This window comes from Phyllobates terribilis, unplaced genomic scaffold (assembly GCF_046119375.1).
Source record: "Phyllobates terribilis strain yellow unplaced genomic scaffold, ASM4611937v1 Scaffold_13__5_contigs__length_258822181, whole genome shotgun sequence".
Classification (NCBI taxonomy): domain Eukaryota; kingdom Metazoa; phylum Chordata; class Amphibia; order Anura; family Dendrobatidae; genus Phyllobates; species Phyllobates terribilis.
In genome coordinates, this window is record NW_027362773.1 from 62,654,887 (window position 1) to 62,726,975 (window position 72,089).

General features: G+C 45.7%; 1 protein-coding gene across 8 annotated transcripts; it reads left to right on the plus strand.

Moving 5' to 3' along the window:
- Nucleotides 1-23,045: 23,045 nt before the first annotated feature.
- Nucleotides 23,046-46,950, plus strand: RCN1 (reticulocalbin 1). Of its 8 annotated transcripts, none has more exons than XM_073658101.1 (7): nt 23,046-23,184; nt 25,605-25,853; nt 29,859-30,052; nt 32,320-32,498; nt 36,653-36,713; nt 41,861-42,060; nt 46,413-46,950. In XM_073658101.1, exons 2-7 carry the CDS (start codon nt 25,633-25,635, stop codon nt 46,518-46,520), a joined length of 963 nt encoding a protein of 320 aa, XP_073514202.1. In that variant the 5' UTR covers nt 23,046-23,184; nt 25,605-25,632; the 3' UTR covers nt 46,521-46,950. The 8 variants fall into 8 exon arrangements, with proteins under 8 accessions (XP_073514202.1, XP_073514203.1, XP_073514208.1 ...); XM_073658102.1 differs by having other exon boundaries at nt 23,056-23,184; nt 25,577-25,853; XM_073658107.1 differs by having other exon boundaries at nt 23,174-23,211.
- Nucleotides 46,951-72,089: the final 25,139 nt, after the last annotated feature.

Consider the following 72,089-nt stretch of genomic DNA (forward strand, 5'->3'; position numbering starts at 1 on the left):
CCCCACTGTGGGACATGCTTATTTTTTATTTTGATCACTTGTTTCATACACTGCAGTGTGACTCACTGACTGTGCCTGTGAGACCCAGCTTATAACGATGGTTACTAAGGGGGACTTGTGACCCTCTTGTACCAACTTAAATACTGCTGTCGCGATTTAGTTGTATTTAAGGGGTTAATCGGCCCCGATCGGCATCATCCAAAACCGTCCAGGTCCGATCCTGCAGGGTGTCAGCTGTCACCCGCAGGAGTTGCCGCCACTGGGAGGCCCCCCTAAAGACCACCGTTTTAATGTGCATCGGTGGTCGTTAAGGGGTTAAAGCATCAGTTCTCTAGGTACATGTGCACACAATTTTTGAAGGAATTCAGCGGGGAGGTAAACGTCTTGGAGAACTAACCACAGATCTTCTGTGGATGTCACTTTTGCAAAACTTTCTGTCTCTTCATGCAATTCCAGACAAACTGTATTATGTTGAGATCAGGGCTCTGTGAGGCCATATCACCACTTCCAATTCTCCTTGTTCTTCTGTATTCTTAAGATAGTTCTTAATGACATTTGCTGTATGTGTAACATCCCTGGCGGCGTGTTTGCATAGTGCACCACCTCCCACTATGCAAGACCACAATCTTACCTGTCAGTCCAGCCTACAAACCTTGCTCCAGTTCATGCTATGTGCATGTCTCTTGACTGACTGTTTAGGGCGGCGGCTCGGTTACTTCCTGATTCTTATAGCTGCTGTGGGCGCACCCCTAATGCGTCTCCAGCCTATTGCTGTGAGTCACTGGATATTTAAACCCCCTCCACCCAGTAGGATGTGCCTGAGCAACACCTTCACTCAGTTAGTCTTTGCTACTGAATTGCCAGGTCCTGTCTTGTTTCTAGTCTGTCTCCGCCATTCTGGGGGCTGCATACCCAGACCTGTTATCTGTGACTTCTTATCCGTTTCCGCCATCTCTGGGGGCTGCATTCCCAGACCTGTTATCTCTGACTTCTAGTCTGTTCCCGCCACTCTGGGGGCTGTATACCCAGGCTCGTTCTTGTATCTCATTGCAGTAGCAGTTCCTGTCTGAACTGTATCCTAGCCTGTTACCTGTTTGTCTCTATGTCCGTACCTTCCCTTTTCCTGCAATATCTGAACCTGCACCTAGCTCCAACTCGTTATCTCTGTACTTCTGTTTGTGAGTTTTGTGTCCACTCGCTACTTCATGTGAAGTACCTTGCGTGTATCTAGTTCTGCTTGTCCCTTTTCCCTTCTTTCGTATCTTCCTCCAGTGTTCTAGCCATCTTCTTGCATTTTCCTGTCTGCTCCATGTGAACAGAGCCCTGTCCTCTCTGCCTTGTCCACCGCACCTCCGATTTCGCTTTGCTCAGCCTTGTCCACCGCACCTGCGGTTTCGCTCTGCTCAGCCTTGTCCACCGCACCTGCGGTTTCGCTCTGCTCAGCCTTGTCCACCGCACCTGCGGTTTCGCTCTGCTCGGCCTTGTCCACCGCACCAGCGATTTCGCTCTGCTCGGCCTTGTCCACCGCACCTGCGGTTTCGCTCTCCTCAGCCTTGTCCACTGCACCTGCGGTTTCGCTCTGCTCAGCCTTGTCCACCGCACCTGCGGTTTCGCTCTGCTCAGCCTTGTCCACCGCACCTGCGGTTTCACTTTACTCTGCTTGACTACCGCATCTGCGGCTCTGAACCCGTCTCCCAGTCTGTACTGGACCCTATCCAGCCTGCGCTCCAACCTACTAGTACCTCCCTGTCTGCACTCCAGCCGTGCTTGCCAGTGCCCACCTGTCTGCATAACAGCCGTGCTTGCGAGTGCCCACCTGTCTGCATACCAGCCGTGCTTGCCAGTGCCCACCTGTCTGCATACCAGCCGTGCTTGCCAGTGCCCACCTGTCTGCATACCAGCCGTACTTGCCAATACCCACCTGCCTGTATGCCAGTCTAACCTGCCTGTTCCTGCATTCCCCGGTGTGGGTCAACAACTGTGACCGGGGTCTGACCTGGAGTCGCACCTGGTCCCTCTGCTCGGTTCCTCCTTGGTCCACGGAGTCGACTAAGCCGACGTGCGCCCTTGATCGGATCGGGTTGATACTTAGTTACACCCCTCCAGGCACTCCTCGGTTCATGGTACAGTGGGATCACTAAGCACGCATACGCCAGTCAGTCCAGGCGCGAGTGTAACAGTTTGCTCAGGCCATGGTTCCCGTTGAGCCCCACGGCCTTTCGCTCTCAGAGACATTTTGAATCTTAGTCTGGCGAATATGTGCACCAAGAAAAATTTTTTTTCTCAAGCTATGGCCCAGGCGATTTACGCATCAGCCCAAATGGATCTATCAGTACTCGTTCCTGCGGATCCACCACGGTACTATGGGGATCCAAAACGAAGCCGTTCATTTGTGGATCAATGCATGCTGCATTTCAAGTTCTATGCTCACTATTTTCCTACCGATCGGGTTAAAGTGGCAATTATGATGTCCTACCTAGCGGGTGACGCCTTAAAATGGATCACCCCCCCCTATGGGAAGCATGGGATCCTATCGTCTTTGACCTGCAGGCCTTCCTGGTGGCCTTTCTAATGGTCTTCGATGACCCTAATCCTGAAGCCTCTGCTAAAGCTTCCCTTCCCAATATCCCGGAGCAGCCCCGATGGGTAATGTGTGTGGGTAGCCTACTATTCCTCCAGCCCGAAGAGACTGCTGCCCACCCAGAATCCACACAGGATGACTATGCTCCACAGAATACTTCTCTTCCCAACCTCAAGAGGCAGTCCAGACGTGCAAGGCGTAGAGGTAAACCGTCACACCAGGTTCTGTCCTCCCAAAGACCTCCTGTTCCCCAGCCTGTAGAGGCAGCTCTCCGCACAGAATCCATGAAGGATGACTATGTTCGTCAGGCAAAGCAGAAGCCAGAACTCAGTCACAAAATCGGATTGCGGTCCGCTGCGGTGGTTTGGGACCCCCTGACGGTCTTTGTCCAGCGAAGGCTGGAGAATCCCAAGACATTAGGCCTGTAGGAGAGGCTGCCCTTGGCGTTAGTGTTTTCTCTCCACAGATGACCATGACTGTCTCCGTGGAAAGTGAAGGCCTCGGATTAACCAGAAGTTTCGGGCTTAAAGCCTTGAAGAGTCGGTGTCTGATTAAAGTCCGACAACTCCAGAAGCCGGTTTGGGCATTGTCAGCAGAAGGACGAGCCCTACTCAGAAACAGTCAAAATATGTCTGTACAAATTAAGCTCCAGATTGGAGCATTACTCATGAAGAAGTCCACATTCCAGGTGCTGACTGGCTTACCCACAGGTCGTCCAGAGCCGAGAGATCTAGTGCCCGCTCAGGTCTGGAGATCCTGTATGGTGTATCCTGGGGGACTGCTGAAGTACAAGGGGTGTCCAGTCCCCACATCTTCAGGACAGTCAGCAGTTTCTTCTTCTTCACCAGATCTGCTAGTCGCTGACTCGCTGTGCGCTGAAGTCTCCGAAGGAAGAGAAGCAGAGGCTTTGTCCCCACACAGTCTCGATGGTTGTACCAATGATCTGGCTTCAGGTACCGTCCCGCCTTACAGACAAGTCATCTCTGAAACCAGTCTGAAGATGGTCCTAAAGCAAGGACCCTCCGTCTCTAATAAATTTGGTCCTACGTCCATCAAGGCGGTGTTTACCCCCGAGTCTCTGCACCCCTCCTACCAAGCGGAGGACCCCCAGTTGTCTCCTGAATCCTCCGGGGTGCTAACTGATAACAAAGGGAGAGAGACTTTCCTACACCCTGTACCTGGTACTTTGCCGACTTCATCCAGTAAGCTTGGCAAAGTGTATATCGAAGCAGTGATTACCCCCGAGTCTCTGCACCCCTCCAACCAGGTGGAGGACCTCCAGTTGTCTCCTGAATTTCCCGGGGTGCTACCTGATAAACAGAGAGAGACTTTCCTACACCCGATACCTGGTACGCCGCCCACTTCATCCAGTAAGCTTGGCAAAGTGTACGTCAAGGCAGTGGTTAGCCCCCGAGTCTCTGCACCCCTCCAACCAGGCGGAGGACCCCCAGTTGTCTGCTGAATCCACCAGAGTGCTACCTGATAACAAATGGAGAGAGACTTTCCTACACTCGGTACCTGGTACATCGCGCACTTCATCCAGTAAGCTTGGCAAAGTGTACGTCAAGGCAGTGGTTAGCCCCCGAGTCTCTGCACCCCTCCAACCAGGCGGAGGACCTCCAGTTGTCTCCTGAATCCACCAGGGTGCTACTTGATAACAAATGGAGAGAGACTTTCCTGTGTGCTGTTCCTGGTACTTCACCCACTTCATCTGTTGCTGAGGATGGCTTGATAGGAGGAAGCATCCTAGTCACCAAGATGATGAGATCAGTTTTGTTTCCTCTAATGGACAGAAGAGGTAATCCTCTTGAAGAGAAGGATTGGCCTCCAAATTCTCTGCAGAAGACCCTTGCTGGCTTGAAGAAGAGGGGGCGTAAAGGTGGTGGTACTGTAAGATCCCTGGCGGCGTGTTTGCATTGTGCACCACCTCCCACTATGCAAGACCACAATCTTACCTGTCAGTCCAGCCTACAAACCTTGCTCCAGTTCATGCTATGTGCATGTCTCTTGACTGACTGTTTAGGGCGGCGGCCCGGTTACTTCCTGATTCTTATAGCTGCTGTGGGCGCACCCCTAATGCGTCTCCAGCCTATTGCTGTGAGTCACTGGATATTTAAACCCCCTCCACCCAGTAGGAGGTGCCTGAGCATCACCTTGACTCAGTTATTCTTTGCTACTGAATTGCCAGGTCCTGTCTTGTTTCTAGTCTGTCTAAGCCATTCAGGGGGCTGCATATCCAGACCTGTTATCTGTGACTTCTTGTCCGTTTCCGCCATCTCTGGGGGCTGCATTCCCAGACCTGTTATCTCTGACTTCTAGTCTGTTCCCGCCACTCTGGGGGCTGTATACCCATGCTCGTTCTTGTATCTCATTGCAGTAGCAGTTCCTGTCTGAACTGTATCCTAGCCTGTTACCTGTTTGTCTCTATGTCCGTACCTTCCCTTTTCCTGCAATATCTGAACCTGCACCTAACTCCAACTCGTTGTCTCTGTACTTCTGTTTGTGAGTTTTGTGTCCACTCGCTACTTCATGTGAAGTACCTTGTGTGTATCTGGTTTTGCTTGTCCCTTTTCCCTTCTTCCGTATCTCCCTCCTGTGTTCTAGCCATCTTCCTGCATTTTCCTGTCTGTTCCATGTGAACAGAGCCCTGTCCTCTCTGCCTTGTCCACCGCACCTGCGGTTTCGCTCTGCTCTGCCTTGTCCACCGCAACTGCGGTATCGCTCTGCTCAGCCTTGTCCACCACACCTGCGGTTTCGCTTTGCTCAGCCTTGTCCACCGCACCTGCAGTTTCGCTCTGCTCAGCCTTGTCCACAGCACCAGCGGTTTCGCTTTGCTCGGCCCTGTCCACCGCACCTGCGGTTTCGCTCTGCTCGGCCTTGTCCACCGCACCTGCGGTTTCGCTCTGCCCTGCCTTGTCCACCGCACCTGCGGTTTCGCTCTGCTCAGCCTTGTCCACCGCACCTGCGATTTCGCTTTGCTCAGCCTTGTCCACCGCACCTGCGGTTTCGCTCTGCTCAGCCTTGTCCACCGCACCAGCGGTTTCGCTCTGCTCGGCCCTGTCCACCGCACCTGCGGTTTCGCTCTGCTCGGCCTTGTCCACCGCACCTGCGGTTTCGCTCTGCTCAGCCTTGTCCACCGCACCTGCGGTTTCGCTCTGCTCAGCCTTGTCCACCGCACCTGCGGTTTCGCTCTGCTCAGCCTTGTCTACCGCACCTGCGGTTTCGCTTTACTCTGCTTGACTACCGCATCTGCGGCTCTGAACCCATCTCCCAGTCTGTACTGGACCCTATCCAGCCTGCGCTCCAACCTGCTAGTACCTCCCTGTCTGCACTCCAGCCGTGCTTGCCAGTGCCCACCTGTCTGCATACCAGTCGTGCTTGCCAGTGCCCACCTGTCTGCATACCAGCCGTGCTTGCCAGTGCCCACCTGTCTGCATACCAGCCGTACTTGCCAATACCCACCTGCCTGTGTGCCAGTCTAACCTGCCTGTTCCTGCATTCCCCGGTGTGGGTCAACATCTGTGACCGGGGTCTGACCTGGAGTCGCACCTGGTCCCTCTGCTCGGTTCCTCCTTGGTCCACGGAGTCGACTAAGCTGCCGTGCGACCTTGGTCGGATCGGGTTGATACTTAGTTACGCCCCTCCAGGCACTCCTCGGTTCATGGTACAGTGGGATCACTAATCACGCACACGCCAGTCAGTCCAGGCGCGAGCGTAACAGTATGTTTGGGGTTGTTGTTCTGCATTGAGCAGGGGGTTGGACCACATGACCCTGGTCCCTTCCAACTTTACCTTTCTATGTATTTGCCTGAATTTCTCAGTATTGAGGACACCATTAATCCTGACCAAATCCCCAACTCCATTTTGCGCGTCAGGAGCAGTGAGTCCTAAGCTTTTTATCCCACAGGTAACATATTTCCACCAGAATTGGTGACTTGTTTCTATTATACCTTTTCTCTGATTGTTCCTCACCTGGTGTTGGCTCCCACTCCTGAGAAAAAATACTGATCGAATACTGACCAAATACTGATAGTGGGGCCATGGCCTTAGTTTAAAGAGTGCAGAGAGAAGTCACTCCAGTCTGTCATATCCCACTCTAAGCCTTATATAATATGAGACAAGCCTGGGCATTTGGACAAGGCCAGTGATTCATATTGGGGGAAAGATTTCAACATGCCGATTCTTTGTTCTCAAGGAGATAAGCTGCCACCAGGTAAGTGTGGCAGCAGTTTAGTCCCATCCCCACTGAGAATAAGTGTGCGTGAGTATGTAAAGGTCAGGAGGGAAGGCTGGGAACAGCGTCTGGCTGAAAGCTATGTACTGTACTGTGTACGGCCAGTGCTTGAGTTTTGCCATCAGGGCTCCTTTTAGGTTATTTCAAGTACCTACTGAAAATCTGCTGCCTACAGTTCTCAGGTATCCTTGTAGCCCTCTGTTCTACTGGTTCTGGGCTAAAATAGATAAACAATGTTGTAACTCATTGAGCCACAATCAGGCTGCAGAACGCAGGAGGCTTGTCAGCAGCTTCCTCCTCCTGACGTGACTGCGGTGTGGGTCGGAGGACAACGACCAGGATCAATCTTTACCCTGCAAAGTAGGGGATGGCGAGAGGGGACTGAACATCAATAAGTGCGGACACTTGGCATAACCTTACGTGTGCTGCTGCTCATCATTGGGCTCACATAACATATTTGGGAGATATATTTGTTCCACCATAGTTAACTACGGTATAATATGGAATAGGAAACAGTTTTTTAAAAGGAGAAGTTATGTGACGATGACACCACGCTGCATCAGTACAGAGGGGTCACTTCCATAAAAGTCACTGGGGAAATTCATATGTGATATTTTCTAACTATTGTAGTTTGGCTAGGAATGAGACATAAATCTATAAAGAGGGGTGCAAGCTGCATTCTTTTAATACTGAGCTCTACACAGCCATAGAAATAAATGAGGGGAAGCTTTCATCTGATAAAGTTATGACATTTTGCTAGGATTTGCCATTACCATATGATCTGTGGGGCTGTGACCTCTGGGACCTCAACCGATCTTGAGAATGCCGGGGATGCAGCATTGCATTCCCTGCACTGTTTTCCATGATGGTGGTACTATCTAGATGTCTGGGGACAGGGCTATCTGAGAGTGCAGCTGTGCAGGTGTCAGAGTGCTGGTAGGGGTATGTATGGCCCACAAGAAGGCAAAAATGAAAACTCTGAAATTAGTGTAACTACCAGAAATCACACTTTCACTTGAACAGTCTCTCAATTTTTACAGCACTCTCCACAGGAGTGAATACAGCTTGGGGAAGACACTCCACAGTCACTGGTGGGTAGTGGCAAGATGGACTCCTCTTTCGGTTTTAAGTGTGGCAATGGCCTCCTGCCTCAGGGCTGAATTGACCTGGTACAATGTTTGCTGCTCGTCATAACTGGATGGTGGATGACCCCACAGGGTTAGAATTGGGCTGGACTTAGGCACTACATTAACCCTTTTTACTTCTAGAAGCTGCTTCACATCAGGTGACTACTACTGAGACTGCATGACAGTTTTTCGATCTCACACTGGTACAGCATAATTAACTCAATAGGGACTCCCACAGGATCACAGAGGCCCCTAAGATCCCGCTAATCAAATAGTGATGACAATACGTCATCACTTTATGAGATTAAAATAAAAACCCTGCAATCATCGCTATGGGAAACACACTGTGTACAACGCTAGGTTGCTTCTAGGCTGCCCTCCTATTGTAATATGGTTTGGGCAGTAGCTGTGGGCAAGGAACTCATCTCTTATGTCCCGACACGTTAAATCAAAGTGGCGGTCCTGGCTGGGTGTGTGGACTTGTGCTGTGAGGGCGCTACGCCCGTGCAAGACGTATGTAACCGATGTTGCTGGTTTGCCAAGACCAGATGTTTCACAATTCTATGAGGGAGATCAACATGCAAAAGTAAACTTTTCACTGAACAGGAACTTGGTAGGGAATATATAAAAGAGATAGTGTGTACACCAGTCTTATGAACGTTTCATTTGCAACTCAAAACATTTTTCACACAGTTTCCTCATTCGTTTCTCTATTGGTCTCTATGTCCACTGTTTCTCACTACTTCACCACAATCCAGCTTGCCACTATAGTCCTGCTTAGCAAGAGTCGTTTACTTGTCCTGTGGTTCCACGTCCTCTTTTCCCTTTAGGATGCCAGCCCGGGACACTTTACTCGTTTCATGTACTCAGTCCTGTTTAGGCTTGTTATCTACAAGAGTTATAAACTTGGGGCCTTGTGTTATAGGGTCCTCTCCCAGGACCCGTCTCGGGAAGGTCATTCTGTCTCTTAATCCCTTCTGCTCTGGATCTCACTATCCCTTTTCTTTGGTCTCCTCTCACTTTGGGTCACCCCAGAATGTGGCACTGCTCACCTTGGACCTTTAGGTCCACTTGCTATATACTTCAGACCCTATCTGACTCTTTTACAGGAAATTGTCACTTTCCCTGCAACTCTTCCACTTCCACTCTGAGCTAGTCCCAAACATTAACTCTAGCTGTCCCTACGGTCAAACTACACACATTATCAATATCACCAAAAACTTTAACACACATCACAGTTCACCAATGCATCTCATAACATTTTAGAACAATAAACTTGTTTCTTCAAGAGGGAAACATGGGCAGCATGTCCATCTCCTTACACTATAACACCACAACTGCCTTTGTATGTAATGGGAGGGATTCAGGTAATAGGTAAACGTAATGGGAATTGTGGGTTGTGTATTCAGTTGATTAAAAAAATATCACAAAATATACCTGGAATAAAAAAGTAAATACGGCAATACTTCAATTCCAATAATACATTAAGCTCCATACCCGCCACCATTCTTCAGGCAGGTGCTTTGGATTTAGGACTATGATGTGTCATTTAGGCATGGGCACTAGTCCGACATAGGTCACACACCCAAAGATTGTTATGTGCCACTGTTACATCTCTGCACTATGCAGGTGAATGGGGTCAAATTTGACTCTCAAGGTGCTGCAACCACTATAGGCAAGTTGAAAAACATCCAACTGGTTTTGACTTTTTTTAACTGGTTTTGACTTGCTTGTCACGGCACCTTACAAGTTGCAATGTAATGTGACCCCCTTAGCATGCATTATTCTGCAATGTCCCTCCGACAGAGTGATCTTTGGCCATGCAACTCATGTCAAGGCTAAAGTAGCCATGTAGCCCCAACTGTAGAGTAATATCATGCATGTGCTTATGTTTACATTTCAATGGATGACACTTCATAGAGCTTGCTGTAAAATCCTATGTCAGTCTATTCTTACCATAGGTCAGCACTACCTGTGGGGGCCCAACTCCCAGCACGCCACCAATCAGCCCAATAATGGACAGAGATATTCCAGCATTTTTAAAATGCAGTGTGACAGCCGTACTATTACAACATAGTAATGGCAGTAGCTGAGCATGCACCAACAGCTGCCAGCAGTATTATACAGCTGACACCCTGCTAAATAGCCAGGTGCTAACACTGATCCTGGCGCTTAAAGAGATCCCGTCAAGTACCCTCATGCTTTTAAACTGCCCCTTCACCTTTTTAGACCTTTTTCATGTATTCCAGTAATATCTTTATTGTTTTACAGGAACTGTCGATATTGGAACAAAACAGGAGCATACCATACATAGCAGCAGCCCACGGGGGCGCTATGGGACCTGTGAGTTGCAGAGGGCCTGGCGCCACACAGCAAAGGGCCCCCTCCCTCCTCCTGTCATCACAATTTCAGTGATATCTGCATCCTCAGGACGCGGACACCGCTGAATAGAATGGTGAATCAGAGAGTCGAAGGTTCTGTCATCCACTATTCAGCCTGCACTGTTGGGTCTGAGACTTCATACGCTGCACGTGTAATGATGTCACTACATCCCTCCTGTAATGGCGTCTCATTACTCCCACTACACGGACTGGAGCTGCACGCCGGGGAAAAGGGACGAGGTGATTAGTGCTTTTTTTAACGTCAGTAATTTTGGGGTGGCCATCATACTAATTGGGGGACTAGTGGGGCCATGATATTAATTGATGGGCTAGTGAGGCAATGAAATTGATTGGGGTGCAATGATACTGAGTGGTGGGTCTAGTGGGGGCCATAATACTGAGTGGGAGGGCTGGTGGGGACCATAATACTGAGTGGTGGGACTGGTGGGGGGCATAATACTGAATGGGAGGGCTGGTGGGGGCCATAATACTGAATAGGATGCTGGGAGGGCCATAATTATGTGTGAGGGGCTGTGGGAGACTGTGAATGATCCCATATTGAGTCAGTGACTGTAAATGCTTTAAACTGAGTGGGGGCTCTCATTCTGTGTAGCTGTCCTCATTCTGTGTGGGAGGCCGTTGTGGCTCCAATACTGTGTGATGGGCTGTGGGATCCATTATACTGAGTGTGGGAGGGCTGTGGGGGCCAACATTCTGAGTATAGGGTTGTGGGGGCTCCCATACTGAGTGGTTGGCTATGTGGGGTCCCATACTTATTGGGGAACTGTGTAGCCCTCATTTTGTATGTGTGGCTATAGGGGCCCTTACTCTGTATGGATGGCACTCAAACTGAGTTGGGGGCTGTGGAGGCCCTCATACTGAGTCGTGAGTTGAAAGGGCCCTCATACTGACAAGTGCTACACTGTATGTGTGGGGTGAAACTGTGGAGGGATGATTCACTGTGGGAATACCATACGTAGGCCACGGCCCCACTATCACTATTTGGTCAGTATTCGGTCAGTATTTTTTCTCAGGAGTGGGAGACAAAACGAGGAGTGGGTGATAAATGCAGAATTGATGACGTGTTTCCATTATACCTTTTCTCTGATTGTTCCTCATCTGGTTTTGGCTCCCACTCCTGGGAAAAAAAATTCTGACCGAATACTGACCAAATACTCATAGTGGGACCAAGGAAAAAGATAAGGAAACCTGCACTCACCGTTTCATAAAATCTGTACTCCTTTATTTCATCATGCAGGTGAAGGAAGGACGACAGTTGTTTCAGGCTTAACCTAGCGCTTCTGCGGGTCCACTCATAGTGAGGTCATGGTCTACGTGTGTGTATGGAGGGGTGGGCATTTTTGGAAGCATCATACTCTAAATGGCCATAAAAAGGGTATTGCTGGTAAGAACATGAAGGGGCTTCAATGGGGATATATAATTTTTTTATGAGGGGGGGGGACCCAATTTGAACTTTTGTTATGGCACCCTGCGATCACTGTTTGCCACTGGAACTAAATCAACTTACCTCCAGCACCATATGCTTTAGAAAATCCACTGTAGAGCAGAGCTGTGACAGCAGAAGAGAGATGCCTGGAGGAGCGCAAGCTGTGAGACCCCAGAGGAGGGAATGTGCCCAACTGTGGCCACAGTCAAGATGAATGGCGAGCCGTCTGCATATTGTAAGGACCCCTTGTAATGAAACGTATGCTGCATGGTCTACAATTCTTTGCAGTAGCCCTCTGCATAGGAGCAGTAAAACAAAAGGTATGAACACAAGCCAGCCGGAGGCTGAAAGAGCACACATATGGCCTCCGTCTGGTGACTGGTGTGACATGCAGGAGTAGTGCTGTTGCAGAGTGTGACATGCAGAAGTAGTGCTGTTGCTTTAAAAGCATTCAGCAACTATTAGTAGTAACACAAGCACATGAGACAGGAAGTGTTGTGCTCCAGAAGCATCCAGCAACTAGAGAGGTTAACACAGTCGCAATAGAAGGGGAGTGTTTTAGCAGAGCCCCAGTGGGATTGTGGGAAAGTTGTTTACTGTCTGGCTGGAGCCAAAGAGCAAAGTGGTGTGTGTGTTCTGCATCTGACAGAAGCCTCCCTGCAAGTGGAAAGGATTCAAGTCAGGAGTGAAGCAAAGCACAGGTCAGGTAGAGTTCCTGAACTAGCAGTGCACAGTATTGTCAAGCAGAAAGATAAGGACTGTAATAAATGGTGTCACGGGGATCATCTACCTCAGCAAACCCTCTCCCCTCCTCCATCTCTCTGTGCTGTAAAGAATACTGTGTTCATTAATGTGCCTTTGCGTTAGAACTGTGCTGTCCTGTACTGCTGGAAAGACTGTGAACTGCTGTGCTGCTAAGGAAACTGTACTGTTTGTCACTGGAGCCTGTTGCTCATAAGACTTAACTTGCACTGGCTGTGTGGCTTGTTATTAAATGCTACTGTCCTACCATTTATGAGGACTCTTGTCAAGTGTGTCTGGTCAGCAAGTGAAACAACCTACGTGTCTGTGCCTGAGGCTCAATACCGCTGTGTGCCTGAGAGAAGCTGCAGCACATGGTCTATGGTCGCCCTGAGTAACGGTTCCCCCAGGATTCCAAAGAATTCATGTAACCTGTCTCGCCCGTATCTGAACCTAGCGGCGTGCATGTAACACTGGTCATCTACGGGTATCTTATGGTATACGTTGGGAAAGGCTGCTCATGTACAATGTACTGCAGGCCGGGTGCACAGACGCAGTGCACATCCAGCCTCATTAACACACAAAGTGCACATGCAGATTTGAAAGATTGATCGGTGTCCTGATGTGCAAAATAGGCTGCATCATTAAAGGGGATATTTGGGACTTTGTATAAAAAAAAAAAAAAAAAAAGAGTGCCTAAACACGAAGATGCAGGTAGCTTCCACCTGCCAGCTTGTTGTGTCTGGCGCCTTTCTTCGCTGGCACATTCCACTCCTGCCAATGATTCAGCTGCCTCTGCTGGCGTCATGACAGCGCAGCGGCTTCTTTTCCACCATTCTCTGTCGACGGAGCGAGACTGCTGACGTGATGCTGATTGACAGCCAGCTCCCCCATTAGGTAGCAGAGATCCGGCTGTCAATCAGAATTATGTCGGCAGTCACACTCCATCGACAGAGAAGAGTGAAAAAGAAGCCGCTGCTCTGTCGACATGACACCAACAGAGACAGCTGAATCGCCGGAAGGAGCGGACTGCAGCAACTACCTGCCTCTTAGTGTTTAGGCACGTTTTTCTTAGAAAGTCCCCTTTAAGGGGTCGATGGGTTATTCTCAAGTTGTGTCTTGAGCAGCACACAGCTCTCCGCCCCGTCTCTGCCTTGTTATTGGTGGGGGCGGCACTCCTTCCTGAGTGACAGTCTTGGTGCAGTATCTTCTGCTGCTGTGTCACATTAGCGGTCTGTCAGCGGCTTGTCCTGATGTCTACACTATTATCACGATTCTTCCATACAGAGATGTGGCACCCCAGGGGTCTGGTTTTCCACAGTAATGTAATGTTATGTCTGAGAGCAGGTGGGAGGTCCTTTGGTCAGGGATCCTGTGCATGCCACACCTCCTGCCCAGTCTTGGGAGGGGAAGAACTTCCCCTGTATAAACCCGGGGCTGAGGCAGGGTGAGTCAGACAAGGAGAGTGGAGACAAGAAGCAGCATAGGAAACAGCAGAGTTACAAGGAGTCAGGGGCTGGCAGCTGCAGAGCTCGCCCTGACTAAGAAGATTCTTTACCGGACCCGGAGTCCGAGGCTGTGGGGACTAACTCCTACCCAGCAGCAGAATCCGTCAGGCAGGGGATTTCAGGTCCTCTGGCCCAGAAGCCCGAAGGCACGGTCACACGCGTGGGACCAGCACCGCCATCGTGGAGCGGAAGCCATTAGAAGGCCCCGAGTCACCGGCCATACGGGTGAGCACCACACGGTACACTCAGGGACGTGGGCTACTTACATCAGCTTCTAGCAAGGTAGCCAGAAGAGTACAGTCAGTTTGGGAGGCCTACAACTACGCCTGGCCAGGGGAGATCCCATCTGCTCAAAGACTGACCAGGCCCCGTTTGCTAGCAAGTACTCCGGGAGGGTCTGTCGTTGTTACCAGTAAAGACCCTGAACTACACTGTACCGTCTCTGAGTGGTTCCTGCTACCCCCATCATCCACGTCGGCTGCCCTGAGGCCATACCCCTCCCGTTGGGGGTTATACTATCACGCTGCACAATCCTACCACCGGCCTCAGCGGTCTGCCCTGCAGCAGCAGCTTCCTGGCTGCACTCAACGGGTGGCGTAGTCATCAACTATTTACTACTAATAGACTGCCGTCTAGTTTGACTCCCTGGGCACGGACCGGGTCACCGCCACGAGACTACAACCCTCCACTGATCCGGCTCCGGGTAGGCTCCCGCGTGCGCAACGCAGCGCGACACAGGCCCAGGGGCGCGTCAACTTTGGCGTAGTCGGCAGGATTTCGTGCCCGCAACCACCGGGTACTGCGTGCCTGAAAAGCAAAGACTGTTCAAACTTACCAGTGGTGAAGGTTTCCCGCCATCCGGCGCCATCTTCTACCTTCTTCCCGCCATCCGCGAAGTTTTCCCGCCATCCGGCGCCATCTTCGACCTTCTTCCCGCCATCCGTGGAGTTTTCCCGCCATTGGACGCCATCTTGAGGACGCCGCGCGGGAAGAAGAGGGGCGTGGACTCCGAAAGCGCGCGAGAACTGAAGCCCCGCCTCACGTCCGGACGTTGCGTAAGGTCCTGGAAGGAGCCCAGCAGACGCCGACGTCACAGGAGCGCGACGGAAGGTCCTCAACCCTGACGATCCACTGCGGAGCCGCGGCCTACGGAAGAGGATCATCGCAAGGTAGGCCACGGTCCACTAGGGGGGAGGAAGATGTCGGATACGGAGGAGAGCTTCACTGCCTCAACCCCCGCCAGCGCTACCGCTGCTGCAGTTATGCCCTTCACCATGCCCTATATCCCGGGAGCAGCTTGGCTACCCCAGTACTCAGGGGAGTCACATACCCTGCATGACTTTAGAGAAAAGCTGGATAGCCTCTTCCAGGTGTACCCCCTCACAGAAGAGCAAAAAGTGAGCATCCTGGTGGCCCAACTAACCGGGGCAGCCAAAAGGGAAGTAAAATCCTGGCCACCTGGGAGGAAGACTGTCGCAGGGATACTAACCCGGCTGAAGGACACCTTTGATACCCGCACCTCAGCCGAGATTAAGCTTAGATTCTACGGGTGCAAGCAGCGAGCGCATGAGAGTATAAGGGACTATGCACTAAACCTACAAGAGGCCCTGAGGGCCATAAAGCAGACCGACCCTGATGGGGTGGGAAACGAGGACAGGCTATTGACTGAACAATTTATAGAGGGTTTATATTGCAATGCCCACCGAACCCAGTTGCGGGCAATGGCCTTACAGGATCCCCATCTGGACTTTGCACAGTTCAAGGATAGAGCTATCCGGGTGCTCCGAGAACCAGCACCGGGTGGCGTTGTTACCCACAGGCGCCCAGCTATCACTTACCACCAGGAGGCGGCGCCCTTGTCGGCAGGGCCTGTGGGAGCTGATGCGCAGGCTTTGGACAATGACCCGGCTCCAGACCTACACCATCAGGTCCAAGAGCTAGCTAAGAGCGTTGCTGCGCTAACCCGAACTGTGCAGTCTTTACAGGTTTCCACCCCAGGGAAGATCCAGCTGGCATCCGGACCGGAGGACATCCCGTGGCGTCGACCAAGGAGGACCCCACCGGCCAGAGGAAGACCCAGTGACCGATACAGCGAGGACGGACGACCCATCTGCCACCGCTGCAATCAACCCGGACATATGGAAAGGTACTGTTCTTTAAACGGGCACAACCTGGGGTAGAGGGCCAACCCCCAGGAAAAAGATCACCAGGCCCATCGAACTGGCGCGACAGATATGTGGGAGGACGTCCAGTCTTGCCTGTGGTACTGGATGGCATTCCCATGAGTGCCCTACTGGATACCGGGTCACAGGTCACCACCATCCCGTACGTGCTCTTCAAGCAGTACTGGAATGACTCGGATATTACCCGCTACCCTGACGACGACTTGAGTATCATCGCCAGCAATGGCCAGCCCGTGCCACAGATCGGATTTAAAGAGGTGACCCTCAAAATCGGTAGAGTCGAACTGGCCGCACAGGGACTGATCATTGTAGATATTGATAAACATGAGAGTCACCCAAAAATAACTCTAGGAACTAACGTAATTGAAAATTGTCTTGCAGAGGTGATTTTCCTTTTACAGCAGGTTGCCAAGAACGCCAGCTCCGGCGAGCAGCGGGTGCTCCAGAAAGAGATCCGGGCACTGATGCAACGGCAACAAGTGGAACTCTCCGGCGGTGAGATTGGTAGCGTAAGAATGTGTGACCCTTTTCCTATTGCCATGCCCCCAAAAAGTGAAATGATGATTTGGTGCCGGGCAGCTATTGGTCTGAGAGGTAGAGATTACCAGGCAATGGTAGAACCAGTTTACTCAGACAGTAGGCCCACCATTTTGACAGCACGGGGGGTGGTCAATGTACGCCATGGGAGGGTGCCCATTCGAATAATAAATATCGGGGAGAGGGAAGTGTACCTGCCCCGGTATGCCACGCTAGCCAAATTATATACCACTAATCAAAATTCTATACAATCTGTGGAACCCTTGCCTCCATCTCACCCGGAGGAAGGTAACGGCTCTAAGAAAGACATGGAGGACTGGTGTCAGCAACTACATTTGGGTACTGATTCCACTCCCTCACATCAGAAACAAGGAGTCTATCGGGTGGTTCAAGAGTATGAGAGAGTGTTTAGTAAACACCCGTTAGACTTCGGGCGAGTCAAGGGGGTAGAACACCGCATCCCCACGGGAGATCATCCTCCCATAAAAGAGAGGTATCGACCCGTACCCCCTGCACATTACCAACACGCCAAGGGGATGCTTAGAGACATGAAGGAGGCTGGGGTAATCCGGGATAGCTGTAGCCCCTGGGCAGCCCCACTAGTTTTAGTCAAAAAGAAAGACAACACCATGAGGATGTGTGTAGATTACCGGAAAATCAACCGTATCACACACAAGGATGCGTACCCCTTACCAAGGATAGAGGAGTCATTGGCTGCTTTAAGATCTGCTAACTTCTTCTCTACCTTGGATCTCACTAGCGGGTACTGGCAGGTTCCTGTAGCAGAGGCGGACCGGGAGAAGACCGCATTCACCACCCCGATGGGACTTAGCGAGTTCACCTGCATGCCGTTCGGACTCTGCAACGCCCCAGGAACCTTCCAACGATTAATGGAGTGCTGTCTGGGCCACAGAAACTTCGAGACGGTCCTGTTGTACCTGGACGATGTCATCGTATACTCCAAAACTTATGAGGACCACCTGAAACACCTGGCGGAGGTGTTCGAAGCTCTGGCGAGTTACGGCCTAAAGGTGAAACCCTCCAAGTGTCACCTCCTGAAACCAAAGGTGCAATACCTGGGACACGTGGTGAGCGCTGACGGAGTGGCTCCCGACCCCGATAAGATCACCGCAATTAAGGGATGGCCAAGCCCCTCCAGCGTAAAAGAAGTGCGGCAGTTCCTAGGGTTGGTAGGCTACTACCGAAGGTTTATTCCCGGTTTCACCAAAAAGGCAGCGCCTATGCAGGACCTCCTGATAGGCCAGTCCCGAAAGGCCAAGAACCAGAAGCCGCCCTTCAAATGGGAAGAGCTAGAAGAAGAGTCCTTCCGCCAGCTGAAGATGGCCCTCACGGGGGATGAAATCTTGGCGTACCCGGACTATAGCCAGCCCTTCATCCTCTACACCGACGCCAGTAACATCGGGCTAGGAGCCGTACTGTCCCAGATTCAGCAGGGGAGAGAACGAGTAATCTCCTATGCCAGCCGAAAACTGCGACCCACCGAAAGGAACCCCGAGAATTACAGCTCATTTAAGCTAGAGTTCCTGGCCGTGGTATGGGCAGTCACCGAGCGCTTTAGGCATTACCTCGCTTCTTCCCGGTTCACCGTATACACGGATAACAACCCGTTGACACACCTGGACACGGCAAGACTCGGTGCCCTGGAGCAGAGGTGGATGGCCCGTCTGTCCAACTACGAGTTCACAATCAAATACCGGGCAGGACGCTCCAATACTAACGCGGATGCCCTGTCCAGGATGCCCAACCTGCCGGACGAAGGAGAAGATCCGGAGGGACTGGAAGAAGTTGAACTCCCTGCGTTCCACCGTCATGGGACTATCCAGTATTCCCACCGGGTAAGGGGTAAGCAGGCTGCTACGTTGAACCCCTTACCCCACTACAACTGGGCGGAAACGCAAGACAGCGACCCTGCCGTCCGACTGGTGAAGGAGATGCTGACTCGGCCGGAGGCTCGCCTTGAACCAGACGCTCCGGAGGAAGCCAAACAACTATGGGCGGAGAAGAGTCGACTATTCCTTTACAAGGGGAAGTTGTGCCGCAGAATGGTCAACTCCCGGACGCATGAACTACTTTGGCAAGTAGTGGTGCCACGAAGAGACGCAGCCATGGTGATGGAGGCATACCACGACGGAGCTGGACACTTCGGGTGGAAAAAGCTGGAGTTCCTGCTGCGCGAGCGGTTCCACTGGGTAGGCATGAGGGGAACCATCGAGAAGTGGTGCAGAGACTGTGGCCCGTGCAATCTGAGAAGGAAGGACCGGGCCAGCCAGAAGACTCCCCTGCAGTCCATCGTCACCCGGCAACCGTTGGAACTGGTAGCCTTGGATCATGTAAAACTGACCCCAAGCAGAAGTGGCTACGTCTACGCGTTAACCATCGTGGATCATTACTCCCGGTTCTTGGTTGTCGTCCCCGTCAAGGACTTAACGGCTCAAACAGCAGCTAGAGCCTTCCAGCAGCACTTCTGCCGTCCACACGGGTACCCGGACCAAGTGCTGACGGACCAGGGACCTGCCTTTGAAGCGGAGGTCTTCCAGGAATTCTGCAATCTGTATGGCTGCCGGAAGATAAGGACGACACCCTACCATCCGCAAACTAATGGACTTTGTGAAAAAATGAACCAGGTGGTAATGGATCTTCTAAAAACATTGCCCCTGGAAGAACGCAGTCTGTGGCCTGAGAAGTTGCCCGATCTGGTGGACCTATACAACCACATCCCGGTAGGTTCCACCAACTGTACCCCGGCTTACCTAATGAGGGCGAGACCTGGTAAGTTACCTGTTGACCTGGAAATGGGAGTCCTGACACCTGAGGACACTTCACCAGAAACAGACTGGGACACAGAGAGGCAGCAGCAGTACCGGAGAGTACAAGAGAGCGTGGAGCGAAGTCTCTGTCAGGCTAGGGAAAGACAAGAGAAGACTTACAACCAGTATGCTCCCGCTGTTCCCCTGGTACCCGGAGAGCAGGTCTTGAAGAGGAAAAGACGGCTCCACAAGTTGGATGACCAGTGGGAGAAGGACCCGTACACCGTACTGCCCTCAAGCCACGAGAACCCGAAGGTCTGTACCATCAGTAAAGACGGAGGGGAAACCACAGCCATTGTATCCCGGGACCACCTGAAGAAGTGTCCCGAACAACTGAGGAACCCTGAAGAGGAACAAGAAGACCATCGACCCGTGGGAGAAAGGGAAGATATGGTTAGTACCGTGCTCGGGGACTTCCCTCGGTCTTGGACTCAAGTCAATGGTGCAGTTGTGGTACCCGTACTCACCTTCCTCCAACCATCATCCCAAGAACCTACGGAGCAACGGGTAGAGCTGGAAGAACAGCCGGTCCAGGAGGCAGAAGACTCCACACGAGTAGAACAGGAGAATCAACCCTCTGCTTATAGTGAGCCTGCCGTACCCCTAGTGAGACAAAGAGCCGGTAGACAGCTGCCCAGTTTACCCTTGACAGCTCCTACACCCTGTAGTTCAGGGCCAGACAGTCAGCTCCGTAGGTCCACTAGGGCCACTAGAGGCCAGTTACCCGCACGCTGGAGAATTTGAAGTGTAAAAATAGTTTTATTTATGTTTATCTGTGTATTGTTGCTTGTGTATAATTTTGTGTTTCCAGTTGTTTTTAGGAAACCTTGGTGGATTTACCGGGAATCCTTGTATATAGTTGGAGCGTAACCCAGGATGGACTAGAGACTGTTAAGGACTCGGGGTAGGACAGACCCCTACCTGGTTACGTCTCCCTGTGTTGGTGAAATGGACACCTTTGCTTTTCTTCAAAGACTGCATCCGGTTGCGGACACGCCGTAACCATCTTATGTGTTTTTCTTATAGTATTGTTATTGTTATACTTTGTTATGTTTTTCTAAATGTGTTTAGTCCCGGAGTACTAAATTTCACTAGGGGGGAATGTGGCACCCCAGGGGTCTGGTTTTCCACAGTAATGTAATGTTATGTCTGAGAGCAGGTGGGAGGTCCTTTGGTCAGGGATCCTGTGCATGCCACACCTCCTGCCCAGTCTTGGGAGGGGAAGAACTTCCCCTGTATAAACCCGGGGCTGAGGCAGGGTGAGTCAGACAAGGAGAGTGGAGACAAGAAGCAGCATAGGAAACAGCAGAGTTACAAGGAGTCAGGGGCTGGCAGCTGCAGAGCTCGCCCTGACTAAGAAGATTCTTTACCGGACCCGGAGTCCGAGGCTGTGGGGACTAACTCCTACCCAGCAGCAGAATCCGTCAGGCAGGGGATTTCAGGTCCTCTGGCCCAGAAGCCCGAAGGCACGGTCACACGCGTGGGACCAGCACCGCCATCGTGGAGCGGAAGCCATTAGAAGGCCCCGAGTCACCGGCCATACGGGTGAGCACCACACGGTACACTCAGGGACGTGGGCTACTTACATCAGCTTCTAGCAAGGTAGCCAGAAGAGTACAGTCAGTTTGGGAGGCCTACAACTACGCCTGGCCAGGGGAGATCCCATCTGCTCAAAGACTGACCAGGCCCCGTTTGCTAGCAAGTACTCCGGGAGGGTCTGTCGTTGTTACCAGTAAAGACCCTGAACTACACTGTACCGTCTCTGAGTGGTTCCTGCTACCCCCATCATCCACGTCGGCTGCCCTGAGGCCATACCCCTCCCGTTGGGGGTTATACTATCACGCTGCACAATCCTACCACCGGCCTCAGCGGTCTGCCCTGCAGCAGCAGCTTCCTGGCTGCACTCAACGGGTGGCGTAGTCATCAACTATTTACTACTAATAGACTGCCGTCTAGTTTGACTCCCTGGGCACGGACCGGGTCACCGCCACGAGACTACAACCCTCCACTGATCCGGCTCCGGGTAGGCTCCTGCGTGCGCAACGCAGCGCGACACAGGCCCAGGGGCGCGTCAGAGACACGGCCTCTAAACAAGCGGCAGAGCTCACTGAGTAGTGATTAGGAGAACTGCTCTGGAATCTGCCAGGGAAATGGCCGAGCTTGTGGTTTTATAGTTGTGATAAGAGGTCAGGAGGAATCTGTCAGCAGGGTTTCATCCCTCAAACTATTTCTAGACATTTACAACTCTTTCAAAGACAAATCCTGCCAAGCCTTTACATGTTCCTCCATTACTGAGAAATCAACGCTTGAATTGATATGCAAATGAGACTAAAGTGCTTTCCACCCATGGGCGGGGAATAGAGCTGGAGAGGGGAGAGGTTTGGGAAGTAATACATTAAAGTCAATGGGTGCTAGAAATAAATTGGATCCCATACGGAACATCAGAGAGGCCTCTGATCTGATACAACCGAGGAAAGTGATAATGTATATGGTTAATAATGGATCACACATGGAGGTGATGTATGGACAGACTGATGGATGGCACATTACAGGGGTTCTGCTCTACCAGGACAGCCCCTTCTCAATATGAATGTTTGCTCCGTTAGAATAAAACCACTTACTCCCCTCCTGTGTCGGGGCAGTTCCAGCGGTGTTGACACTTGCGTTCTTGGGGCTCTCATGAGGTTGTGCCCCCAATTACGGCTGGTGTCACTGGCCCTGCCTTCAGACGTATCGTCTGACGTCCTCTTGATGTTCCATTTGTCTGAAGGTGGAGCCAGTGACGCTGGCGGTGATTGGACGCCAGGCTCACGTGTTTTAACATCCGCACGAGAGTGCCGGCATCGCTGGAAGAACACCCGAGGGGTTTCGATTTTAATGGGGGCAAACATGAGAAGGGGACGTCCTAGTAGTAGACAACGCCTTTAATGAAAATCTGATTAAAATTAGAAAAAAAAAATCATCCAAATTTTCTGGCTGAAACTTAGACGATTTTTCATACACCTGTCTGCAAGCGCCTAAGGCCACAGCCCACTATCAGTATTTGATCAGTATTTTTTCTCAGGAGTGGGAGCCAAAACCAGGTGAGGAACAATCAGAAAAAAGGTATAATAGAAACAAGTCACCAATTCTGCATTTATCACCCGCTCCTGGTTTTGTCTCCCATTCCTGAGAAAAAATACTGACGGAATACTGAGCAAATACTGATAGTGGGGCCATGGCCTTATGCAGCGATCCGTCAGTGCAGGAGCCACAGCACTGGCCGGTCCGCCGTCTGGGGATGCGGGTGACAGGAGAGCGGTACCGGCAGCTCCAGTGCAGGAGGACGTGCAGCAGGCATTCAGCAGCACAGATAACCGGCCGTGCTGGCAGTGACACGTGTAATCAGTGGCGGAGCTCAGTCCGGTACTTGCCGGCAGCCCTCCAGCACCAGTAACCCGTGAGCTGCCGGCACGTACACTGCCGTTATCTCCAGGGTCCATTGCAACGTGGCGCGCTGGCCCCGCCTAGTCATTGAGACACAATTGACCAATCAGAAGCTTTGTAACAATGGCGGCGGCAGTATTGTTCTAGCACGCTATTGGCTGAGAGCAGGTTCCCATATCTGCCCGGATCAAGTAAGTGCAAATCTTTAAATGCTCAGTGTAGGTGTCAGCCCGGTCGGGTGAGCGGGGACCGGGGGTGTGTGAGAGCAGCGACCTGCACTGGGGCTGGGTGGGCCCTGGCGTATACAGGGGGGTTGCTAGCTGTCCTCTAGTGCTAACTGATGGGCTGCTGGGCATCTCCATGTACTCCAACATGGGGCTGTGCTGAGAGCTTACTGAATGGGTTCATGAACATGCCTGGTGGGCTGCACCAAGAGGTGTCTGGTGGTCTGCACCTGAGCGTGCCCAGGGTGGTCTGCACCAAGAGGTGTCTGGTGGTCTGCACCTGAGCGTGCCCAGGGTGGTCTGCACCTGAGCGTGCCCGGGGTGGTCTGCACCTGAGCGTGCCCGGGGTGGTCTGCACCTGAGCGTGCCCGGGGTGGTCTGCACCTGAGCGTGCCCGGGGTGGTCTGCACCAAGATATATCTGGTGGTCTGCACGTGAGCATGCCCGGGGTGGCTTGCACCAAAAGGTGTCGGGTGGTCTGTGCCAAGAGGAGTCTGGTGGTCTGCACCAAGATGCATCTGGTGGTCTGTAACGAAGCATGTCCGGAGTGGTCTGTGCCAAGATGCATCTAGTGGTTTGCACATAAGCGTGCCTGAGGTTGTCTGCACCTGAGCGTGCCCAGGGTGGTGTACCCCAAGATGTGAATGGGATGGCCTGTGTCATGATGTTTGGTGGTCTGCACCATGTTGTGTGGTAAGCCCTCAATGTTCCCATGGTGGTCTGCACCATGTTGTGTATGGTGGTAAGCCCTCAATGTTCCCATGATGGTCTGCACCTTGTTGTGTCTGGTGATAAGCCGTCAACGTTCCCATGGTGGTCTGCACCTTGTGTCTGGTAGTAAGCCCTCAATGTTCCCATGGTGGTCTGCACCATGTTGTGTATGGTGGTAAGCCCTCAATGTTCCCATGATGGTCTGCACCTTGTTGTGTCTGGTGGTAAGCCGTCAACGTTCCCATGGTGGTCTGCACCTTGTGTCTGGTAGTAGGCCCTCAATGTTCCCATGGTGGTCTGCACCTTGTGTCTGGTAGTAAGCCCTCAATGTTCCCATGGTGGTCTGCACCTTGTTGTGTCTGGTGGTAAGCCCTCAATGTTCCCATGGTGGTCTGCACTTGAATGTGCTTACATGTCTGCAAATAGTTAGCATTTCTGTCAGGTGGTCTGTGCCTTTTTTTTGTATTCTGGCATGGTTGGTCTGCTTTTTTTTTTTTTTTACATTGATTGCACTTGGTGGCCTGGACCTGACTGTCCTGTAGGGGTGCTGTCTCCTGTTAGTTGATCAGGTAGTGTCGGGGTGGCATCTCAGCCTAATTTAAGGGTTGTACAGAGTGAGAATGTCATGAGTAAAGAGAGTGTAGGAGATTGTGTGAGACAATACAGTAAGCGTCCAGGATTATATGGAGAGTGCAGACAGTGCAAGAGAATGAAGGAAACGATCCATCAAGGTCATAGGCATGTCTAGGATGTTATCTAACGGTGCTTTATACGTATAAAAGCTGAAGACACATGAAGTGGTTGTGCAGGAATACTGTATGGCTTTGAGGCATGGAGAAGCGATGCATTTTGAGTGGTACTTGTTGGGTCAACAGTTTGATGCCCAGCCAATCCTTCTTAGAATAGGAACTGTGCATGATTCTCACTGAACATTGTTATAATATTCATATATTGCGCCATCATGTTCCACAGCACCTTACAGATATCATCACTGTCCCCATAGGGGATTGATATTGTGAGCACCTATCAGTATGTCTTTGGTGTGTGAGAGGAAACTGAAGAACCCAGAAACCCACACAAACACGGGGAGAACATACAACCTCCAAGTAAAGAGAGAAAGTACCCCTCATCGTTCTTGTACGCAGAACTGCCATCTTGCTCACTCGTCCTGCTTACTCACACATCCCGCTAGCTCCATAGCTGCATATTTTTATCTGATATTTAATAAGTGATGTGTTACAGATGGCGAGTGCCATTTTATCTCCTTACTTGGACTTATTGCATTTACATTCAGCACCACGAGATCCATTTCAGCTATAATGTGTTTCCTATTTAACATTATGCTCCCGGTATTTTGATTGTACCAAGTCATATTTTTTGTTTTTCATAGAACTTGTATGGAAAAGGTCACTTAGCACAATCAAAACTCCTTGCACATGTTGTCCTTGGGGGATATTTGAACCCGGAGCCCTAGTGCTACCCCAGTTGCATCAGCATCTCTATCACCCAACTTGCCGGCCATGTTCAAGGCCAAATCAGACCATCAAAGTCTCTTGCTTTCATGTAGAACCACTAGGGTTAACCAGGATCCTGTCTCTTTTGTCCTCTCCAGTTTACCCCAATCTTTTAATTCTCCTTTTTTCCGTAGTATATAACATTGACCTGTGCTCTTCCAGTTCCAGCACTGCTGTGAGGCGGAGGGAGATGCAGCCGGAAAGTCTTTTTTACCTCTTACTACTATGTGCTGGAGAGATCCTCGCCAAACCCATGTTTCGCAAGGAGAGGATCCGCCTGGACCCTGAACTCAATGCACAGATCCATGAAGAGAACCAGAGCTTCCAAATGGATCACGAGGCTTTTCTAGGGAAAGATGACGCCAAGACCTTCGACCAACTCACATCAGAAGAAAGCAAAGACAAACTGGGGTGAGACTTACAATCCTGATTATAGTGGGGGCTTGAAAATCTGGGTGATTGCCACTACAGTTGCCAGAGGGGCGGTCATCTTGGCTACTCCATATTTAAAGGGAGTCTGTCAGCCCCAAAATGGTAACTAAACTGCCTAAACATTTATTTAAGGGTCCTAGCCCCTACTTAGATCATACTAGGCATGTATCATTTTACTTAATCTTTTATTAAAAATTCAACTTTTATTTGATATGCAAATGAGTTCGTTTCAGTGCACCCTCAGCGTGGCTTACACCTCTTATATGCATAATAAAGCCTATGATTGACCAAACGCAGTGTCGTATTATTTCATGTTTAGGCGCAGTGTCAGTGCAGGTACGGACACTCTGGCTGCGCTGTGACGGTTGACTGTAGCGAACAGCTGTCATATGTCAGATTGCCTGCCAGAAGCCGCTCGCTCTCTACACTACTGGGTCCAGCGACCGCAGACAGGCAGGAGCCGGGGATCAGAGCCATGTTCACTCTGCTTCAGAGAGATTTTTAATAAAATATTAAGTGGAACTATACTTGCCCAGTAAGACTAAATGGGGGGGCCTGCATAAATGTTTAGGCAGTTTAATTTTGGGAATGACAGACTCCCTTAAAGTCTTTATCTCTTTACTTTTAGCGCATGTTCACATGAAGTTTTTTTTTTTCACATAGATTTCAGGAAATAACACAAATCTATGTAAAAATAGGCCACAAAGTGCCATCCTTTATTTTGAATGGGAATTCTGTGTTGCTGTTTACACGGCTGCAGATTTTTATGACACTGTGTCGAAAACTGCTTCATTGCTGCACATATCACTTATTGCTGCAGTTTCTGACCCGGAAACACTCTCCAATGTCTATGAATACAAAAACATACTGGCGCTTCACATAGAAAAAATAACAGAGCTGCTGGTAGTGAACAGGTCCTGTGTGTATGTGCCTGCAGAGAGTAATATCAAAAATCAACAACTAAAACTACCGCTCTATACAGAGACAAAGTTTTTTTATAGCTTAAACTAGATACAGTAAATACAAATGGTCCAGAAAGAAGTGGAGCTAAACAGATGAGTGTCAGACCTCCTGCCTGCATATCAAGTGTAATAGTTTGCTAATGTTCAGAGTTGGAATCCAATAGGTGTAAAAGAGCAAAGAAAAAGTACTTACTATGAAAGGGCTGAGTAGCTCCCATAGAACAATGGGTCAGATCCGTAGGCTTTTCAGCGTAGCATTGGATAGCTGCTGGATACGCCGTTTAAGTCCTGGGCCAGCTGAAGAGAAGTCCAGCAATGGTAAGCGCTATATAAAGTCCGTCCGTGCTGGATCTGTGCTACACTGAAGTGATCCGGCAGGATGAAGCGGGAGCGTCCTCCCATGTAATGGTCTCCTGGCAGCTCTGGAGAGATGTTTCAAATGCGGCGCACTCAGGCCGGAAGCGAAGCCACGTGATCGCAAAGCTGGTGGGGGTGTGTCACTGTGACGTCACAGTCAGAGGTACGGGATCTGGAAGGGGCCACAAATGACCGACACGTTTCAAAGGACACAGTCCTTCTTCCTCAGGAAGGACTGTGTCCTTTGAAGTGCGTCGGTCGTTCAGCACTAAATAGTCTAAGTTTGTGAAGTGAGAAAAATATAGGCATAAAGTAATTTTTTTGGATCAAATAAAAAAAAAAAAAAAAAAAATGTGCATATGTATTCATATACCTAAAAATGTCTGGTTCAACCGATTACCTTCATAAGTCACATGCTTAGTGAAAGGAAGTCCACTTGTGTGCAATCTAAGTGTTAAATGGTCTGTCAGTATATACACTTTACCTTTTCTGAAAGGCCACAGAGGCTGCAACACTATTAAGCAAGAGGCACCACTAACTAAACACCATGAAGACCAAGGAGATCTCCAAACAAGTCAGGGACAAAGCTGTTGAGAAGTACAAGTCAGGGTTGGGTTATTAAAAAAAATAATAATAATAATAATTCTCAATCCCTGTTGATTCCCTGGAGCACCATCAAATCCATTATCAAATGGAGAGAACATGGTACCACAACAAACCTGCCAAGAGAGGGTCGCCAACCAAATCTCTCAGCCTGGGCAAGGAGGGCATTAATCAGAGAGGAAGCACAGAGACCAAAGGTAACCATGATGGAGCTGCAGAGTTCCCAAGCAATGATGGAGTATCTGTCCATATGACTACAATATGCCGTACACTCCATAGAGGTGGCCTTTATAGAAGAGTGGGCAGAAAAAAGCCTGACACACAAAAATAGTAAGGCTCGTTTTGAGTTTGCCAAAAGATGTGTGAGACTCTCCAAATGTATGGAGGAAGGTGCGATGGTCAGGTGAGACCAAAATGTAACTTTTTGGCCACCAAGGTAAACACTGTCTGGGCCCAAACCAGCACAGCTGATCACCCCAAGAACACCATCAGTGAAACGTGGTGGCGGCAGCATCATGCTCTGGGGATGTTTTTCGGCAGCAGGGATAGAGAAAATGGTCCAAGTCGAGGGGAAGATGGTTGGTACGAAATACAGGAATATTCTTGACCAAACCTGTTTGTCAGTTATTTGAGGCTGGGACGGAGGTTCTCCTTCTAACTAAGACATTGACCAAAACATACTGCTAAAGCAACACTCGAGTGGTTTGAATCTGTGGTCAAAGTTTAAGATTGCTGTTCACCAGAGGAAACCAGCTAACATGAAGGAGCTGGAGCAGTTTTGCCTTGAGGAATAGGCAAAAATCCCAGCGGCAAGATGTGGAAAGCTCATAGAGACTTATCTAAAGTGACTTGCTGCTGTAATTGCTGCAAAAGGAGGCTTTACAAAGTACTGACTTTAGGGGGGTGAATAGTTTTGCACACTGAAGTTTTCAGTTATTTTGTCCTATGTGTTGTTTGCTCACAATAAAAAGAAAACCAATGTTCACAGTTGTGGGCGCCTTCTTTACATGAACTGATGCAAACCCTCAAAAAAGCAAAAAAAAAACAGTTGTGTATAGTGGCTTGTAAAAGCAAACAGCAATTCTGGAATATTGTATTTGTCTCTTTCAAACACTGTTCAGTTTAATGGACATGGTGATATTATTGTACAGTTCATTGTGATATCCTTTTTATGTTTTTTTTACACAAATAAAAATGGATGTGGGGGGCGGTTGCCATATTGCAAGACCCAATAGCCTTTTTTTATTTTGCCATGGACTGTGTCGTAAGAGGGATTATTTTTTCAGGATAGACCGTACTTTTCAGTGGTGTCATTTTGGGTGCATGCAACCTTTTTATCATATTTATTTTGTGATGCTGGATGAGCAAAACCAGTCATAATTAATTTTTTTCCCCTTACAATGTTCAGTGTGGGATAAATAATGGTATAGTTTTATAGTACGGGTCCATACAATTAGTGCGATGCTCAATATTCTTTTACATTATGCACAACAACATTCATGAGGTATTGTGCTCATGATAAAGTATGTACATCAAATAGCGTCAAGGTTTAAAGAGATGGGGGGCGGGGGGGGGGTTCATACATTTTTAGCTTAAAATGTACTGAAAATATTGCATGTTTTGCCTTTTATAGCTTCTGTGTTGCATTGTTTATTGCTAGGTGCAGAAGTTTTTCCTTCCAAGCTGATTTAAGACCAAATGAAAGTTGAGCTGAACCTTGTTGACATAAAACAGCTGAGGGGAGCTCAGAAGGAACAAAGATAATGGTTATAAACTCTCCTGTCAAAAGGAGCTCTCTGATGGATTCTCAGTTTGCTCATTCTGTACACAGCAATAGACAGTATAACATAAAGGCTCTAGACTGCAAATGGTGCAATATTTTTAATGCAACCCAATTTTTTAAAAATGATTTTTGGCAAAAAACATGTATTTAATAAATTGAAAAAAAAGGCCCTGAAAGTGTCCATACCCTTTAATGCTTTGGGCCCATGGGGACTTTGAAGTGGAAACATTTATAGAAACAAAATATTTTCATATTCCTAAATTGTGTTTTTGTTCCTAGCAAAATAGTTGACAGGATTGACAGCGACAGTAATGGGCTAATTAGCACTGAGGAGCTGACGGCCTGGATTAAGCGGGTCCAGAAAAGATACGTCTATGAAAATGTGGCTCGAGTTTGGAAGGACTATGATGTCAATAATGATAACCACATATCCTGGGAAGAGTACAAGCAAGCCACATATGGGTATTACCTGGGTAAGTTGCTTCTTGTATTTATTCTGCTGCTGATTCTCTACTGTATCAGGATGGTTTTAAACAAGCCGTCTGGTTTTCTTTAAAAAATATAATAATTTTTAAATATTTTTGGCACTTAATTCATTTTTTTATGATTATTTTTTTTTCTTTTATCACAACATTTCAAAGTTCATACACTTTTTTTTTTTAAATCCATAATATTTATATTTTTCCATTGCTGGAGTTGTGTGATGGATTTTTCTTTGCTGAATGACCTGTAGTTCTTTGGTGCAATTTTTGGGATTTATTATAAGATTTTTATCACATTTTTTTTTTTAAGACCTAATGAGCAAACAAAATTAAATTTTGGCATTGGATTGAAGTTTTAAAGGAACTTTAACATGTGATCCCGATTACTCAAATGAAACGCTGAGATGCCTCAGTAATATATTGTACCATTGCTACCAGTGATATGCCATGCCTTGTCACATCTTTTGCTTTGGCAGGCATGGGGGTCATTGTTGGGCCCCTGGCTGCTATGGCATCTGATCTGCTCCACCTGATCGCATTATGCTGGATAGGGTGACTGGAGGGATTCTGTTCCCTCGGTAAAACCACTTGTATGATGCAGTTAGCATTAACAGTGGCATGCTATCCTGGCCATTAGAGCAGGATATCTGCAGTATGTACAGCTGACACCTGCAGGGTATTCTATATTGATACAACACATATCTTTAACCTTCTCACTATGATGTGATATTAAAAGGACCTTTCACCAAATTTTTCATGTTGAACTGGCACACAACATAATGGTGGCTTGAGACGAACAAAACGTTTTTTTTTTATTATTATTTAATTTTGCCTCTCCATGGTGGAGATATTAGCAGTCAAAGTATTTGCTAGCTAATGAGTTAATACCCACTTGGACTTTTAAAAGGTATCAGATAGTTTTCTCTGGGGGCGTGTCCTACTTCTCCCTCATTGCTACCAATCACAGGCAGGCACCAACACTTAAAGAAAAAAACGTGCCACCACAATAGTTTAGGGCAGATTTTTTAGTAGTTGTATGAGATGTAAGAATACAGCTCTAACTTCCTGGTCCAACCTCCTGCATGATTAGAAAGTACAGATCACTAACATCTTTCAAAGAAGTTCCCGTGGGGGGAGAGCCAGCACAATTAAGTTTAACTGTGTCGCGTTACAAACCTTTCTATCAGCTCTCCTCATCCCAGTGCTGTCACCTCTGCTATACTGCACCTCTCCCACACTGCCTGTCCAGAGATGTATCAGTAATCACACTTCAGTCTGTTGTGCTCATATTGTAATCCATCTGCAGTGACATGAGAGCAGGCTGGCATTATACCACACTGAGGAGTATTCCAGGCAAGTGACTCCTGTGTGAGATGTAATGACAGCCCTGATCCTGCTGCGGAGTTATTACAAGTTTCTCAGCACAGCAGCCATAAGTGTGATACTGACATTCAAAAATCAGGAGATAGCAGAAGGGTTTGTAATATGACACTGCTAAACTCAGCTGCTGCAGGAGGTTAGACAAGGAGATCAGAACTGTATCCTTACATCTAACTCTAAGAAATGTGCTTTTAGCTATGGTGAGGGTGTGTTCTTCTTTTCTTTTGAATGTTACTGTCTGCTTATGATTGGTCAGCATCGTACAGGGAGAAGTACACTCCTCCAGTGAAAACTGCCTATTAGCTTCCTCTTACACTTTAATTTTTTATTAAAACTTATTAGGTGCCAAATACTTTGCTAATATCTCCACAACAGAGAAACTAAAAAAAAAAAAAAAAAAATTCTTCTGTTGTGCCCAGTTCAACATGCAACAATTGTTGAAAGGTCCTCTTTAACTTTCAAGGAAGGAATTGGCTGAAGAGTTGTACAGATGTACAAGAACATGGCTGATTTCTTCCAAAACTGTGCCATCACGGTTTGCAACACTTGTTTCAATTGAGCTGAGCTGAAATACCAGATACCACCATTGGACAGGTGTGGGGCCGTTACAGGGAGAAAACGGTCATGTTTTGTAATCCTGGTTATCCCTCCCACTCCAATGAACCTTTGCAGGATGTTTTCACTGACCAAGCAACGCTCTTGAATGTTTCAAAGGGTTGACAGAGGAATCTTTTTGCATTACGAGAGATGAATCTTTTAGCATAACTTCTCACCCTGCAGTCTTTAAATAAGACTAGACACCCCCATTTTAAATAATGGTTCTTGTCAGTGAACATTTCTGATAATCGCATTAATTTTGTGTCCCTATATCTGTGCAGCAAACCCTGAAGAGTTCCAGGACGCAGCCGAGCAGTTTAGCTTCAAGAAAATGCTTCCTCGGGATGAAAGGAGGTTTAAACAAGCTGACCTCAATGGAGATCTTGAGGCAAATCGGGAAGAGTTCACTGCTTTTCTTCACCCAGAAGAATTTGAGCACATGAAGGACATTGTTATATTGGTATGTGCACGTTCCTGGCTTATACAGTTTTAGGCATTGACCCTTTGTCTTTATTTTTAGATCAGTGTTTCCACATCTGAACAAACTTAAAATAGTTGTTTGCGTTTATATCTGCATGAGCAGGTATAAAAGCGAACAACTTCAGTGGAGTAATAGACATTATGTTAAAGGGGTTCTCCGGGACTATATCACTGAATACCTGTCCTTAGAATAGACTGTCTGAATGTGACCAGTGGGTTGGACCTGCCTCTGAGGTAAGGCTGGTCAAAGGTTAGTTGTGTAGTCATTATGGAGAGCTCCTGAAGGACATTTTGATGACCATTTCTGTGATTGGCATATTGGAGAAAAAAAAACAAGAGGCAGTGACAACAGGTGCGGGCGAGTTGTAGGGTTGGTCACTCACCTGATCAGGTTGCGTGGCACAACTATGTGAAGAGTGATGTATAATCCAATCGTGGCTACTGCTCCGGCCGCTGTACGGTTGTACACCAAATGGAGAGAGGATATAACAAGTAAATGAGAAAGGAGAGTGGTGGATCCCACCGATCAAGGTTATTCCAGGTGGCAAGTATGCAAAAAAAACCTTCCAATTTATTGCAACGCGTTTTAGAGTAGAACCTATTCCTTCCTCAGGCACCTGATGATCATGAGATGCCCTGGGAACGAGTAGGTTCTACTCTGAAACAAGTTGCAATAATTTGATCATTTTTTTTTTTATACTTGCCGCCTGCAATAACCTTTGTCAGCTGCAGCACCTGTGATCCCCCCAACTCCTCTCTCCTTTACATGATTGGGATGTTGAGACTCCACACCGGCTGCCCAAAATAACGTTGTCTAAATTGTGCAAGTTCATTACTTGGGGCCTTTTGTTTTGCCTAAAACTTTAGAGTGCCAGGTCATTGAGAATACTTTGGTCACTTCTTGTATGGCGGTGATGAGCATCTTTCTGCTCTCCTTACAGGTATGTTTTAGTACAGTCATGGCCAAAAGTGTTGGCACCCTTGAAATTGTTCCAGAAAATGAAGTATTTCTCCCAGAAAATTATTGCAGTTATTATTGCATATTTTGTTATGCACATGTTTATTTCCCTTGTGTGTGTATTGGAACAACGCAAAAAAACTGAGAAAATAAAGCAAATTGAACATTATTTCACACAAAACCCCAAAAGTGGCCGGACAAAATTGTTGGCACCTTTTCCTAAATTGTGGGTAAACAAGTTTGTTTCAAGCACGTGATGCTCGTTCAAACTCACCTGTGGCAAGTAACACGTGTGAGCAATATGAAAATCACACCTGAAACCGGATAAAAAGGGGAGAAGTTGACTCGCTCTTTGCATTGTGTGTCTGTGTGTGCCAGAATAAGCATGGAGAACAGAGAGAAGAGAACTGTCTGAGGACTTGAGAACCAAAACTGGTGAAAAATATCAACAATCTCAAGGTTACAAGTCCATCTCCAGATTCTTGATGTTCCTTGCTCCACGGTGCACAACATAGTAAAGAAATTTACAACCCATGGCACTGTAGCTAATTTCCCTGGACGTGGACAGCAGAGAAAAATTGATTAAAGGTTGCAACACAGGATAGTCCGGATGCGTATAAGCAGCCTCAATCAAGTTTCAAAGAAATTCAAGTTGTCATGCGCAAGGCTGTGGGCTCCGACTCCAACTCCATTTTGGTGGAGTCGGTATAATATGGGCCAACTCCAACTCCTAAAATATATAATACATTGGGTACAGCAGTTCAATGCAGTTTGTGGGGAATATTTTTTCATAAGAATTTGGGAAAGTTATGAAATGTCATATTCCCGATCTAAGGGTCTAGACTTTTAGCTGAGATGAATCTGTGCTACAGTAAACTTATCACTTTAAACATGAGCCATGTGTGAGGGAGTCGGAGGTTTGGCTTACCGACTCCACAGCCCTGGTCATGCAGGCTCAGGTGCATCAGTGTCAGCATGAACTATTCGTCGACCTTTGAATGAAATGAAACGTTATCGCAGGAGACCCAGGATTAAACTACAATACTTCTGGGAAAGGGTCTTGTTGACAGATGAGACCACGGTAGAGCTATTTGGTAAACCACATCATTCCTCTGTTTACCGAAAATGGAATGAGGCCTACAAAGATAAGAACACAGTACCTACTGTCAAATATGGTGAAGGTTCAAAGATGTTTTGGGGTTGTCTTGCTGCCTCTGGCACTAGGTGCCTTTACTGTGTGCCAAGGCATCATGAAATCTGAAGATTACCAAAGGATTTGTGGTCACAATGTTGTGCCCAGTGTCAGAAAACTGGGTTTGCATCCTAGGTCATGGGTCTTCCAGCAGGACAATGACTCCAAACATTTCTTCAAGAAGCCCCCAGAAATGGATGAAAACAAAGCACAGGAGAGTTATGAAATGGCCAGCAATGAGTCTGTATCTAAATCCCATTAAATACCTGGGGATGAGATCTTAAAATTGCTGTTGAGAGAAGGCGCCCTTCAACTATGAGAGATCTGGAGCAGTTTGCTAAAGAAGAGTGTTCCAAAATTCCAGTTGACAGGTGTAAGAAGCTTGTGGATGGTTATAGGAAGCGATTGACTGCAGTTATTTATTCCAAAGGGTGTGCAACCAAATATTAAGTTGAGGATGCCAACAATTTTGTTCACCCCTTTTTTGTGGTTTTGTGTGAAATTATGTCCAATGTGCCTTTTTTGTTGTTGTTTTTTTGTTCCAATACACACAAAGCAAAACCTGTTTAAGGCTATGTGCCCACGATGCAGAAATGCTCAGCGATTTTAGCATCACTTGGAAAGTGCTTGACAACTAGGTCACACTATATAAATCCATGCAAACAGCATGGATTTATATAGTGTGACCCGAGAGAATGGTTAAAAATAAAAAAATAAACCTATACTTACCTTCTGATGGCCCCCGCAGTCTTGCTTCGCTCCTGTGCTGGCTGCCAGCAGATCGCGGTCCTATGTACTGCAAGACCTGCCGTCACATGACTGTGACGTCACCGCAGGTCCTTCAGTCCTGCGCGATCTGTCGGCAAGCACAGAGAAGGAGTCCGGGGGCCATCAGAAGGTGAATATAATCTTTTATTTTTTATTTTATTCTTGTTTTTACAGCTTTTTTAATGGTACCTGGGTGTGGATGAGACTCTCCTCTTCTCTACACCCAGGTACCATCCGCACATTAGAACGCGCCAATTATGCAAGTACAGATGCAGTCTTGCGGAATTGGCGCTTTCTAATGCAAGTCAATGGCGGCGAAAACGCAGCACTTCCGCAAAATTAATGGACATGCTGCGGATTTTTGAGCGCAGCATAAACGCTGCGGAAAAATCCGCAGCATGGGCATTGAAAGTGCGGAATTGCATTGGAGACCATGGGGTAAAGTTTACCAAGCGTTTCCGCTGTGGAAATTCAGCAGCGTAAACGCTTGAAAAACGCATCGTGGGCACACAGCCTAATTGCAATAATTTTCTGTGAGAAATACTTAATTCTTTGGAACAATTTCAAGGGTGCCGACACTTTCGGCCATGACTGTAATGCAATTTGGTCTGAGTATGGACTTTATTGCGCAGACTGGCCACAAGTTGCCCGAACGAGACAGCTTCATATGTCTATTAGGCTGTGACTCTCTGGTAGGGACCGCGATAGCCTGTCCTTGCTTGGACTGATTTGCACAAACGTCTAAAGCGGTTCTTACACTGTCAGGACTGGTTGGATTATATCAGACTGTGCAGGGACAGGCCTCCAAGTGGTAACACCCTGTTGTTAATTTAGTGATACATTTCTAATAGTAATAGTAGAGGAAAGAGACAACACAAAGGTGTAGGAAAAGTTTCTCTGCAATTCTATTATGGGGAATGGTGTCAGGAGAGGAGACTGGTCCTTTTTATTTCCTAGACCCCTTCTGATTTAATATTCTGATACAAGTTGAGATGTCAGTCTAGGAATTTGCAGAAGGAACATCATTGTACGGGGTCATCTAGCATATTTTGTCTTTCCACTAGGTAGTTAATAAATATTAGATCAGAACAACTGGGAATTAACGTTTTTTTATATCTGTGGCATAGACTTTGTATAAAAACCGTGAACTGATTAAGTTCCTGAATCGTTTTTGGCAGCAAGAATTGTATGACCGATCTACATTGTGCTTTTGTAGGAAACCCTAGAAGACATTGACAAGAATGGAGACGGGTTTGTGGATGAAGATGAATATATTGGTAAGTTTTCCTGATCTATGTACAGTGTTGATAAGAAAGTGCTTTTATTACACTTTGTGTGTCAGACCTGTTAAAATTACTTGGGCCAAGACTCGCTGGAAACGTTTTGGCATTTAAAAATGTAACTTTGCAGGTTTTCTACCCCGATATTGAATACTGGCTCACAGACATACTAAGCTTGCCATCAGACATGCAGGAGAGCAGCACTCAATTGAGCCCTTCTGCTCCGCCATTCAGCAGCTGGTGGGATCTCATCAATGACTGCATATGGACGGCATATTGGTGTGGTCTCAACACCTGACGGCGTATCGACAAATGGACTACAAACTGGAAGTTGTAAAGGACATCAAGCTACTTAGATCAATGAGAAGTCAAGATGCAGCAACGACACTGGAAGTCAATAGGAGAATAGCTATGGGCAAATCAACTATCAAGTCACTGGACAAGGTTTACAAATTGAGGAACATTTCACTGGTGACTAAGACACGGCTCGTACATAGTCTGGTCTTTTCTGTAGTAACATATGGATGAGAAACCTGTACGATAAAGAAACCAGACAGAAGAAGAATTGACATTGCTAGCAATATCATGGATGGCAAGAAGGACAAACAAATCAATTTTGGAACAAATCAAACCAGACCTGTCATTGAAGCAAGGATCACCAAGCTACGAATTGCCTACTTTGGACACGTCATACAAAGAGGGCAATCATTGGGGAAGGACATCATGGTTGGAAGAATAGAAGGAACAACTCGAAGAGGATGACCAGCAATCCGATGGCTTGATACAATCAATATAACTGCGGAGAAGACCCCGGTGACCTATCTTGGCTTGCACAACATCGATCTTTCTACAGAGCGTTCATCTATCAAGTTGCCATGGCTTGTGCCTGAGCCGAAGGCCGTTAAATAATAAATAACACCTGAACGTCGGTCACATCTTTTTCACATGTTCACTGTTCTCTGAAAGTGCAGTCAAACTTTAAGAATTTGTCCCATTTATTTAAAAACCATGGCTGCTTTTGCTTTAACATAACAAAATCCGGTAGCGCTTATCTACGGAAGCCCCTACTATCCCTGTGCTGCCTCTCCGTTGATCCCCTCTTGTGTTTCTTGACATGGCTGTGTGATGTCTCATCTTCAACATGTCTAGTCTACCTGAGTATGTCTCACAGATGTGTGAAATTAGTGGTTGTTTTTGTTTTTCTCATTCATAAAAAGTGTTGGTTTTTTTTTCGTTTGGTGTGTGTGTGTGGGGTTTTTTTGTTTTGTTTTGTTTTTTTGTTTAAAGGACCCATTTTTTGTTTCAAAAAAAAAAAAAAAAATTTTGTTGCATCCTTTTTTTGGTATGCAGAAGTACAAAACCTTTTTTTAGTTTCTACCACCCACTAGAAGTAAAATACGGATAGCACACGGATGACGTTGTGTTATCCTCCGTTTCTTTTTTACAGGGCCATTGACTTGTATTGACAAGTTTGATCTACAACACCGATTAAAGTAGGACATGTCGTCTGTGTTTTGTTTTTGGTTTTTTTTTGTTGTTTTTTTGCCAACCGATTGTTGTGAATCGGAAGCAACCCCAAGTACAGAACACAGACAAAAGGGGCACTATTCCCGGAAAAAGATCTGGTCGTTTGGGGATATTCATGGTTGTTATCTTTGTAGATGTGCCAAGCAACACTTCATTACAAAGCTGTAAAAAAAAATATTAAAAAAATGACACCAGTACGGAAAGTTTGGAACTACTCACCAGATTTGACTGCTCACACTGAGAAGTCAAACCTGGCTTTTCTCATATATATTTAAATCTATATACATCTGATTTGAAATAATGCAGGTGTGCTTAAATTAGACCTATAATTGTGTCCCTTTTGTATATGATGAAATGAAGCAGAAATCCATCTGACTATAAGAGCAGACAAACGGTCTCCCAAGATGTTTAATGGGCTTTTGGCAATTAAAATGTTTCTTTGGTCAAAGTTCTCTCTCGGCTGGTGCTTACCTACTGCCCTGCTGTTATCCCAGCGAGCGTAAAGTAGTCCAAATTGTGTATATTGTTTTGTGTACAATGTCACAGTGCTGTAGAAGTCAGCACCCCACTTGGTAATGACAGGATGTGTTCCCAGAGTAGTTTCAGTAATGGAGAGAGGTAAAGTAATTTAATTTAGGTGTTGATCAAGAATGTTGTTTTCGCAGCGGTAGAGAGACAAAAAAATGACATTCTGTTATTTCAGGTTTACACATTTTTTTTCTGCGGCCAAATCAAAATTGACATAATGAGACCTTTGCTTCCTGTGTGATTTTCATTTCCAGCCTCACATTCTTACAACACCACTGAAGCCGATTTAATATTGCATTTTTGTTTGTATTTTATTCCATTTTTCCTGGGTTTTTATTTTTTGTGCAAAGTCTACTAATTGTTATCATGAATGGAAATATTGGCATCATGTTTTTGTGTGCGTTTTTTTATGTTTAGACACTGCTTATCAGTAATTATACAGCATGGGAGTCTGTAGTCATAGATTCTCTAAGTGTGTGTTCACATGCTGCAGAATTGCTGTGGATGTTCTTTATGGATTCTGCACAGAAGATCGGCAGCAGTTTCCAATCTAATAAGTATTGATGGGGTTTTAAAAACATAATGGCAGAAAAGATCGGAGTGGGATTGAGGGCATAGTGCAGATTTTCTAATGTGCAGCATATAAACTCTGCTACAGATTTTTAGAGTTGACTTCACCTTTTGTAATGTATAGTTAAAGCGGTGGTCTCCAGGATTGGTTGTAACTTGCTGATCTGTGAGTGTCCCATCACTGGGACCGCCTGATACAAAGCACAGACGTGTTCGAGCAGATAAAGGCTTAATGAGGAAGGTTTCTGCCAGACAGATTCATTGGATTAAGAGAACAGCTGCTAAATTGCCATTACAAAGCAGCAAACGGGTATTGGAAGCTAAATGTAAAAAACTGCAGTAGCGCTGCTGCTATAGTAAGATCAGATGGGCAAAGAGCCGCAATCTCAAAGCACTGTATGCCCTGGTGCAAATAATAATGAAAAGATAAAAAGAAAAGAGATGCATTGCAAACTACTCATAAAATACCAAGAGAGTGATTCCTACCTGTCTTAGAGAAAATGGTAGTCCAAATGAAGATATACGCATACAGCTTCCAAGGGTCCTTTGAAGAAGTCACAACTGCAACTAGAGGTGATGGACAAGTGCTGATAAGTTCAAACAGGTGCCAGTACTACAGGTAATGAGTGGAGGACAGAGGAGCCTATTAAAGAAGTTACAGGTCTGTGAGAGCCAGAAATCTTGCTTGTTTGTAATTGACCAAATACTTATTTTCCACCAAAGTTTGAAAAAAATGTCTTTCCAAATCAGACAATGTGATTTTCAGGATTTGTTTTCTCATTTTGTCTCTCATAGTTGAGGTCTACCTATGATGTCAATTACAGGCCCCTCTCATCTTTATAAGTGGGAGAACTTGCTCAATTTGGTGGCTGACTAAATATCTTTTTTCTCCACTGTACATTAGATCGCTCAAAAAACTTCTATTGAAGTGCACAGTTCTTCAGGCAGAAGCACTCAGCTTGAACGTGTACAGAGTTGTGTACAGACGCACTTTCAGTTGAAAGAGTTGTCCAATGTATTTTTATGATGAAAAGAAGCTTCTTTCTAATTACCTCCTAGTGCTGTTTCTGGCTCACACGCAGCACGTCAAGTGAGGCGTGACTCAGCGCTGGGGTCCCCGCGGTGGCTGCTGGGTTGTGGGTGGGGTTACCTCGCGCGTCACACCCAGCTTCCACCGCGCGCTTTCCCAATGAATGAGGAGAGGGTGAGCGTGCGGTGGATGCTGGGTGTGACGCCCACAACCCAGCAGCCACCATGGAACACAGAATAGGGACCCCCAGGGGTCACGTGATGCCTGCGAGCGGCCAGTGATAGAGCCCCTCACAGGCAGAAACAGCAGAGGGAGGTAATTAGAAAGAAGCTTCTATTCAGCATAAAAACACATTGGGCTATTTTGAATAGTAGTGGACAACCCCTTTAAGTCCTGTTAAGTGCATGCACTCTTGCAAGAGCGCGTCTGCTTGATGAGCTTTGCAGTCATAATAGCTGTTGAAGTGATCGGTGGAGGTCTCGGGACACAGAGCCCACTGATCGGGAGTACTTTTCAAAAGGGGTAAAATAATAATAAAAAGGGATGAACTAAGATATGTGCGCACACAACTCCTATTTACACATGTGCGAACATTGCAAGCTTTATTTATGTATATAATGTGGACCTGTCACCCTCTCAAAAGTGGCCAGTTTTTTTTTTTTTTTTTTTTTTTATTCCTGCTGCTCCTATAAGTATTGTTGTTTGTTTTTTTATTTTCTTTTTAAATCCGCCATCTGCCCCAAGAGATAGATGAATATCCATTTTTTTTATTTAGTGCTAACTTTTATGCTTTTAAAACGGGGGTGTGGCTCAGTGTATTAATACAGAGCAACCTAAAGACACAACCCCCAGAGAATCCTGTGAGCTACCAAATACCAATAAATGAAGTAAAAAGAACCATATTTCTGGAACTGATGGATTTAGAAAAAAAAATGAAAACGAGAACTGAATACTCTGAATCAGTGACGTCCCTTGCGGTGGCGGCGCTGGTATCTGGTGTCTGCATGAAGAGTATTCTGACAATGTGCTTTGGTGCCGGTTCATTACTGCTGATCTGAGCCGACGAGAGAGCGCGCTGTCATTGTGCACATCACACAGTGACTAGCCCAACCCCTGAAACAAGCGTCACTGACACTTTGTATCAGGGAGGGGGCAGAGGCTGCGGAAGTGACCACAGCCTCTTCCCCCTGATGACTCTTTGAGTATCCCAGCATGCACTGGAGTTCTCAAATGAAGTCCTCAAAAAGGAAGTAGGAAAATAAAGCAGATAGTGTAGTTAGGGAAGGATAATAAGTTTATAATTCAAGTATATTAGAAAATAGTTAAGATTATGGCATTAAATAGATGGGGATTTAGGATGAAAATGAATTTAGATTTCGGACCCCCTGTAATGTTTTAATCTTGTACCTGCTTATGCTGCATTACATTTTACTAGTTTTCTTTTGATCTGTGTGTTTAAGGTAGTAATTGACTGCCTTTTTATCTGCAGAGGATATGTTCTCACATGAAGAAGGAACCCCAGAGCCTGACTGGGTGGCCACCGAACGGGAGCAGTTTTCCGATTTCCGTGATCTTAACAAGGATGGAAAAATGGACAAAGATGAAATCCGACACTGGATTCTTCCTCAAGATTATGACCATGCACAGGCTGAAGCCAGGCATCTAATATACGAGTCTGATGTGAACAAGGTATGCCACTTCCAAAAAGAAAGGGATAGGTTTGTGTTAACCCCTTCATGATCGTTTTTTTTTTTTTTTCTTCTTCAGTTTTTGTGCTTTCATTTTTTTTATTTTCTATTTTCTTTTACCAATACATAAGTTGAAAAAAGACCATAAATAGGTCCATCAAGTTCAACCTTCCTCCACCAATTATACATTTTGTCACTAATTTAACTATAACCCACAATGTTATGTGTATCGAGGAAATCATCCAGCCCTTTTTTTGAAAGCTGTTGCAGTGTCAGCCATCACTACCTCCTGTGGTCGGCATTCCATAGTCTGACTGCTCTGACTGTAAAGAATCCTTTCCTGTTTAGGTGCCGGAGTCGCGTTTCTTCCATCCGTAGTTAGTGCCCCCTGGTCCTTAGTATGGTCTTTGGAAGGAATAAGTCATGTGCTAGTCCTTTGTACTGACCACACATATATTTATATATATTAATGAGATCTTCTCTGAGACGTCTTTATTCCAAGCTAAACAAGCCCAACTTTTCCAACCTCTCATCATATGGTAGGTCTTCCATCCCTTTATAATAATCTAGATGCTGCCTTTGAACTGGCTCTAACTTCTGAATATCCTTTTTAAAATGAGGAGCCCAAAACTGGATCCCATATTCCAGATGTGGCCTCACCAGTGATTTATGAAAGGGCAACAACACGTTGGTATCACAAGATTTAATTTATCTTTTTATATATCCTAAAATGTTGTTAGCTTTTGCGGCTGCTGCTTGACATGGGTATTCTGGTTACAAGTAAGCTGAGCATCCGTACTCCAAGTCCTTCTCCTGTTCTGTAGTCCCGAGTACACTCCCATTTAATGTTTATGTAGCAATAGGATTACTCCGTCCTAGGTGCATTACTCTACATTTATCTACATTAAACCTCACCTGCCAAGTGTTTGCCCATTCAATCATCCTATCCAGATCGTTTTGCAATATCGTAATATCAAGATCAGACTTTAATATCCTACAAAGTTTGGTGTCGTCAGCAAAGACAGACACTTTACTCTCAATCCCATACCCAAGGTCATTAACAAAGAGGTTAAAAAGAATCGGTCCTAGCACAGATCCCTATGGCACCCCACTGCTGACTATATCCTATTTAGAGAACGTAACATTTATGATGACTTTGTTTCCGGTCATTTAGCCAATTCCTTACCCATCTCCATATAGTTCCCCCAAGTCTTTGCTTCTGTAGCTTCAGTATAAGGCTGTTATGTGGTACAGTATCAAATGCCTTTGCAAAGTCCAGATAAATCACATCAGCCGCATTACCAACATCCAGATTTGCACTTACCTCCTCATAGAACCCCAACATGTTGGTTAGACACGACCGATTTTTTTCATGAATCTGTGCTAATTATCATTTATTATATTATTCTCTGCAATATATCAATGCAGGTCATCTCTTATAATGCCCATGATTCATAACTTTTATTTTTCCTTTCAACATAGTTGCATGACGGCTTGCTCATTTGCAGGACAACTTGTAGTTTTGAATGATACGATTCATTTTACTATATAATGTACTGAAAAACGGGAAAAATATTCCAAATGGGCTAAAATGGTGAAAAGAAAAGTGCATCTCCGCAATTGTTTTTTGAGTCTTGTTTTTATGGTATTCATTTGATGTAAAAATGAGTTGGCAATATAATTTTTCAGGTGTGAGACCTGTAAGGCTGCGTGCCCACTATGTGTTTTTTAAGCGTTTCCGTAGCGTAATTTCTGCCGCGGAAATGCTTAAACGCTTGGTAACTGGTCTGCAATGGTCCCCAATGATAATCCGCATGTGCTGTGCACATCCTGTGGAAATTTCTGCTGCAGATTATCATTGCGGAAAAATCCACAGCACGTCCATTAATTTTGCGGAATCGCAGCGTTTTTGCCGCCATTGACTTGCATTGGACCCCATAACATCCGCATGACTACACGTACACATGGAGATATTATGCGATTCAATGCGTGGATGGTACCCGGGTCTGGAGAAGAGGAGACTCTCTCCTCCGGACCTGGGTACCATAGTACCTGTAGTTAAAAAAAATAATTAAAATAACAAACCTATACTTACCTTCTGATGGCCCCCTGTCTGCTCCCGGCGGCGCTGCTGGGTCTTTGGCTGCTTGCGGTGGTAAAAGGACCTTCCATGACGTCATTTAGTCATGTGATGGGTCAAGCGACCACTGACGTCGGCGTTTGCGTGACCTGTCACATGGCTAAATGACGTCATGGAAGGTCCTTTTACACCACCACGAACCGCCGAAGACACCGGACGCACCAGAGAAGGAGACCGGGGGCCATCGGAAGGTGAGTATAATGTGTGTTTTTTTTTTTTTTTGTTTTTTTTTGTTTTTTTTTTTCCACCAGTTTTATTCTTTTTTTTTTTTCTTCTTTTTTTTTTTACTATTGATGCTGCATTTACAGCATCGTAACTTGGTCACACTATGTAAATCCATCGCGGTTGCATGGATTTATATAGTGTGACAACGTTGTCAAGCACTTTCCAAGTGATGCTTGGAAAAGCGCTTGACAACCCGCATGTGAAATGGCATGTAATATCCGCATGCGTTTTTTTTTGCCAGGGAGATGCAGAAACGCTCAGGAAAAATCCGCAGCATCTCTGCATCGTGGGCACATAGCCTAACTGTTTTCCTTGTCCATAAGTGGACCTTTTTATGAGCGCTTTGAGCTGATGATTTTATCGATACCATTTCAGGGACATGCAGTGTTTTTCATCTGCTTGGTATGGTGCAGGCTCCGTTCCCTGCCTGCAGATGATATAGATTCATGTTATATGGTCAAAGAGGAGTTAACCCGACACTGTTCAAAACTGTCACTATGAAATTGTAGACCCCATAAAGCTTACAAATTACAGCTGTTTTGGTGCTAGAAAAGATAAAGGGGTTTTATCACCACAGCAGCCCACTTTTTTATTTTTGTGAAGGACGCTAACCTGGCATCAAGCCAACGCGGGTCCATGATATTTATATGAAAAGGCATCATGTAAGTAGTGTTCTGTAAAACCTAGCCAGACTTGAAACTTTTTCCTTTGTTTTTTTTTTTTTTTCTTTGCACCTCTCTGCCCTAGAAACTATGCTCTATGTACAAGGATTATCATCTTGAACCAACCCCTTTTACTAATCTGTATTGATTAGATGCTTAGAGCTGTGTTTTAATGAAGTAACATCCGACTAGCCTTTACCGAACTCTCAAATCTAACCCCATGTAATGATGTTAGGACTCCATCAGACTGTTTTCTATAGCGCCTGACCTCTAGTGTGTGACATCAACACATGAAAACTAAATTCTGTAAATGTATACTTTACAATACAGTGTGAGCTTTAAGCCTCCGATACAAATCAGACTAATGTCGGGCGGACTCGCCAATAATGGCGGGTTTGTCCGACAGTCTAATGGCCGAACTATCATTTTGGCCGAACCAACAGTTGGCTAACAGCTACCTAATGTGTATGGGGAGCCTTAAACTATACAGACCTAAAAAATGTCTATGCTAATGATTTTTTATAACGTTGGTGCTTTTTTAGATTGTGAAGGCTTAATATTACACCACCTATTGGTTGGTTTACTTTGTGCCAGAAATTCGCCAAAATGTTCATATAATAGGCCACACCTCATTTTTCTGCAAAACTCTTTTGCTGAACAAGACCTAAAATGTGTCTAAAACATATAATGACATGTAGGAAAGCCTGTAACGTCCTTCCGGGAAGCCAGTACACAGAGACTGGCAGGGAGCCAGAAGATTGGGAAGATGGAAGCCAGTACACGTAACCGGCAGGGGGTCAGAAGATTGGGAAGATGGAAGCCAGTACACGTAGACTGGCCGGGAGCCTGAAGATTGGGAAGATTAGTATACTGTTTCTCTATTTCAAATGATTATCTGCACCTGCAGATTTTGCTGCAGATCTACATCTAATCCACAGCAATATCTTCAACTCTAGTATCTGATTGTGGGTTTTTACGTTCTCTTTAAAATCTATAGGGAAAATCTGCAACAAATCCTTGCTTTTTCAGCCACAAACATTCACGTACTTCAGCTTCAAAATGGTCAATTTTTGTGCAGAAAATCTCATCTGCATGTTAAAAATCTCATTCGCTTGCTAATGTAGGATACTGTGCAAACCTACATGGAAAATCCATGATGCTTTTACAGGTGTGGAGGGGCCTAGTGAACCAGACAGACATTCTCCTAGAGGTCACTAAAGCGAAGGTTCCAGGGTAAAGTTAGGACTAAGGCTGGGGTTTGCCTTTAGTTGTTACTTCAATCATTTGTAAATCCTTTATATTAATTTCTTGTTTTTGTTATTGCAGGATAAAATGTTGACCAAAGATGAGATCATACAAAATTGGAATATGTTTGTGGGTAGCCAGGCCACCAACTATGGAGAAGACCTCACCAGAAATCACGATGAGTTGTGATGAGCAGAAAAGAACTGATTTAGATATTTTTATGTCCTAGTATTTGCACCATCACAAACTATATTCATTACCTCAGAATGGGTAGCATTACCCAACATTTTAGTATTTGAAAAAGATCTATGAATAGATTTTTAATGTGATTACAAAAAAAGCTGTAGTGTTTTTATACTTTTTCTCCACCCGGAATAATGTAGTAAAGCAATAGTGCCAGTAAATTGCTTAAACTTATGTGAATATTGGGGTTCTTTTTCATTTTTAAATGCTTTCAGCCATGTACAGAAGTCTCTTTATAAAGGTATTGTCAGTCGGATTTAATTACCTAGGATATTAGTTTTTGTTCTGTTACTAATTATTGCAGCTGAAGATTTATATGTAACAATAACACATTAACACCAGTATTTTTTATTAAAGATTTTGTTATTAAAAAAAATGGTTCTTTCACAAAGTCATGTAAAGAAATCCGTGTAATTGGATGAAAAAAAAATTAAATGGTCACTGTCAGTGAGGTGTCAGGTTACCCTCTTCCTATTATTCTCTATAAAGAGGGGAAGGTGCATGAGGAATACTCAGCACAGTAAGTAACAGGCAATTCTAGCTGCAGCTTCAAGCATCTGTGCCTTCCTCCAGTGTTGGATTCGCAGCCACACAGCATAGTCTGCACTTTACCAGCTCACAGAACTGAAAATGAGAAAGAAGGTGCTCGAGTCAGAAATCATGGGAAAAAAAACAAGATAGAAGTAAAAATGGCTAGAAATTGTGTTATTCCTCATGTGCCTACACACACACACCGGATTATTCTGAAGTGTTACCTGAAACAATAGGTAAGTTTTAAATCAGAGTAAAAAATGTCCAATTTTTCATTGTAGTTACTGAAATACTAATATGTATCCAACCATATTCACCCTACATCACAGTACCTCTTAGTACCTTACATCTAATTCAATTAAATATTGTTCATAGTTTTTGCCAGAAATTTGGCACAAAATAAAGTAAACTGCAACGGTTGGCTTGATTTTTTATTTATTTTTTTTAAATAATACAACCCCTGGCAAAAATTATGGAATCACCGGGCTCAGAGGATGTTCATTCAGTTGTTTTAATGTAGTTGAAAAAAAGCAGATCACAGACATGGCACAAAACTAAAGTAATTTCAAATGGCAACTTTAGGGCTTTAAGAAACACTAAAAGAAATCAAGATAAAAAATGTGGTACTCAGTAAGGGTAATTTTTTTCAGACCAAGCAGAGGGAAAAAACTATGGAATCGCTCAATTCTGAGGAAAAAAATTATGGAATCATGAAAAGCAAACACACAAAAGAACACTCCAATACATCACTAGTATTTTGTTGCACCACCTCTGGCTTTAACAACAGCTTGCAGTCTCTGAGGCATGGACTTGAAGAGTACTGCTTGTTACTCATTATCAATCTGGCTCCAACTTTCTCTTATTGCTGTTGCCAGATCAGCTTTGCAGGTTGGAGCCTTGTCATGGACCATTTTCTTCAACTTCCACCAAAGATTTTCAATTGGATTGAGATCCGGACTATTTGCCGGCCATGACATTGACCTTATGTGTCTTCTTTCAAGGAATGTTTTCACAGTTTTTGCTCTATGGCAGGATGCATTATCATCTTGAAAAATGATGTCATCATCCCCAAACATCCTTTCAATTGATGGGATAAGAAAACTGTCCAAAATATCAATGTAAACTTGGGCATTTATTGAAGATGTAATGACAGCCATCTCACCAGTGCCTTTACCTGACATGCAGCCCCATATCATCAATGACTGTGGAAATTTGCATGTTCTCTTCATTCAGTCATCTTTATAAATCTCATTGGAACGGCACCAAACAAAAGTTCCAGCATCATCACCTTGCCCAATGCAGATTCGCGATTCATCACTGAATATGACTTTCATCCACAGTCCACGATTGCTTTTCCGTAGCCCATTGTAACCTTGTTTTTTTCTGTTTAGGTGTTAATGATGGCTTATGTTTAGCTTTTCTGTATGTAAATCCCATTTCCTTTAGGTGGTTTCTTACAGTTCGGTCACAGGCATTGACTCCAGTTTCCTCCCATTCGTTCCTCATTTGTTTTGTTGTGCATTTCCTGTTTTGGAGACATATTGCTTTAAGTTTCCGGTCTTGATGCTTTGATGTCTTCCTTGGTCTACCAGTATGTTGCCTTTAACAATCTTCCCATGTTGTTTGTATTTCGTCCAGATTTTAGACACAGCTGACTGTGAACAACCAACATCTTTTGCAACATTGCGTGATGATTTACCTTCTTTTTAAGAGTTTGATAATCCTCTGCTTTGTTTCAATTGACATGTCTCGTGTTGGAGCCATGATTCATGGCAGTCCACTTGGTGCAACAGCTCTCCAAGGTGTGATCACTCCTCTTTAGATGCAGACTAACGAGCAGATCTAATTTGATGCAGGTGTTAGTTTTGGAAATGAAAATTTACAGGGTGATTCCATAATTTTTTTCCTCAGAATTGAGTGATTCCATAATTTTTTCCCTCTGCTTGGTCTGAAAAAAATTACCCTCACTGAGTACCACATTTTTAATCTTGATTTCTTTTAGTCTTTCTTAAAGCCCTAAAGTTGCCATTTGAAATGACTTTAGTTTTGAGCCATTTCTGTGATCTGCTTTTTTTCAACAACATTAAACAACTGAATGAACATCCTCCGAGCCTGGTGATTCCATAATTTTTGCCAGAGGTTGTATATAAAACTTACATTTTAACAGAACTTGAAGCAGATCTGTTACCAGATTTCACAATACAAACTCCTACATAACTAAATCGATCTTAGACCTGGTTGAGCTGGTGTACCTACTTTGAAAACCCATGGCAGAATGTTAAAAGGGATTAGTCAGCTAAATTATAATTCTGCTTTGCCCACCTGGCCTGATTTGAAAACTCCTCCGCCTGCTGCTGCTGAGATCCTTGTCAGTACAAGCTGCTGCTGTCGGAACCTGAATACTCTCTCTATATTTTTGTATTTTCGGTGGCACCTTTTTGGGCTATATACAAAATAATACCCAACTTTCATTAACATTTTCTGGGAAGAAATGCAAAAAAAACCCACTGGTTTTGCCATTTTTAAATTTCACGCTTTTCATTTGCTGCACAGATATAGTGTTGTCTTTATTCTATGTGTCAGAAAGATTGTGGCGACATTCATTTATATAGTTTTGTTTTATCACTTTTGTCCAATAAATATACTGAATATTATTCACTTGTTTTTCTGTCACCACTTTTTGAGAGTCAGAAGATTAAACCTTTTTCCATCAACTGAGCAATATTGTGGCTTATTTTTTGTTACAAGATGTAGTTCTCATCGTTCCATCTGGTACATGTGACTATCACTGGGAGGGGGAATGAACAGATGAGAACAAAGTAATTGAGATTTTCTTTTTAATTATTAAACTCCGCTTATTATAGTTCACCAATACAGTCAACATGCTTAACTGTTATGGGTTGATAAAATGACAATACCAGATTTTTTTTTTTTTTTTATGTTTTACTACCTGATTAAATAAACCTAATGTTTGTATTTTGTTTTGGGTTGTATTTTTTTTTCTCTTTTGGCTTTTTAGCAATATATTTTCTTGAGAACCATAGCTTTTTTTTTTTTTTTCTCCACAGATTTCACACATTTTGTGTGCAGGGTAAGCTGTGTTTTTTATCTATTTTTTAAGGGTTACGTACTAGAGCGGAGCGAGTTGATTTTAATGTGAATCCAATTTGTGTCGAATATTTGAGAATTTGCTGTACCTGGTGAATTTAAACCATTTATACGAAATGTATGTCATAGGTCGTCAAAGTTACTGTCACCAAATCTGAGAGCAGCACGATGTAGAGACTGAGACCCTGATTCCAACATTATGTCCCTTACTGGGCTGCTTGCTATAGTTTTAATAAAATCAGTGTCTTATCACCAGGAGATTATCAGTAGTGGACAACTAAACCTGCTGCCATGTAGTCCTCCATATTCATCAGCTCTGTATAACCCTGCCCCCATCACTGATTTATGGTTTTCTGCCTATGCACAGTGTACACAGAAAGCGGCCAATCACTGTTGTGTTTGGGGTTATACAGAGATTGCATTAAAAAAATGTTTTCTTTCACATTTAATAGGATTTTAATTTTTTAACACGTATAAACCTCTTTTTATGATATTTCTTAGTCCCCCCAAGGGGACTTGAACATACGATTCTTTGTGTTTTGCATTATTCACCCTGTCAGCGTTGCACTCACATTCAGTCTAATAGATCATGCTTCTGGCAGGACCTACTAGTCTGATTTGTGACAGAAATGGAAGCCATTATTAGGTCTCTGGTTGCCATTACAACAATCATGACCCTCGATCATATTGTAGGGAGCCAATGGAGTGACTAAGAGAACTCTGTCCAACTCCTTACATGGTGAATATAAGGCCTCATTCACACGTCCGTGTTTAAACATGTACGTGAAAAGAGTGGTACCGGTGGCATCAGTGTGTCATTCGTGTGTCCGTTTTTACCATCCATGTGTTATCAGTGATTTACACTGATGGAAAAATTATTAAGCTTCTCCTATTCTTTGCAATGTTAAATGCAATCTGTCAGCAGGTGTTTGTTACCTCATCTGAGAGCAGCCTGATGTTGGTAAAGAGAAGCTGAATCCAACACTCAGATTACTGGGTGCAGCCGTTTTGACACAGAGTTTTTAGCTTTAGCATGAAGCAGAGCTGAGAAAGCTAACCCCGCCCCCACCAGGCTCTGCATGTACCGTGTCTATAGATAGCTGCTTATCACAGGAAGGGGCGTTGCCGGACTAGTCCAATAATGATCTCTTAGTGATAAATCCTTCACAGTAAACAATAATACTTTTTCACAAGTGACACATCCCTGAATTCTGTGTTTCAGCCTCCATCTCCTGCTGTCTTCTGATTACATAGCAAAAAGCTGCTGACAGATTCCCTTTAATCACGGGCAGCCCACGGACTGTACACTGATGCCATCTGTGTGCTGTATGGGTTTTTCACGCACCCATAGACCTGTATTAGCCATTGTCTAGAAAAAAGCCATTGTCTAGCCATTGTGTTAGAAAAAACACAACATTTGCACAGCAGCATAGGATACAATGGGTACGTGGTGTTGTAGCTGTGGAAAAAAAATGGATACAACATGTACGTGCAACACAGACATATGAATGAGGCCTAAAAGGGTTAATTGAAGCTTACACCCTCAGCTGCTGTGTCTGTGATAGTGGTGGGGAGGGAGTACTGCTAATTAGGGTTAGCGGGTTTTCTGGTTTCCTCCCACACTCCAAAGACATACTAATAGGGAATCTAGATTGTGAGCCCCAATGGGGACAGTGATGATAATGAATGCAAAGCACTATATAAGCAATGCAGAATAACTAGAGGGAGCTTTGGCATCATGACTGCCTTTGTGTGTCCTTATGGAAACAGGCTGGTTCTGTTAGAACGTGAAGAGGCAGAGAAGTGATAATGGGTAATAATGTACACAGCCTATAGTATGAGATCCAGTGACAGTTGCATTTTAAAATTTACCTTTTTTTGTCCTTCCACAACTAAACTGAAGTTGTTCGTTCCCCAAGCCACCTAAACCGCCACCATGTATTTATTGCCACCATGTATCCTCCTAATCATGTTATCACGTCCCTGTCAGTGTGAGAGACATGAATTGCAAGATCAGCATCACTGGTGGCTCTCTACAGATCTTTGCGTCCCTGAGAGTGCCCAGTAGCCAGGTGTACGCACCCCAACTCCATCAGCGTATGGTTCATACCCAGGGAGGCAGTGGTGACGTAGGACGCAGCCAGCCATGAGATTTCCAGTGCCGGGGGTAACTGCTGACTGTGACCGGCATCGTCATTGCATCCTTAGATATGTGCAGTGCACCAATGAAGCTCTGGTACGTACAGTTGGCTTGCTGCGCATTGTCAGGTAGACAGAGATTTGCAAAATCCTGGTGGGTACACTGTTACTAATGCTATTACTCATGATTAGTGGATGATTAGTCCAGGGAAAGAAACGCACCTTCAACTAGTCACACTAATTGCGATGAAATTTATACAATTGTTTTTTGGCATATGCAGAAATCTTTCCCGGCATGACAGCAGATTTGATCAACTCGGCGCGCAAAAAATAATCCAGCCTCCGATCCCGAAAAATAGAGATGCTACGGGTCTTGGAAAATGGCACCATTTTTTTTTTTTTTGTTACAAACATTGGATTTTTTTTTACCACTTAGATAAAAAAAGAACCTACACATGTTTGGTATCTGTGAACTCGTACTGAGCTGTGGAATTGCACTTTTTTTTTCAATTTCACAGCACTTGGAATTTTCTTCCATTTACTAGTACAGTCATGGCCAAAAGTTTTGAGAATGACACCAAAATTATATTTTCACATGATCTGCTGGCCTCTGGTTTTTATTAGTGTTTGTCTGATGTTTATATCACATACAGAAATATAATTGCAATCATATTATGAGTACCAATAGGTTATATTGACAGTTAGAATGAGTTAATGCAGCAAGTCAATATTTGCAGTGTTGCCCCTTCTTCTTCAAGACCTCTGTAATTCTCCCTGGCATGCTCTCAATCAACTTTTGGACCAAATCCTGACTGATAGCAGTCCATTCTTGCATAATCAATGCTTGCATTTTGCCAGAATTTGTTGCTTTTTGTTTGTCCACCCGTCTCTTGATGATTGACCACAAGTTCTCAATGAGATTAAGATCTGGGGAGTTTCCAGGCCATGGACCCAAAATCTCTATGTTTTGTTCCATGAGCCGTTTAGTTATCACCTTTGCTTTATGGCAAGGTGCTCCATCATGCTGGAAAAGGCATTGTTGGGCGCCAAACTGCTCTTGGACGGTTGGGAGAAGTTGCTCTTGGAGGACATTCTGGTACCATTCTTTATTCATGGCTGTGTTTTTAGGCAAGACTGTGAGTGAGCCGATTCCCTTGGCTGAGAAGCAACCCCACACATGAATGGTTTCAGGATGCTTTACAGTTGGCATGAGACAAGACTGGTGGTAGCGCTCACCTCTTCTCCGAATAAGCGGTTTTCCAGATGTCCCAAACAATCGAAAAGGGGATTCATCAGAGAAAATGACTTTGCCCCAGTCCTCAGCAGTCCACTCCCTGTACCTTTTGCAGAATATCAGTCGGTCCCTGATGTTTTTTCTGGAGAGAAGTGGCTTCTTTGCTGCCCTCCTTGAAACCAGCCCTTGCTCAAAGAGTCTCCGCCTCACAGTGCGTGCTGAAGCACTCACACCAGCCTGCTGCCATTCCTGAGCAAGCTCGGCACTGCTGGTAGTCCGATCCCGCAGCTGAAACAGTTTTAAGATACGGTCCTGGCGCTTGCTGGTCTTTCTTGGGCGCCCTGGAGCCTTTTTGACAACAATGGAAGCTCTCTCCTTGAAGTTCTTGATGATGTGAAAGATTGTTGACTGAGGTGCAATCTTTGTAGCTGCGATACTCTTCCCTGTTAGGCCATTTTTGTGCAGTGCAATGATGGCTGCACGTGTTTCTTTAGAGATAACCATGGTTAACTGAAGAGAAACAATGATACCAAGAACCAGCCTCCTTTTAAAGTGTCCAGTGATGTCATTCTTACTTAATCATGACTGATCGCCAGCCCTGTCCTCATCAACACCCACACCTGTGTTAATGGATCAATCACTAAAACGATGTTAGCTGCTCCTTTTAAGGCAGGACTGCAATGATGTTGAAATGTGTTTTGGGGGTTAAAGTTCATTTTCTGGGCAAATATTGACTTTACAATTACAGTAATTGCTGTTAAGCTGATCACTCTTTGACATTCAGGAGTATATGCAAATTGCCATTGCAAAAAAATGAAGCAGTAAACTTTGGAAAAATTACTATTTGTCTCATTCTCAATACTTTTGGCCATGACTGTACACTGTATGGTAAAATCAATGGTGCCATTCAAAAGTACAACTCTTCCCACAAAAAACAAGCCCTCACACACTCATAGTGACAGAAAAATAATGTTATGGCTCTGGGAAGAAGGGGAGCAAAAACCGAAAACCCAAAAATTGCAAGGTCGTGAAGGGGCTAAATGGGTACAAGACAGTAATTTTATCTTTTATTCCATGTAAAAAAAAAGAGATTGTGTCTGTAAAAGCATTTGTTCCTCTATTTCTGGTGTATGCCATGAATAACTGATTGGTGGGGCCTAACTGTTAATTCTAATTATTGATGGGAATCACAGAATCAAATGCTTTTAAAAAGTACCAAGGCCCTATTACAGTAAATTTCACATCACAGTGTTCATTTAAAGTCCACTGGCTGAAGGAAGAAAATAAGCTTTTAGTTAATACTGATGCACTGCTGTGCAGAAACATTTTTAACTTCTTCAAAGTATCTATAGAATTTTTACTTTTTCTCACAATTAGTGCGGTTTATAGTTTTTATCCCACATTACAAAAGGGCTTTTCCTGGCGATATAACTCCTTTAACCCATTTACTATCTTGGGTTTTTGTTTTTTGCTCCCCTCCTTCCCAGAGCCATAACAACTTTTTTTTATTCTATGGCCGTGTGAGGGCTTATTTTTTGCAGGACAAGTTGTACTTTTGAACACCCATTTGGTTTTACCATATCATGTACTGGAAAACAGGAAAAAATTCAAAGTGCGGTGAATTTGCAAAAAAGTACAATTTCACAATAGTTGTTTTGAGTTTTTTTTTTACCATGTTCACTAAATGCTAAAACTGACCTGCCATTATGATTCTCCAGGTCATTATGCGTTTGTAGATACCAAACATGTATAGGTTCTTTTTTATTTAAGTGGTGAAAAAAAAAATGCCATTTTCCGAGAGGGTCTCCATTTTGTCAGGATCTGGGACTAGGTGAGGGGTTGTTTTTATATATTTTAAAATCTTTTATTTTTTTACTTTTCAGTTACTTTAATAGTCTTCATGGGAGACTAGAAGTTGCGATCATCCATGCTTCAGCCCTCCTCTGTTTAGCAAAAATGCTCACTTGGTATGAGCGCCGACCGCTGGGCGGAGCTCATAGCATTCCGGCAATGACAATCGCAAGGGTCTCCTGCAGACCACGGGTTATCATGCCAGCCCATTGGCGACCCGCGGTCATGTAATTTCGTCATGTACGGGCTCCTATAGGCGGGATTAGTGAATCGCTTCCAGTAAGTGAGAGTTTAATGCTGCCATCAGAGATTGAACTAGGTAACAGCCGCGGGTGGATCGTGATTCCACCTGTGGTTAGGGGCACGTGTCAGCTGTACAAATCAGCTGTCATGTGGCCGAAAACATGTGGGCTCAGCGCCAGAGCCCGCATGGAGTGCAGGGATACGACCTGGAATGTACTCCTATATGTCCAGGGGCATAAAGGGGTTAAGAAGCACTCACATGAAAATTTTTATCCTAATAATATATTGCAGTCATCATATTATACAGCACTGTGTACTTACAATTGCTCATTTTTCCTTTCTATCCAGCGAATTCTCCTCTTTTCCATTAGGTCTATGACATCACGTGATTAAAAACTGACTAGCTGAATCCTTCTAAGCTCTATGACTCATGCAGGGAAAATTGACCTCTTGTTTCTACATTCTCCTCCTCTACTCCTGACCCAGCTGCTCTGCTCCTCCCTGCTGCAAGAGACTTTACAGTGATATAGAATTGTAGTTGTAATGATGACTCCGGCAGAGAAAAGAAACTTCCTGATTCCACATGGAGCTTAGAAGGATTGATCTAGTCTGCTTTTAATCACGTGATGTCCTAAACCTCATGAAGAAGAGAATAATTAGCTGGGTAGAAGGGCGAAATTACCAATTGTAAGTACATAACGCTATATGACATGATTCCAAAATGTCAAGAGGAAAACAACTTTATGATGAGTGCTTCTTTAAATGATAAGTTCGGCTTCTGCCCTTTATTAGTACAGAGCAGAGAACTAGTTTGCTAAATGAGATTCCTCTAACACAGTTTTGAAGTGAAGGAGACACTAGTTCTCTTCAATGAGAAAACAAAAAATAAACGGCTGTCTACAGAAGCTTGGCTGGTTTGCTTATATTAAATAGTATTCTTCCTTCTGGAAGAGGGGTAATTTGCATACCGCCTCCTTGCTGCATTTCCAATACCCATGTCTTCATGCACCATCTGGATTTTTCAGTGAGAACAGGTCTTCCCCGACCACTTACCTTCAATGGAACTATCTCATCCAGCCAGTACCCTGCTCTCTACTGACTAGAGGCAAACCCCCCCCCCCCCCATCGTCTTATAACATCATTTCTGGTTAAGGCCTTTAATATTTTTATTCCTTCCAAATGATTGTTGAGGATGCTTCGTGCACGCTATAGGATTGCACCGTGAACTGCAGACAGGATGGAGCCGTCTATAGCGATGAAGATATTCAATGTCCTTTTCAAAATAGTTATTATTTTTACCAAAGCATATTTTTCTCATAATATATTGCATCTGTTGCTTGCAGGTAAATATCGGGTCACCCAGCCAGAGTCAATTTAATTATGCTGTAGTTGTCGCACAATTTATGTCCCTCTATATCATTTGTAAATTGCATACATAAAAATTTAGTCAGTCTGAGAAGCAAGATAAAGTAAGAATAATTGTAGGAAGCATTAATGTTCTGATAAATGGGCTAATTTTAATTAACTACATGGAGGGAACGACTGCTTTTAGCCGCGGAGCAGATGTGCTACCAGTGCCTGATTTGTGATGGATAGAACTGGGCATTGTTCTAGGCCTGTAAACAATGCTGGAAATCTAAGCTCCAATAGCACTGACTTACAGGGAACCTGCCACTAGATTCATTGCGGAAGCATGGATCAGACACTGGCCGCGTGATTGCAGCTAGGTATGTTGACAAAAGTGAAAATATGGGCAGCATACCTTTTAGTGTAAAATTAATGTACAAGTACACAAATACACCAGTATACAAACATACACATACATGATGCATCAGCACACTGCTGTTAATGTAGACATGAACTCTGCTATTTGTATACACGTAAAAAATGGCAATTTGTTGATCAAAAAATATTAACTACAGTAGTGTTCAAAATAATAGCAGTCCAAAATGACTAACCCGATTAATCACTGTTTTTGGTATAAATTATATTACCACATGTCAAACAATTTACCAGTTGGTGGAGTAGATTCTAAGAAAGCCAAAAGACTCAGTATTCATGATCTGCATGTTTTTGAGTCTCTGTATTTGAATAATTAATTGAAAGGGGATGTGATCAAAATAATAGCAGTGTGGAGTTCAAATAGTGAGGTCAATTAAGGGTGAAGTCAGCACATGTTGTACATGCATTTCTCCTTGAAAGCTTGAGAAATATGGGTCGTTCTAGATATTGTTCAGAAGAATAGCATACTTTGATTAAAAAGTTGACTGGAGAGGGTAAAACTTATAAACTTTGATTATTTTTTAGGTCATTATTATTTATGTTCACCTCTGACCTGATCTACATGTGAGTCCTCTGGATGTTCTGAAATTTGGAACTGATTTGATGACTTATACCATCTGTAAATTATAATATGTACAGTGCCTACAAGTAGTATTCAACCCCCTGCAGATTTAGCTGGTTTGATAAGATGCAAATAAGTTAGAGCCTTCAAACTGCAAACGAGAGTAGGTTTTATGAACAGAAGCATAAATCTTACAAACCAAAAAGTTATGTTGCTCAGTTGAATTTTATTAATTTTTAAACATAAAAGTGTGGGTCAATTATTATTCAACCCCTATGTTTAATATTTTGTGGAATAACCCTTGTTTGCAATTACAGCTAATAATCGTCTTTTATAAGACCTGATCAGGCCGGCACAGGTATGTGGAGTTATCTTGGCCCACTCCTCCATGCAGAGCTTCTCCATGTTATCTAGGTTCTTTGGGTGTCTCATGTGGACTTTATTCTTGAGCTCCTTCCACAAGTTTTCAATTGGGTTAAGGTCAGGAGACTGACTAGGCCACTCCAACACCTTGACTTTTTCCCTCTTGAACCAGGCCTTGGTTTTCTTGGCTGTGTGCTTTGGGTCGTTGTCTTGTTGGAAGATGAAATTACGACCTATCTTAAGATCCTTGATGGAGGAGCGGAGGTTCTTGGCCAAAATCTCCAGGTAGGCCGTGCTATCCATCTTCCCATGGATGCGGACCAGATGGCCAGGCCCCTTGGCAGAGAAACAGCCCTACAGCATGATGCTGCCACCACCATGCTTGTCTGTAGGGATGGTATTCTTGGGGTCGTATGCAGTGCCATCCAGTCTCCAAACGTCACGTGTGTGGTTGGCACCAAAGATCTCGATCTTGGTCTCATCAGACCATAGAACCTTGAACCAGTCTGTCTCAGAGTCCTCCAAGTGATCATGAGCAAACTGTAGACGAGCCTTGACATGACGCTTTGAAAGTAAAGGTACCTTACGGACTCGTCTGGAACGGAGACCATTGCGGTGGAGTACGTTACTTATGGTATTGACTGAAACCAATGTCCCCACTGCCATGAGATCTTCCCGGAGATCCTTCCTTGTTGTCCTTGGGTTAGCCTTGACTCTTCGGACAAGCCTGGCCTCGGCACGGGAGGACACTTTCAAAGGCTGTCCAGGCCGTGGAAGGCTAACAGTAGTTCCATAAGCCTTCCACTTACGGATGATGCTCCCAACAGTGGAGACAGGTAGGCCCAACTCCTTGGAAAGGGTTTTGTACCCCTTGCCAGCCTTGTGACCCTCCAGGATCTTGTCTCTGATGGCCTTGGAATGCTCCTTTGTCTTTCCCATGTTGACCATGTCTGAGTGCTGTTCACAAGTTTGGGGAGGGTCTTAAATAGTCAGAAAAGGCTGGCAAAAGATATCTTTAATCCACACATGTGAAGCTCATTATTCTTGGTGCCTGAACTACTTCTTAATACTTTAGGGGGACCAAACAGAATTCTTGTGGTTTGATGGGTTGAATAATAAATGACACTCTGAATTAACTTTTAACGTTTAAAAAAACAAAACAAAACAAAAACAAAATTTGCTGCAGTGCATTTCCCACTTCCAGGCTGATCTACAGTACAAATGTCACAATGCCAAGTTAATTCCGCATGTGTCAACCAGCTAAATCTGCAGGGGGTTGAATACTACTTGTAGGCACTGTATATTATAATATTTTGGCTGTGGAATTTCTTGCATTACTATTCTTACACTTGTTCTCCTTCCAGTTATATATCCAGTGTTCACCGTTGGCGCTGCAGTGCAGGCTACACTGCTGGGCTCCAACCGGGGGGAGCGACCGATGGGAGGCGCATGCGCTGTGGGTGGCATCGCCATTGGTTGAACACCGCTCACTTGGGTTCCCCATGTGACCGGTTGTTAGGGATAGAAAAAGGTCCTTTTGGACTTTTTACCTTACCTTCCCTTGAGAAAGCAAGGAACTATCCACTCGATACACGCATCAGGAAGCACCCACTATCTTTTTTCCTAGCGGCCCTCCAGTTACATTGGGATAAGCAGTGTCCATTATATTACTAATTTATGGATGCCATCTGTGTACTATTATTATATGGGAGTCTGGCGTGTGACTATCTGAAATAGCAATTCAAATGGAACAAAAGGAATCCTCCAGCGAAGAAAAATGTATAAAAAATCCAATCTTTAGTAATCCATCATAGAAAGATAAAAAGACATGCAGACACCTCTATGACATCCAGGGAACACAGACCGACGCATTTCGGCAGAACGCCTTAATCATGGTAAGTGTATTAAGGACTGCCAAGCTTACTTATAGACATACAGATGAATAAGAAAGAGGTAAGGCGCCAAGCAGAAATCACATGCTTCTGGTTCTACTACACCAAGCTCCATTTCCATGGGCAACTTCCCGGGTCTTGCTCGCATGAGATATGCTGGAGTACAATTGGTGGAACTCACAGGTATGTAGTTGTACAGATCTACCAGGTCAGGTAGTAGGTCTGGCCACTGATTTCTCTCCTCTAGTGGTAAGGTCTTCAGCAGGTCGATGACGATGCTATTCATCTTTTCACAGAGACCATTGGTTTGGGGGTTGTACGGTATAGTCCGGATCTTTTTTTACACCCGTACAGATGGCAGAACTCCTTGAACAATTCGGCTTCAAAGGCTGAGCCTTGATCTGTCAGCACCTGCTCCGGGTATCCATGGGGCCTGCAGAAGTACGCCTGAAACGTCTTTGCCGCTGTTTCTGCCGTCAGATCCTTGACGGGGGCGACCACCAGGAACCGGGAGTAGTGATCCACCATGGTCATGGCATAGGAATATCCTGACCTGCCGGGTGACAGCATGACATGATCCAGGGCCACGATCTCCAAGGGTCGAGTTGTCTTGATAGGTTGAAGGGGTGCCTTCTGGCTGCTGTAGTCCCTTCTTCTGAGGCTACAGGATCCACAATCCCGCCACCATCTCTCTATGGAACTGCGCATTCCAACCCAATAAAACCGACCTTTCAGCAGGGTTTCTAGCTTCTTCCAGCCAAAGTGCCCTGCTTGATCGTGGTAGGCCTCCAACACCATCTGGATGTCCGTCCTGGGCACTACGATCTGCCATACCATCTCATGGGTCCTCGGGTTGACGTACCTTCGGCACAGCCTCTCTCTATAGATGAACAGCCGGCTTCTCTCATTCCACAGTTGCTTGGCTTGTGGAGACGCGTCCTTCTCCAGGGAGGAACCTTCCTGGGTTATCAGTTCTTTGATACGGCTGACAACCGGGTCGCTGTCCTGGGTCTCCTTCCAGCTGTGGTGAGGCAAAGGGTTTAACGTTTTACCGCGATGCCTCCTGGAGGCTCGTTGCTCGTGGACCACTCCATTACGGTGGAAGGCAGGTAGCTCAATCTCCTCCAAGTCATCCACTTCTTCTTCAGTGTCCGACTGGTGAGGCATCCTGGACAGGGCATCGGCGTTGGCATGCTTGCGGCCTGCCTGGTACTTAATGGTGAACTGGTAGTTTGACAGCTGAGCCATCCATCGTTGTTCCATGGCTCCTAACTTGGCTTTTTCCAGATGAGTCAAGGGGTTATTATCAGTGAAGGCAGTGAACTTACTGGAGGCTAGGTAGTGCTTAAACCACTCGGTGATGGCCCAGACCAGGGCCAGGAACTCCAACTTGAAGCTGCTATAGTTCTCTGGGTTCCTCTCGGTCGGGCGGAGCTTCCTGCTTGCATAGGCTATCACCTTCTCTCAGCCATTCTGCTTCTGACTTAACACAGCTCCTAATCCCTCGTTGCTGGCATCAGTGTACAGCAGGAACGGTTTGCTGTAGTCAGGGTAGGCTAGGATCTCTTCGCCGGTCAGGATCTCCTTCATCACCTCAAAGGATTCAGCTTGCTCCTTACCCCTCTGGAATGGGGGGGTTTCTGCCTCTCCCGGACTGTCCTACCAGGTGATCTTGCAAAGGCGCCGCTTTCTTGGTATAGTCCTTCACAAACCTCCGGTAATACCCGACAAGTCCCAGGAACTGACGTACCTCCTTGAGGCTCTTCGGCTCCGGCCATTTCTGGATGGCAGTGACCTTCTCCGGGTCCGGTGCTACTCCTTCTGGACTGACGATGTGCCCCAGGTACTGTACCTTTCTCTTGAGCATGTAGCACTTGGAGGGCTTCAGCTTCATCCCATACCGGGACAGTGACTCAAATACCTCTGCCAGGTGCTTCAGATGGTCCTCGTACGTTTTGGAGTACACTATCACGTCATCCAGGTATAGCAGTACAGTCTCGAAGTTGCGGTGTCCCAGGCAGCACTCCATCAATCTCTGGAACATTCCGGGGGCGTTGCAGAGTCCAAACGGCATACTATTGAACTCGCAGAGTCCCATCGGGGTGGTGAAGGCCGTCTTCTCCCGATCCTCCTCAGCAACAGCTACTTGCCAGTACCCACTAGTGAGGTCAAGGGTGGAGAAGTAATTTGCAGACTTTACTAGAGCCAGGGATTCCTCTATACGGGGCAAAGGGTATGCATCTTTGTGTGTTATGCAATTTACCTATCTGTAATCTAAACACATTCTCATACTTCCATCCTTTTTCCTGACTAGGACCAGGGGAGCTGCCCAGGGACTACAGCTATCCCTTACTACCCCTGCCTTCTTCATGTCATGCAACATCTCCTTCACCTTCTGGTAGTGTGCTGGTGGTATGGGCCTGTAACGTTCTTTGATGGGTGGATGGTCACCTGTGGGTATATGGTGTTGTACCCCTTTAATCCTCCCAAAGTCAAGTGGGTGTTTACTGAATACCTGCTCGTATTCCTGAACCACCCGGTGTACACCCTGCTTCTGATGGGCAGGAGTAGTGTCTGTCCCAACATGGAGCTGTTGACACCAATCCTCCACCTGGGTTCCCGGGTCATTATCCTCCACTTCGTCTGGTGAGGTTAAGGACTTCGCCGTGTGTATGGAGTTGTTATCTACTGTGTACAGTTTGGCAACAGTGGCGTAGCGTGGTAATCTAACCTCGTCCTCCCCATAGTTTAGGAGGCGTACGGGCACCCTCCCATTGCGTACATCCACTACCCCTCTGGCAGTCAAGAGTGTAGGTCTATGCTCCGAGCTAAGGGGCTCTACTACCGTCTGGTAGCTCCGTCAATTTAGACCTATTGCTTCTCTACACCAAATCAGCATTTCACTCATCGGGGGAATCACAATGGGTACCGGGTCTGTCACCCATACATTACCAATTTCACCCCCTGTTAGCTTTATCTGTTGCTGGTACATAAGGGCTCGGATCTCTTTCTGGAGCGCCCTTCTCTGCCCTGGTCTGGCAGTGTCAGCTATCTGTTGGAGCAAGAACAACACTTCTCCCAAACAGTTACTAACAATATTTGTGCCAAGTACCATATACAAGTCTGTATCATCAGGATTAGTCTCTACTACAATTAGTCCCTGGTCCTTCAGTTCCACTCTTCCCACCTTTACTGCCACATCCTTAACTCCGACTAGGTTAAGGGAGAGGCCGTTTGAGGCATACACGGAAAGATTTGGATCTGGTGGGTGAAGTTCGTCTATGGACCAGAACCTTTTGTAGAAGACATCAGGCATGATGGTTACCTGAGATCCTGTGTCCAGCAGAGCAGGTGTCGCGATGCCGTCCTGCACGATGGACAGGAAAGGTCTTCCTCCCACGAACCTGCGGTACCAGTTTGATGGATCTGAGGGGTCTACTCCTGGGTGTCGGCCCCCGGCCCCAGGGTTTGCTCATTTAAAGGACAGCTCCGGACGGCGCGACCTGTCTTGTGGCAGCGGTAGCAGACAGGGTCCTTCGGCGGGCGGCGTTGGTCGTTGGTCCTCCCAGGGGGTGGCGTTATCCTCCTCCTCCTTTTCATCCAGGGGACATCCTTAGGGCTGTCGGCTAGCAGGATCCTTCCTTCTGCCTCGGGCTCCGTCCGCCGCTGCAGGGCATTCAGTACAGTGGTCAGGGTTTTGCTCAACTGATGCACTTCAGAGCGCAGGCTGTTCAGCTCACTAGGGGACATTGCTTGCACCTTGGCTTCAGCAGCCACTGGGGAAAAGGTGGACGCTGCAGGCTCTGGGGTGGCCCCACCCTGGTAACATTGGGTAGCAGTTGTTTCCAGGGGCTGTAGTCCTTTTATAGCCATGTCCATAAGGGTGTCAAAGGTGGCGTCTGGATGATACAGGGACCACCAATGCACAGTCCTGCTCTCCTCTTGAGACCTCAGTCCCCGGATAAACGGTTCCTTCAGCATTCTATTTTCATTATTGATGCTGGTTGGACTAACCTGTTTCAGAGCTCACAGGGCCCCTTGTAAACGCCAGGCATAGTCCCGAACACTGTCCCCCTGTTGCTGAGAGCAGTTGTAGAACCTCATCCGGAGGTCTGTCTCAGTACAATTCTCAAAGACAGTCTGTAACTTTTTAAAGATTGCGGACACTGACTCCTGGTCTGCGGCCGACAAGGTTTCTACTTCTCGCTCCCCAGCACCAGTCAATTGTCCCAATACAACAGCGGCTCTTTGCTTGCCTGTCATAGAGTACATGTCCAGTATACCGCATATTTTCCTTTTGAATCCAGACAGGGTATCTGGTTTGCCGCTGTACTGGGGGAGCCACTTCGCTTCAGGGATGTACGGTAGGGCCATGGGTATGACAGGGTGTGACATACCTGGTGGTGGGCTTGCATAGTGCACCATCTCTCACTGTGCAAAATCGCAAACTTGATCATCAGTCCAGTCTGCTAGCCTGGCTTCTTTCCATGCTGTCTGTTTGTCTCTGTTCTGACTGCTTAGGGCGGCGGCCCAGTTACTTCCTGATTCTTGTAGCTGCTGTAGGCACACCCCTAATGTGTCCTCAGCCTATTGCTGTCAGTCACTGGATATTTAAACCAGCTTCACATATAAGCTGGTGCCTGAGCAACGTTTACATTCAGTGTGTTTCTAGACTCTGAATGTGCCAGGTCCTGTTCTGTTTTTCCCTGCTTGTCTGCCTTCCTGGAGGCTGTATTTCCAGGCCTGTCTGAACACGCTCCTAGCCTGTTCGTTTCTGCCTCTGGGGGCCGTATACCCAGGCTAGTTCCTGTATTTTGCTGCAGTAACAGTTCCTGTCTGAACTGTCTCCTAACCTGTTACTTGTTTTGTCTCTATGTCCATTTCCTCCCTTTGCTGCAGTGTCTGAACCAGCACTTGGCTTTACCTAGGTTCGTTCCTGTATTTCGTTGCAGTACAGTTCTTGTCTGAACTGTTTCCTGGCCTATTACTTGTTTTGTCTCTGTGGCCGTTTCCTCTCTTTTTCTGCAGAGTCTGAACCTGCACCTAACTCCTACTCGTTGTCGCTGTACTTCTGTTTGTGAGTTTGGAGTCCACTCGCTACTTCTTTGCAAGTACCTTGTATGTATCTGGTTCTGCCTTTCCTTTCCAGTCTGTTCCGTGTCAACAGAGCCCTGTTCCCTCTGCTCTGTCTTTGCTCACCGCTTTGGCGGTTTATCTCTGCTCTGCCTTACTTACCGCTCTGGCGGTTTCTGCCCGCTCTGCTCAGCCTTGTCCACCGCACTTGCGGTTTCGTTCTGCTCAGCCTTGTCCACCGCATCTGCGGTTTCGCTCTGGTCTGCCTTGTCCACCGCACTTGCGGTTTCGCTCTGCTCTGCCTTGTCCACCGCACCTGCAGTTTCGCTCTGCTCAACCCTGTCCACCGCACTTGCGGTTTCGCTCTGCTTAGCTCTGTTCACCGCACTTGCGGTTTCGCTCTGCTCAGCCCTGTCCACCGCATCTGCGGTTTCGCTCTGCTCAGCCTTGTCCACCGCATCTGCGGTTTCGCTCTGCTCAGCCCTGTCCACTGCATCTGCGGTTCGCTCTGCTCAGCCTTGTCCACCGCACTTGTGGTTTCGCTCTGCTCAGCCTTGTCCACCGCACTTGTGGTTTCACGACTGCTTAGTCTTGATTACCGCATCTGCGGCTCTGAACCCGTCTCCTAGTCTGTATTGGACCCTACCCAGCCTGTGCTCTAACCTGCCTGTTCCTGTATTCCCCAGTGTGGGTCAACAGCCGTGTCCGGGGTCTGACCTGGAGTCGCACCTGGTCCCTCTGCTCGGTTCCTCCCTGGTGCACAGGCGTCATATGCCGTCGTGCGATCTTGGTCGGATCGGGTAGATACTTAGTTATGCTCCTCCAGGCACTCTCCAGTTCATGGTCCAGTGGGATCACTAAACACGCACACGCCAGTCAGTCCGGGCGTGTGCATAACACAGGGGTTATAAGCCCTGCTGGTGGAGTGGCTGCTCCGGCCTGCTCGGCGCCGGGCGCGGGTTGATCATCAGGGCCATTAACCGGTACTCCGGCGTTGTGCTGTTCTTCGGACATTCTGGCGCCCCCCTAGCGAACCGTGGCCTACCTTCTTTTCTTTTCTTCCAGTAGGCCGCAGGTCCGCAGGTGACGGTCTTCCTTCAGGACCTTGTGTCGCTTGCGTTCTACATCAGAGCGTTCACCGGGGCTCCTTCCAGGACCTGTCGCTTCCTGGTTTGACGTCGAGGCGTGGGGCGTGTCCGGGGCTTCGCGCGCTTCAGCAGGTATGCCTCTCAGTTTCCCGTGGTTACGCCCTTCTTCCCGCTCGGCACAACAATGGCGGCGATCTTCGCCACAGTTAAATACACAGTTCTGATTAAAGGCGCACAGTACCCGGTGGCAACGGGCACAACACTCCGTCGTTGCAGCGGGCACGGAATCCTGTTCGTGACGCCAGGAAGAGATGACGCGCCCAGGGGATGGGGACGACTCGGCGCCCGGGCCTTGTTGTTGCCTGATCTTGGGGGATGTCGCGGTGGTCGGCTCCCGGGCCCGTACCCTGGGGTCACTCTTAAAAGAAGGGGGGAAGTTGTATGGGAAAGGGATGTTCGTGACGCCACCTGTGGTGTCTGGTGAGGATCACCAGCGCTGCGACAGTCCTCTGAGGCCGGTGTTTAGGCAGCTTAGTTCGTACGACTCCCCACAGGTGGAGCGGGGCCTCAGGGCAGCATAAGTGTAGGGATAAATAACCATATATTCATAAGGTACATTGTGAAAAACCACTCTACCCAAAGTGAGGTCCCAAAAATTGGAAAAGTGGAAGTTTATGCTACTCCATAAAACTAATATGCATGCTACCACGAAACACAGGTGTTTTTTTGGCAATAATTTGTAGACAAATATTTTATTAAACACTTAAAGACATAGGACATACAACAAGGAACAACCCGGCATAAAAAGTAGGGCTGCATATATAAATATATTAAGATTAAGCAGTCATAAGGAGTAGAAATAACAATGGAGAAAAATGCCACAGTATTTAATCCCTAGTGGGATAGTTGTCTAAGTGCTGCATACAATAAAAGTCCATAAATACATACATTGTTTATACGAAAAAATATATAATGGTCGTGTCAGCACATAAACCCCTAAAGACATTGATTAAATCATGATATTGCACTCTTCCTCGGGGGGAATGCAGAAAAGGACCTTCCATGCTGGTTTAAATATGTTCAGGACAGGTAAAATATCCAAAAGTCCCAACATTTTACCTTCTTCCAAAAATCCACAAGGATCCCGTCGACCCTCCTGGCCGTCCGATTGTATCAGGAATAGATGGTTTATGTGAACCAGTGTGTAAGTTTATAGATTACTATTTGAAACCTTTGGTTGAGACATTGCCATCCTATATCAAGGACCCGACGGACGTCCTCACCTGGGTTGATGGCATTTTTGTGGACGAGAGTACTTTACTTGTTACAGCCGATGTAGAAACATTGTACATATGTATTGACCATGATGATGTGCTGGAGGTGGTCCACCTCTTCCTGGGGGCCTCCAACCTGAACAGCCCTTTTGTTATTTTCTGTAAAGTAGTTAAAAATTATATAGATTTCTCATCATGTTTTGAATTAGAAAACAGTGTGCAATGTTCCCAATGCATGGAAATAAAAACTAGTATAAAGATTTTGTGTTTTTGAACACACTGCTATTATTTTGAACACTGCTGTAAGTACCTTGCATTTTTTAAAGTTTATAGCAATAATGGGGTTCATGTACTAATTAATTGCAGTGTGTTGACCCATCGTGTATGTATATGCTTTACTCATACATACAGTTTGGTCCAGAAATCTTTGGACAATGACCGAATCTTCATGATTTGCGCTCTGCATGACACTATTTTTTAGTTAAAATGAAACAACTGAGATGGAATTGAAGTGTAGACTTTCAGGTTTAATTAAAGAGGTTGAACAAAAATATCCTGTGAAACATTTAGGAATTGCAACCATTTTCTACAAAGCATCCTCATTTCAGGGGCTCAAAAGTAAATGGACAAATTAACTTTACCAGAAATAAAATGTTCATTTATAATACATTGTATAGAATCCTTTGCAGGCAATGACTGCCTTGAGTCTGGAAGCCATGGACGTCACCAAACGCTGGGTTTCCTCCTTTATGATGCTTTGCCAGGCCTTTACTGCAGCTGCCTTCAGTTGTTGCTTGTTTTTGGGTCTTCCTGCCTTAAGTATTGTCTTAAAGGGCTTGTCTACTAGTTGGACAACCCCTTCTCATTCCTCATGTTTGGCCCCGTTAAAATTAAAACACCTATACTCTCCCCAGGCGATAGCTCCATTGCAGCACTGTCAGCACTTGCGTTCCTTGGGCTCACATGAGGTTGTTGCATTACATGAGCATTGTGCCCAATCAGTGTCAATGTCACTGTTCCCGCTTTCAATCAAACATCAACAGGAAGTGAGAGCTGAGGCTGCTCTCTTACTTCCTCTTGATGTTAGATTGATCTGAAGGCGTGGACTGTGAAGCCAGCACTGATTGGGTGCAGGGCTCACGTGACATAACCTTAAGTGAGCCCCGGTAACACGAGTGATGATGCCACTGGAATGACATCGGCAACGGTGATTAGTATAGGTATTTTTATTTTAACGGGGCCAAACATGAGGAATGAGAGGGGTTGTACAATTATGGGACAACCCCTTTAACAATGTGAAATGCATGCTTGATGGGGTTGAGATCTGGTGATTGACTCTGCCATTGTAGAATATTCCAGTTCTTTGCCTTAAGAAACTCCTAGGTTGCTTTTGCAGTATGTTTTAAGTCATTGTCCATCTGTCCTGTTAAGCACCATACAATCAACCATCCTGTATTTGTTTGAATCTGAGCAGAAAGTATAGCCCTGTACACTTCAGAATTCATCCATCTGCTTCACTCTTCAGTCACATCACAAGTTACCCAGTCCCTATGGAAGCCATGCAGGCTTTGTATTGCAAGCCTTCTCCATACTTTCTTCTTCCCATCATTCTGGTACAGGTTGACCTTAGTTTCAACTGTCCAAAGAATGCTTTTCCTGAACTGAGCTGGCTTCGTTAGATGTTCTTTAGATGTTTTTTGGCAAAGTTTAATCTGGCCTTTCCACTTTTAAGGCTGCTTAATGATTTGCGTCTTGTTGTGAACTCTATTTGCTCTCATGACATCTTCTCTTTATGGTAGACTTAGATACTGAAACACCTACTTCATGGAGAGTGTTCTTCACTTGGGTGGATATTGTGAAGGGGTTTTTCATCACCATGGAAAGAATTCTGAAATCATCCACCAATGTTGTTTTCCGTGAACGCTCAGGCCTTTTTTAGTTTCCAAGCTCACCTGTGCACTCTATTTTGGCAGAATGTACCAAACTATTGATTTAGCCACTCCTAACATTTTTGCTGTCTCTCTGATGGATTTCTTTTTTTCCGCTGCATGTTGGTCTGTATCTCTTCTATTGAGAGCTCCTTTGACCGAATGTTGTGGGTTCATAGTAACAGAATCCAAAAGCCAATGCCACACCTGGAATCAGCCCCAAACCTTTTACTTGTTTAATTCATGGTGGATTAACAAGAGAATAGTCCATCCAGCCTCTGGCCCATGCATATGGCCCATCAAGAGTCACTCTCATTTAATCAGTCCATAAAACCTTAGAAAAATCAGTCATAAGATATTTCTTGGCCCATTCTTGATGTTTTATCTTATGTTTCTTGTTCAAAGGTGGTCGTTCTTCAGCCTTCCTTACCTTGGCCATATCCCTGATTATCGCACACCTTGTGCTTTTTGATACTCCAGTAACGTTGCAGCTCTGAAATATGGCAAAACTGGTGGTGAATGGCATCTTGGCAGCTTCACGCTTGATTTTCCTCAATTCATGGGCAGTTATTTTGCGCCTTTTTGGCCAACACGCTCCTTGCAACCCTGTTGGCTATTTGCCATGAAACGCTTGAAAGTTTGGAAATTTCAAGACTGCTGCATCCCTCTGCAAGACATCTCACATTTTTGTACTTTTCAGAGCCCGTCAAATCTCTCTTCTGACCCATTTTGCCAAAGGAAAGGAAGTTGCCTAATAATTAAGCACACCTTAAATAGGGTGTTGATGTGATTAGTCAACACTCCCCTACAGAGATGCACATCACCAGATTTACTTAATTGGTAGTTGGCTCTCAAGCCTATGCAGCTTGGAGTAGGACAACATGTATAAAAAGTATCATGTAATCAAAATACTCATTTGCCTAATAATTCTGCACACAGTGTATACTGTGTACCTGTACATTAAGTTTATACCAAATGTGTGTGGGTCCTATTTTTTCTTTTTTGTAGTACATATTGCAGTTGTGGCCCCCTACAGGGCTCAACACCCTTATCTGCACATCTTTCCCAGAAAGGTTTTAATTAAGTGCTAAGACTGGGTTCCCCATCTCTTACCCAGTTCTCATGAGGTCTGTTTGGGTGCATTAAGAGGTGAGTCATTAGAGTCAGAGACAATAAAAATGAAGGTAAACCTTGTCATGGTTTGGTCACTTTTTCATTTCTTGAAATGTGAACTAAGTATCTTAGGCTTTTAACGTTTACAGCAATAGTGGGACTAATGTATTCATTAATCACAATGTGCTGACGCATTGTGTATGTGTGTTTTACTCGGAAACAGAAAAAACTTAGCATTAAAATCCAGTCAGGGACCCTAGGAAGAATCTTGACAAGACCAATGATACACTGAGCGGTTTCTTCCCACCTTGCTACACTGGATTGAGATGTCCCGTCTTATGTACACATCGGCTGTCTTCTCGAACCATGGTTTCTCTGAAATTCTAACAGTGTTTCAAAGTGAAACATACCTTGCTGCAATATCGCAGTCTGGCTCTGATCCATGCTGTTCATCATTCCAGCAGAAAGAATCAGGTTACCTTTAATGTTGTATGCATAGTTTAATTAGGATCTTGTATGGAGCGAGGCCACGCCCTATCTAGTGAGGTGGACGGCCAGTGGGTGCATCAGACTAGAAGTGCGGTCTCTCTCAATACAAGTGTATGGAGAGCGAGTCCGCGCCCACTGCCCGGGGTATGTATAACACATACATACCCTCTGTTACCGGGTCTCATACCGGCGAATCCCCACAGCGCACAGTGCCTGCGCTGGGGGGATTCATAAGTCTGCAGTCACACTGAGTGACTGCAGACTTATCACTTTTGACTGAACAACCCCTTTATTGACAGGCCATCAAAACAGTCAGGTATCTCGAGAGCTAAGGCAAAGGGTAGGTAGTCACTACTGGGGTGGAAGCAGAACTTCTGAATTAAAAATAAGTGATTGATGGAGCCAAAGCAGCATATAGACTGCTGTAATGCAGCTGCATTTTAGCATCTGGGTTTAGAAAGACCTGGACTCATTCATTTAATTTAAACTATTGGTTTTAAGGTCTTGTTGTCACCTGCAACCATTGAAATGTGTCCTACGTCAGCAAATTGGTTCTGCATTTTCCATTGTACACGAGTATAAGTAATTGGGTAAATATTCTAAATAAAAATAGCAGGGAAAAGGGGATAGGTGTCAAATGAGTCACTGTCATTCTGACCACTATCATGGAGTACTTGATGGACCCAGAGGTGGTGGAGCCTACAGTGAAACTTCTACAATGGGCTCCAGAAGAGCTGATCCTACCACTGGTAATCTCTTCTGTGATAAGTTAGCCAGCAGTGAAGCTGATTTGCCTTTAATTTAGAGGTAGAAAGGGCATAGAAAATGTCTTGGGTCAGCCCTAT

Bases quoted from the DNA above. Each gene is read 5' to 3' on its own strand.
- RCN1 (XM_073658100.1), top strand. From the start codon at position 23,203: ATGCTCAGTGTAGGTGTCAGCCCGGTCGG. The intron at 25,854-29,858 runs GTGAGACTTACA...TTTTGTTCCTAG, and splicing joins GAAAGCAAAGACAAACTGGG to CAAAATAGTTGACAGGATTG. The intron at 36,714-41,860 runs GTAAGTTTTCCT...TTTTATCTGCAG, and splicing joins GGATGAAGATGAATATATTG to AGGATATGTTCTCACATGAA.